Genomic DNA, 72089 nt, shown 5'->3' on the forward strand with positions numbered 1-72089 from the left:
TCCTTCGAGACCCGGCAATCCTCCTGAACCCATATTTCCAACTTCACCCTGTAAAATAGAGTTCAGTCTTTTTATAGCCTTTATTTAATCCATCCACTAAAAGATGTGGTTTCTTGTGTTTAACTTACAGTTTCTCCTTTTGGACCAGAGGGTCCATCACTGCCTGACCGACCCTGACGAAACATGGCAACAAATAATGCATCAAGTATTATGACCAATCCACCAGACCCAATGTGCATTACATTAGGTCAAAGAATGAGTCTTTCTGGGCTGTAAATCCATACAACAATCAGCCTAATGGCAAACTGGTGTCCACTCCTACCAAACTGAACCGATTAAACTATTTAGATGCCACCCTTTAATTAATACTATCCAAAGAATAAATACAATATTCATCATTTAACAGCAGACACATCCAGTATATGGAGAAGAGGTGTTCTGGATTTGGATAGGTAAACATTGCACAGGTAAACTATCCATAGGTAAACTGTCCAGCTCCTGATGGTTAAACCTTGGAATGATGTGTCCCATTAGAACCAGGATTTACCACTCAGTACTGAACTAGAGGGTGATAACATGTTTCTGATCTATTACAGCTGACTGAAAATAGATCAGTGGAAAAATGTCAACATCTCTGACTAAAATTCAACATGGACCTAACTGCATTCCCAGGATAAATTTACCTGATCCCCTGGGGGTCCAGGGGAGCCAGTTTCTCCAGTTATCCCCCATGATCCCTGTTGGAGATCCAATAATTATACTGCTGCTTTGATTCTCCATCCAGATCTTTGATCAGTGTTTTAAATGGAGTGTGCTATCCTGACTTACAGGAGGGCCTTTTTGACCTCGTGGACCAGTTGGGCCTTGGTCTCCCTAAACAGGACAAAGACAGACACATTATGGAGTAATGATGAGGAGTACAGAGCAGAACTTTGTGGACTGGTGTCAGCAAAACCACCTCCTGATCAAAGCAGGGAAAACCAAGGAGATGGTGGTGGATTTTCGCAGACGCCAGTCTGCTGTCCCCTCACTGGTGAGCATCCAGGGAACGGACATTGAGAGAGTGGACTCTCCCTGGTGTTCACCTAAACAATAATTGGACTGGACTCACAACACGGACGCACCGTACAGGAAGGGTCAGAGCAGGTCTATCTTATGAGGAGACTGTGGTCTTTTGGAGTGAAGGGGGCTCCTGAGGCCTTCTATGACTCTGTGGTGGATCAGCCTTCCTGTACGGTGTGGTCTGCTGGAGGTGGTGTGGAAGAAGCTGGACAAAGTCATCAGGAAACCCAGCTCTGTCCTGGGCTGTTCTCTGGACTCAGTGTAGGAGGTAGGTGACAAAAGGGTTCTGGAAAACCAACATCCATGCTGGACCATGAGTCCCACCCCCTGCATGCTGGACCATGAGTCCCCCCCACCCTGCAGGACCCCAGTCTGGTCTAGAGAGCAGCTTTAGGGACAGACTGATCCATCTTCGCTGTGGGAAGGAGAGATACCGCAGCTCTTTCCTCCTGCTGCTGTCAGACTTTACAATGAACACATGGAAACTGTCTTTACATGTTTGTGTACATATTTATATACTTTAAATACTCATCCTGTCAGATCAGATACTGGACATATTATTCAAAGTTCTTTATTTGCCATTTGTACATAAAAACCAGAAAAGTCAAGGTACATTGGAATTCTTGTGCAGGGCTCTTTCAGAGTCACAGTTTAAGTAGTAGGATGAATCAAGAATAAGTGAACACTGTACACATTAGAAAATAAACTATAGTAAAAAAATGTATAAATACAAAAAATATAAAATATAAAATAAAATATATTATGTAGCCATACTATTATACACTATATAGCTCTGTACAAGAACAGAAGGTATTGTGAGATAGAGGAGTGGGTAGGGGGAGGGGGAAAATATTGCACATGAGAGGGAGAATATTGCACATGAAATTCTCAAGCAACTGAACAACTGAACACTGATCAGAGGAACTACACATTATACAGAAGGGGATATAAAAGACATCCTGTTTCACAGGTGATGATAGTGCAGGTCAGATATTGCACATGCACATGTAGTTGGATAGTGTCTTCCACATTTTGCGTTCTGCATAAGTTCAGTAGTTTTGTTTTGACATCAGTCTGACTGTGGCTGGGAAGAAGCTGTTGAAAAAGTGAGTCCTGCGAGTTTTGATACTGTCCGCTCTGCTGTGTCTGAGGTTGTACGTGCAGTGTTTGTGTCTGAGCAGAGGGTGAGGGGGATGAAGTGAGTCTCTGATGATTCCCTCTGCTCTTTTTTGACAGCGCTGCTCGTACATACAGTCCATGGAAGGAAGTTTTGTGCCTATAATCCTCTCCGCAGTCTTTATGACTCTTTGCAGAGCCTTCCTCTCTGCCTGTGTGGTGTTTCCATACCAGACAGTGATGCCTGCGGTGAGGATGCTCTCTATCAGTCCTCTGTAGGCCTGGGTGAGAGGGCGATGGTTCAGACCAGCTTTCCTGAGCAGCCTAATGAAATAAAGTCTTTTCTGGGCTTTTTTCACTGTGGCTGTGGTGTTATGAGTCCAGCTCAGGTCAGATGTTACCTGCAGTCCTAGGAATCTGTAGCTGTCTGCCCTCTCCACCTCAGTCCCGCTGATGAAAAGAGGCTGTAGAGAGGGAGGGTTCTTCCTGAAGTCCAGGCTTATTTCTTTCGTCTTGTCTGTGTTGAGGATGAGGTCATTCTCCTCTCCATAGACAGCGATATTGTTGACCAGGGCCCTGTATCCTGACTCGTCTCCCGCCTTGATGAGGCCCAGGATAGTGATGTCATCAGCATATTTGATGATGATGGTACTGTCCTGGGTGGAGACACAGTCATGTGTATACAGGGTGAAGAGTTTGGGGCTGAGGCAGCAGCCCTGTGGAGATCCCGTGCTGACTGTGAGCTTAGCAGACACCCGCCCTCCCATCTTCACCACCTGTGGTCTTTCAGTCAGAAAGTCCAGAATCCAGTTGCAGGTGGGAGTAGGGACTCCAAGGTCTGCCAGCTTCTCGATCAGCCTGCCTGGGCGGATGGTGTTAAATGCAGAACTGTAGTCCAGGAAGAGCATCCTGGCATATGTCCTGCTGCTCTCCAGGTGCTGCAGGATGTAGTGAAGGGCTATTGCCACCGCGTCGTCCACTGATCGGTTGGGGCGATAAGCAAACTGGAAGGGGTCGATAGTGTCCAGGACTATATTGTTAATGTGGGTGAGGACGAGCTTTTCTAAGCACTTCATAGCAACTGGTGTTAGTGCCACTGGCCTGAAGTCGTTTAAGTTTAGTGTGTCAGGTCTTTTGGGGACTGGTATGATAGTGGACGTTTTGAAAATACGGGGGACAACAGCCTGGGATAATGACATGTTGAAGATGTCAGCATACACACCGGCTAGCTGTTCACCACAGGCCTTCCGTACTCTTGGAGGCACTCCATCTGGTCCCACCGCCTTGTGGGGATTTACATTCTTTAGGGCCTTCAGTACCTGGGTGTGTGTGACCTGGAAGACCGTGTCCGTGGGGTTACAGACGACTTTTGAGGGCGAGTCTGTGTTCAGCCTGTCGAACCTGGCGTAAAAGGTGTTCAGGCTGTCTGGGAGAGTAGTGTCCCTGGGGTCTGTTTTGGGTGTGGTCCTTCTGTAGTTTGTGACAGCCTGGATTCCCTGCCACATTCTTCGTGTGTTATGGTTGAGGTGGTAGCCTCCAAGTTTTTGGGAGTAAGCCCTTTTTGCTGCCCTGATGGACCTCTGCAGCTCGTACCGGGCTCTCTTGTACTCCCCGTGATCTCCTGACTTGAAGGCCTCCCGCCTCGCCCTTATTTTCTGTTTTATGTCCCCATTGAACAAGGGTTTTTGGTTGGGGAACATACACACAGTCCTGGGGGGTGCACAGATGGACGTGCACCATCTGATGTAGTCGCTAACAGCCTCTGTGTATTCATGGAGGTCGTTTGTGGCCTCTTTGAAGGTGCTCCAGCCTGTGGCCTCTAAGCAGCCCTGCAGGCTAGCTTGTGCACTGTCAGTCCAGGTGTTAATGGTCCTGACTGTGACTGGTGTTGACTTGAGCCTTTTGTTATAGGCACACGTTGACGAGTGACATCACGCCCACTTGCTCTTTGACCCAGTTTCCAGTTGGAGGGCAAAAAGCCGGTGCCCTCCACTGTCAGAAGACGTGAAGTTGACAGCAAGTTACGCTAAATCTAAATCTCGCCCTGAAATATTATTAAATCAGTATGGTTAACACATGTAGCGCTGTAGGCTGCACAAATAGACGAAAGAAGGATAGTCATGTCAAATTTAATAGGTTTCCAGTGGATGTAAAACGCCGAAAGCAGTGGATAACAGCCATGAGGAGAATGCGACTGGATATGAATTCTTACTCTGCTTTGCATGTGCAGTGGGCAGACACTACGCAGCCTTTTAATTTTTCCAAGCAGATCCACACCTGATGCTTCCGTTTCTTGTCGGTTATCTTCTGCGATGGCATTATGGCACACTTTAAGAAACACACTACGTTCAAGCGTTCATTGCTGTGGTACAATATCTGCCCCACATGTCCAGACACAAAGAAGTTATGGCCATGTAGTGACTTGTATGCCTTCATCGCCTCTGCTGTATAAATTCCTGGCGTGTTAATGAGGTAGTTGTAGATATCGCCATACTGAACTGGCGGTCATTTCTGAGGACTGCCAACCCATAGATCGTCAGCTATTTTAAATGGGTCTGTAAGCTTTTTGCTAAATACAGTTAGCTTTACACTGTACCTTTCGCGGTCATCTGCACAAAGATGATCTAAATTAGTAATACCTAAATCTTTAGTTTTCATTATGTGAACAGATTTGGTCAAAATGACGATATACTTGTACACAACAATGTTTTGGTTATCACGAAAGCAGAGCTTTTTGCCCTCCAGCGTACTGCGCATGCGCGGGATTACCGTACGTAAATAATAACATTCAACGTGCGTATAGACTGGTTTGAGCCGGATCGCCAGGTGGTCAGATCTTCCAAAATGGGGTCGTGGTTCGGCTGAATAGGCGTCCTTAATGTTGCTGTAACAGTGATCCAGTGTTTTATTTCCCTGGTGGGGAAGTTCACAAATTGGTGCAGTTTTGGCCTTGTTTTTCGAAGATTACAGTGGTTGAAATCTCCTAAAATAATGAGAGCAGTGCCAGGATATGTATTTTCATGCTCACTGATCATGTCATGTGGCTCCCTCAGTGCAGCCTCCTCCTTGGCAGAGGGGGGGGGATGTACACAACACTCACAATATATTATTACTTTTTATGTGTGTGTTCTTGTTTGATATCACCTGTGTGCTTCTGCTAATAAAGGTTTTAATTCTTACTCTTAGCACTTATATTCATATTGTACTGATTTGAATAAAATTATTTCAGAGATATGATAAAATGTTCATTTACCTCCGACCCTTCATGTCCAGGTGCTCCTATGTCACCAGTGGTTCCTGGTGGACCCTAAAAAAATCCAACACCAAATATTTTTTTCTGTGTGTGAGCATTATGAGGAAAAAAGGAACACCATTAATCCTCACCACTAGTCCTTTAAAACCTCTCACTCCATCATGTCCAGAGTCTCCCTGATTAAGAAGAAGTGAGGTACTTCAGTGAGGGAAACAAAGATATTATAAGAGCAAAATAACAACACACATGCCCTCACCTCAGGCCCCGGTGGTCCAGGAAGCCCCTGTGCCCCTCTTCTACCGGAATGACCCTAATAACAAAACAGTCAAATAGGACATCAAGTCAAGAAGAATCAGAGCCACATTTTATTCAGAAAGCTCTTGATATACGAAGGACAGCAAGGACGTTTGAGAAAGACAAATAATGATGATAAAGTGACTAAAAATGCCCCGATCCACAAATCAGGAAGAAATGAGAGTCAGAAATAAGGCCAGGTATGAATTATCAACAATATGGATGAAAAAAAGGACTGAATATACTAAAAGTTAAAAGCAAAATACAAAAGTTATCATCACTTCCTGTGGTTTCTGTTATGTTTTTGCTGTGTGTGATTTAGTAAATCAACGAGTGTGGTCACTCCGTGCCGCTCTGTGCATCCTGCTGCAGATTTGGTGGAAAATAACTAAACTCATTACCAAGTTTAATTATTTTTTTTTAGCAACTATAGAAGGAAAAAACACTCAAACATGATTCAAATCCAGATGTCCCAGCTTTCTGCCAGCACTTAAATGCACCATGAATGTGTAGGACTGAGAAGTTGTGAGTTGTGTGCATTTCTGGCCACACGTGGACACAAATTTAACAATCTGTATCACACAAAGCTTTCTGAACATGAACATGATCACATCTGTGGGGTTGAGGATAAACAAAAAAAACAAAACTGAAATGTTAGTGCAGTTTGTGTAAAGTTATTTTATGTGTTCAGATTTCTTTATGATTGTGTGTGGATTTGCAAGTAACCAGAGTTACTCAGTGTTCTACACATTTATAGGTCATGTAATACACATCAATAACAGATATTCAACTAATTTCACTCTAAGCGTCCAGTAGTTTTAATGTGCCTCAGAAACTGCTCCACAACATCCATCCTCATCTTCTTCTTCCCCTGTTAGTCGTTCATTTCCACCAGCCACTCTCTGCCCAGCATACAGATTCATTTCTTATTTCTAATTCAGACTCCAAAATATCTCTAGTCTGCTTGCTGCATGTAGCCCATCATGTAACTAAACTGGCCAGTTTGTGGTACATTAAGGAAATGACCATTACAACGTTAACAAATGGCACTGAAGGAACAACTGATCCACCTACCAAGTTACACAAGAGAAACAAAAGAAAGGAAAAGGTGGTGAAATCCTGATATTTATCACTGATTCCGTTGCTCAGGTTAAAATCCAGATCTTGAAGTAATATTCTGGCTGAAACTTACAGAAAATAAAGCAGAGCTCTCCCAGTGGACTGGAAGGTGAGTAACTCATTTCTAAAGCGAAGGTGTTCAGGTGACTAAATGCATGTAAATGTTCCTGCGTTCGATCACCAGACTTACCGGAGGGCCGAGAGGTCCGTCTTCTCCTGGTTCTCCTTTAGATCCCTGGAAAACACACAGACATCATGCAGGAGAAATCACTGGTCCATACAGCTCTGATGCCAACATACAAATCAACATAACATCGTTTTAATATTTATTTCATATCAGGGTGGTTTAAACATTCCTACAATGAATGAATGTTTTCAAGTACTAGTTCTGGTTGGATTAACTGAACTTTGGTTGAGGTTTAATTCCTGTATGTGACCACCTGGGGGTGATGTAGTCAAACCTTTTAGATTTGTGTGGCTGATAAAACCAGAAAAAAATAGAGAAAATAGAAGAAAAGTTAACATCAGTTTTCTCTCTGACCTTTCCTCCAGGTCCCCCTCTGTCTCCACTGGATCCAGGTCCACCAGGGAAACCCTGCAAGTCAGGAGAAACACTGAAGTCCATCTTCTTGTTGGTTAGATTTATCTTCTTTATTTCAGGACAAGGTTGCTTCTCACATCACACATGACTGACTTCAGTCATTTTCCATTTGGAGATGATCCGCTTCATTACTAAAAGATCACTTCCACGTTAAGGTGGAACGACAGTCAAAACTTTTCAACTTTGTCCAGAAGCAACCATCACCTGCTGATTTAACAAGTTCACCTCTAACATTTCCTCCCTCACCTGTGTGGTTCAGTACTAGGTCCATATTTTCGTTCTACATACTTCTTTTAGGTGGCATAACTTCTAAGCCAATGACATTCAGCTGTTTTTGTCTTTTAAGCCTCATCAGCTGGACATGCTGACAGGTTAGTGACTGGCTTCCTACCAAAGATTTGGTTTTACACACAAACTAAACAGACCAGAGGCCTGCACTACAAAGCCTTTCCCGTATCGAGGTAACTTCAGGGCTAACTCCGGGTTTTCTGTAAAGAACTCAGTGGAAACTAGAAGCACTCAGAGAGTACAAGCATCCACCAAGCCATTTTATTTTTTAAATTTATTTATATTCTTTTCCCAGTGATCAAGGCCATTATTTTTGAGTAAGAAGCTCTAATGGCAAAATTGTCCCTATTCCCATAGTAAAGAATCCTTTGAAAAATTCTTGGATCCAGGCGGTGATCCAGATTGTTCCCAAAATCTAATCACTTGTTCCGTGGAGCTCAACAGCTGCAGGCCAGTAGTTCTGTCGTCTCAGGTGATGAAGACACTGGAGAGACTGGTCTTCATCCACCTGAGTCTGCTGGTGAGCCCCTTCAGGGACCCGCTGCTGTTCACTTTCCAGCCTGACATCGGGGTGTATGATGCTGCCATCTACCTCCTTCACAACTCCCTTACTCATCTGGAGAAGGCTGGAAGCACTGTGAGAACCATGTTCTTTGATTTCTCCAGTGCATTCAGCACCATCCAGCCCAAGCTGCTGGGGGACAAGCTGCAGCTAGCTGGGGTGGAGCATCAGCTCACTACATCGATTTTGGACTAACTCACTAACAGACCACAGTTTGTGAGGGTGCAGGGACCTGAGTCGGGTCGGCTTCTCTGCAGCACTGGTGCTCCACAGGGAACGGTTCTGACTCCTTTCCTGTTCACCCTCTACACTGCAGACTTTTCATACAATACACCATCATGTCATCTCCAGAAGTTTTCTGGCCACTCTGCTGTAGGCCTATCATCAGATAGGGATGAGAGTATCAAGGACTTATAAGGGTCTTTGTGGACTGGTGCCTATGGAATAACCTCCAGATCAACGGCAGTAAAACCAAGGAGCTGGTGGTGGATTTCCGCAGGCGTAGCCACTCTCCGCCTGCACCGGTGAGCATCCAGGGAACGGACATTGACACTGAAGTCCTACAAGTACCGACTGTTCACCTAAATGTCGATCTGGACTGGTCAGACAACACCAATGCCCTAGACGGGCAACAGCAGATTGTTCCTGCTCAGGAGGCTGAGGTCTTTTGGAGTGCAGGGACCACTACTCAGGAACTTTTATGACTCTGTGGTGGCATCAGCCATCTTTTATGGAATTGTCTGCTGGGCCAGCAGCATCATGGACAGGGACAAGACGAGAATGGACGGTCTGGTGAGGAGGGCCGGCTCTGTCCTGGGATGCCCCCTGGACTCAGTGGAGGTGGTGGGAAACGGGAGGATGATGACTAAGCTGTCCTCCCTGTTAAACAACATGTCCCACCCTCAACAGGACACTGGCAGCACTGGGCAGCTCCTCCAGGGACCGGCTGCTCCATCCACGGTGTGAAGGAGAGGTACCGCAGGTCCTTCCTGCCTGCTGCTGTCAAAATGTACAATAAAGAAAATGCCAGCTTGTCTGCAGACAAATAAACAAATAACTAACATCTGGCCTCTTGAACAATACACTCCAGCTCACTATTCATTTCACTGTTCTGCTGTTTCCACCTTTTCTACTTGGGATATTAAATATTCTTATATGTATTCTCACACATATCCTCTCTCTGTACCGTGTACAGGTAACGTCATAATTAAAGTTATAATTATTTGATCTTTTTCAGATTTTATGCTAAGTATCTTACTTTCTTATTTTTTATCTTGCATGTCCTACTATTTATTTTTCGGTGTCTTGCTGCAGTTATACTGTGAATCCCTGCTGTGGGACTAATAAAGGAATCAGAATCTGAATTATTCCATTTCTGAGAGTTCTTTAAAAAATTAATCAAAATCCATTCATAACTTTTTGAGTTATGTTGCTGACAGACAGACAAACAAACACCACCGAATACATGATCTCCACCTTGGCGGAGGTAATAAATATAAAGGAAAGTGAGGAAGCTTTGTCGTGACTCTTAATGAAAACAAAGCAGGAACAGCTCCTTGTTTAGATGTACGGTGGATTTACTGGTGTTTAAAGCCACATGTCAAGAAGAAAGAAGACAAGCTCATCCTCTGTTTCCGGGTTACTTTCTTGTTCATTAGAATTCTAAGAGCACAGTTGGCTTTGGAAACACAACAAAGATCAGATTTACTGAACTAAACCGCACCAAACCGTGCCGTACTGAGCCGGATCTGCTGGTGGAAACTGGCTTTTGTGATACTGAAGATCCAGAGTTGAAGTTAGCCACTGATCCGTATCCATGTTAGACATAAACAGAAACACTTGTATGTTAGTCTTCTTCCTGACTTCACAGTTTTACCATAAACTACCTGATTTAAATAAAATTCCCACCTCATCACCATTTAGCCCTTGTGAGCCCTCTTCTCCTTGAAAACCTCTGGGACCCTGATGGAAAAGTCAAAAAGATGCAGATTATCAAATGATCCAGACATGAAACCATAAAGTGGATTGTTGTCCAATACTGTTGGGAATCTTGGTAGTTCTCACCTGGATCCCATAAAGTCCTGGTAGACCTTGATGCCCATTCAGTCCTGGACTGCCGTCCCTGCCCTGCTTGCCTGCCCTGCCAGGGATGCCCTTAGGTCCAGGAGATCCCTGTACAGTCCAGGTAGATGATATTTATATAGCTGCACTTTTTATCCTCAGTGTAGCACATCCAGTTTATAAAAACTCCTTAATGTGCTGCACTGCCTCAGCGAGTGTTTTAGTCTGGTTTGATGCTCTCACCTCCGATCTGGTCTGCTCTTTTACGGCTCGACACAGAAGATGGAAATGAGGATGGATGGACAGTTTCGTCTGTCTCCTGCATCATTTACATGCATAATTGTTGCGTTTTCTGGGGCCTTGTGGATCCATCGTTTAATGCAGCAAATGGAGCAATATCACCGGAAACTGCAGGGGCAGTGTGGAGCAGTATAGCATGCAACCAGCGAGCAACAAACCAGAGAAGAAGAGAAACAGGAGGCGGAGGAGGAGGAAGGAGGAGATGAGGACAACATTTCTAGAGATGGCAGGAGCTTTTAAAGAAAGGCTGTGTGAGTGTGTCGGGCGGTTGCAAACAACTTTATAGCGGTGCATTATAGCCACCAATCGGTGTCAGAGACTGACGTCAGAACGAGGGTGTGCACTCTGCCCACTAGTGGATGAACTGACTTCATAACCATGTTAACGTAAAAGACGCATGGAAGTCCTGTTATGTACGTCAGGGAGCATAAATGACCCTTTAGTGATTATTTCTTTGTGGTGTCTCATGCATTTTACTGTTGCTGGTTGTTTTGAAGTCATCATGTGATGGCTGCTGAAAGCTGCATGTCGTTGGGCCTCTGCTGGCTCGTATGTTTTAATCAGTGTGTGAAATATTGACCGGGTGCTGGTCAGACAGTAAACAGGAGAAAGTTAAGCTAGACGGTCAATAGTATGCTGATTTTTAAATGCAGTGTGACAAGCAGGGCATCGGCCATGTAGGCGACCACGTGGGGCACCACACACTGGAAGAGGTGCCGCTCTGACACGTTTCCTTGTGCTCCTTTTAAAATAAAAGGTGAATAGATAAAAAAAAAGTATTAATAGCGCCCCCCCAACAGTTTTCTTACACTGTGCACCGCGAGAGAGGGACGGGCCAAGTTACTGGGGCCGTATCTCGGTTAGCAGTTAAGACATCAACCACTCGCCAAGCGCTCAGCAGCAGCTTTCAGAAAATTTGGAAAAGAGGAAGGTTTAGTCTGCAGCTCCATGTTTGCTTGTAACGTACAGTAATGGATAAATCTGCTTTTCATCTGTCCAGCTGAAGCTTACTGAAGCTGCTGCTGAGGAACTTTTACTTATATCTCCACCACTCACTGAACATAGGGCTGGGCGATATGAACCAGATTTCATATCGCGATGTTTTACCTGAATCACTATACGATATATATACACAGAAGTAACCAAAGAGGCATTTCTAATTTACAGCTGTAAGTGCTAAATGCTCTTTTATTAAGAATCATCAGCACATGTGCATTAAAACAAGTGACTGAAATTAAAATAGCTGTGTATTAAATTAAATGTTCCTAAAACCAAATGAGTGAAAAAAACTTTTTCATGACCATAACAAAAGTGCAATTGTGCAAAATGCAAAAAGATGTTACAGAAACTCTCTTTTGTTTTCACATTTACCATTTCTCCTCTCGATCCTGGACTCTCCCTGTTCCCCGGATGTCCTGGAATACCCTTTAAAAAGAAAAAATTTAAAACTCTTCATACAGCAAGGTTAATGTTAAAAGTGAGTAAAAGAAAGCAGCACATGCAAAATCTGTAAGAAATCACATTATAGAGAATCAACTTCTAAAATAACTTGTTTGCAGATTTCAGTAAACTCACTGGAGGACCGGGTGGACCCATTTCCCCCGTGGGTCCAGGTGGGCCAGGCACCACCTGAGAGCAAAGATTAAAATAAGCCATTGTCTTGGAAGGAGCACATTGAAATGATCTGTACTAAAAAAAAAACAAACAACAAAAAAAAAGATCTATTTCCTTTGTTTAGGCCTTTTGGGGCAAATAAGCAAGTTCTTCTGCTGTGTTTTACATCTGCTGTCATGTGTGTCCTTCAGGACTGTAATTCTATCTTGTATAAAGGTTTATTCGTAGTGGAAAGATTAAAACTACAACAACAAATAAAGAGTATGCTCAGAGATCTTAGGACAACCTTTACACTCGCTCTATGACAAGACCGGGTTCCAAAGTTCAATAAAGTAAGACCGAAAAACTCTTTTACCCATCAGTCAATTTTAAAACTAAGCTTACAATTTTGAGGAACCCAGTGTGTGTGTGTGTGTGTTTGTAGTCCATGACATGTTGTGTTTAAGTGAGCAAATTTCATGTGTGTACTGTTTAAGGTTTGTTCTGTGTGAAACATTTTGCTGATGTGACGCTGAACAAATTTCAGACGTGTGTCTGACAACAAAGGTTTATCGTATTATATTAACTCAGTCTTAAAAACTCAGGTCCAGTCTAAACACTGAGGTACTTACTGGCCAGCCAGCTCTGACCATCTGGTAGAAAGTTGATCTCTGGAAAAATGAGTCATGACAGAACAGAAAATTAGGTTCACAGGTAAACATCGAACACAGAAATGGCTTGAGTGTAATAAATACAAGGTAATAACATTGGAAATGAAATAGTAATGTCATAACATGAAAAACATGTTTATTCACATAAAGAAATAATAAAAAATAAATTAAAAAAGAAGTGTTTCACTTCTCGAACATCAGCAGTGATCTTAAAGCCCATCAGGTCATTTCCAAACCACCTGGAGTTCATCGTTCCACAGAGAGAAAACGCTCAGGACAGCTGCTGTTTGCTGAGAGTTACATTAGCTATTAGGTGATTATAAATTTGAAGGACAGTTGTTAATATTCAATAAAATTATTGATGGCCATATTAATCACGAGGCCCCACCAGGAAGAGTCTCTTGGAAACTAATAACTACACACACTCTCAGAAAAGTCAGTAAAAAAGGAGCAACTACACGTAAACATGGAATTTCCTGTTGTAACTTGTCCCAGTAGTTTAACTGTAATTTTATTTGTGCTTTGCACCTTGCGAACAAGAACTCTTCTAAAAACCAGACATATCCAGAGTCCTGTGTTCTGGAGTCATGTGAGATCAGTTTTCTACTCTCAAAATTCAACAATGAAGTTTGAGGTAAATCTCCTGATTCACAGTAGAAACCTCAAAGGCTCATGGGAAACCCATATTCAGCAGGAACTGAACATCTTGTCATTGTTACCCTCTTAGTTAGTTATGTGCTTTACTGCCTGTGTTATGTTTACATCTAGACAATGTTGTTGGGATGTTCTGGTCTGTGTTATGGACGGTTCTGGTCTGTTTTATGGACTGTTCTGGTCTGTTTTATGGACTGTTCTGGTCTGTGTTATGGACGGTTCTGGTCTGTGTTATGGACGGTTCTGGTCTGTGTTATGGACTGTTCTGGTCTGTTTTATGGTAAAGATGGAACCATGAGTGTGATGGAGACTACAGGGAAAGGCAGCCACCACCACTAGCTCTGGATTATGTATTTTGCTGTGAATATAAATGATGCTTGATAAGTACTTAACAAATTATCTAGAATATAGAGATGGGATTTATGGCTCTTTGAAGGGAGCCGGATCTTGAGGAGCCGTTCCTTTCACAGAGCCATTCAAAAGACTGGCTCGTTCTTACAATATCTTACAAAATTTCACAATATATAAGAATGACAAACAATCAAAATATGTACCTATATAAAATATACTATACAAGATTAAAAAATTATAAGAAAAAATATAGATTAAAAAAAGGATAAACCTGAGGAGTCAGTGCAAATTCTAGTAAATGTTTTGGATAGAACTCACAGTATTTGTTTCTCTGCCCATTGATGCTTCTCATGAATGAAGAGTGTTGGACATCAGAATTCTATGATGTCACAAATGTGATGAAGGCAGTGTGGAAAATTTGTATATAAAAAGAATGGCTCACAAATGAATGACTCACAGCTGTGACTTGATTCCCATTGGTCATTTAAAAGAGATGTTCAAAAGAATCGATTCGTTGATGAACGTCACATCTCTATTTGAATACACTTAATCCAATCATTTGTAACTAACTGAAGCAAACATTGTTCCCCGAATGCAACAGTGCACCAACTGTGAAAGTAAAAATCTTCCATTTTTGGATTAACGGACATATCTGCACAGCTAACAGTGAAATGTCCCGGTAATTCTCTGTTAGGATTTTTTTTATATTGATTGGGTGTTGCATTGATATCAGTTTTTAGGGTCTATAGATCTGTGTGTCAGTCTGGGAAGGGTTATCAGGTCATTTCTATACTATCTGTAGTTCATCTGAAAAGGAATATTACTTACAAGTAGAAAACATTCAAGACAGCTGCTGATATTCCAGGAGTAACAATCCCAGCAAGTTCAGACCAAGATCAGACTGTGGAAAAACCTGAGAGCAACATTTCAGACCCTCCAGGCCTCAGTTGGCATGATAAATGTTGCATTTTTGGTATCAGACAGTCAGTCTGGTCTGAGGACAAATTAGAGAACCAACGATTCCTCATGGAAAGCTCCAACTGGTCTTCACTGTGGCTGTTTTCATTTGGACCTACCATACAATCAGTCCTATCCTCCTCAGGGTTCTTCCACACATAGACACCAGGAAGTCCTGGAGGTCCTGGGGGTCCTGGATCCCCTTGTCTCCCATCGAGCCCTGTAATTCCTTGATCCCCCTGCAGGAAAGAACAGAAGTATTGACTGGAAGTAAAACACATGAAGTTTCTTGGTTAGATGAGTAGTAGGTAGATCAGAAGAAAAATAAAAAGCCTCCATAACAGTCATGTGTGCCTGGTTTGGTTTGTTCAGGATTGTATGGTACAGTTTTCAGGCTGTTCTGGACCAAACAACTGGACCAAAGCAGCTTGAAGAGTAGGGTCTACATCATTTCGTGTGAACCTGCTTTCCTGTTCTAAACCTACCTCCTGAAACCTGAACAAGAATTTTAAACCTGAACCTGAATCTAAATCACTTTTATGCTGTTTGTGTTTCTCAGTCACGATTAATAACAAATGATAAAGTTTTGTTCTAGAAGTTTCAGAAATGAAAACCAGGTGAGTTCCTGCTGAAAAACCAATCTAAGTTTATCCTGCTACATGAAGCAGGATGAGCTCATCTTACCATATTCCCATTACACTGCTGCACACTCACCTTGTTGCCTTTAAATCCAATATGGCCGTCTCGGCCCGCACATCCCTGTAACAAAATGTCACAGAGCTATTTTAATACACGAAGAGCATCCAGCTTCATGGGAACAACTGGCATCATGAGCACAGTGACCATCTGTGGTCACTCAAACACTTTATCAAGACAATGTTTTTAGAAAACAAACAAATATCTGGTATCACATCTATAAGTTATAATATTATTAACACAAATGTGGAATTAAAACAGCATTTTGTTCACAAACCCAGATTAACCCTCATTTCAGCTCACATCCAACATACGGGTCTGTTAAAGATTGTGGAGGAATGGAATTATTCATCTTCTGGACTACAGGACAGCTTTTGTCTCTTAGATTTTCTAACACGAACTTGAATGTATTTTGATAAGCTGTAAATTTTAAAGCAGTGGCTTCCCTGTGTGTGTGTTCCCCATGTGCCATAATTTATATGATAAGTAGATTGGGATTATTTTCTACCTGAAGGAAAAATGAGCATTGTGTTATTTGGAGTCACATGGCAGAGCAGCTGAACTAAATCTCTCTGGTTTGGGAAATCAATTCTTAGATTTCTTCTTCTGGTTCATGTCAGTTGTTAGTTCTTCTCAATGTTTTAGACATCATTAGCCTTGAGGCTCGTACACCTTTTTCAACTGGCAGCGTCGTCGTAGAGACGCACATCATGCAGAACAAAGACTAACCTTGTTTTCTATTACGATCTAATGCATAAACTGTGAACGTAGAGGGTTCTTATTCTAACTGATGACTAATTCATGACATTCTTACCCTTCTTCCCCATGGTCCGGCTGCCCCAGCCGAGCCTCTACGAATCCGGTATGGTTTCTGGTCAGATCCTTGAATGATGTTTTTCCATCTGCCAGCAAGTAAAGATGGGTTTACCAAGGTTTGAAAATTTGGAGATGGCCAGACGTCATAAACTCTTCTGTCTGGTGACACAGTGTGAGGTTCATGAACCAGGACAAAGCCGAGGCTTTGGCTGGCAGCATCCTGAAGACTGGAGTCTGGAAGGTTTCCCTCGACCTGCTGATGCTGAAGGACACAGAAAGAAATAATACATGCGTCATTTTGGAAAGCTGATAGCAAAGTGGTTTTGTTTGGGTGGAAGATGCAACAGACGGGTTGGAACATTTTATGTAAGTGAAGTCATGCCAAGGAAAGTTGGAAAGTCTAACTATATGCTGCCTCTCTCACAATGTACTGAACGACCGTGTGGTTGAGGATTAGGGTGTAAATCTAGAGGGGGAAGGTGTAGAACGAAAGGAGAAGGGTGTAGATCTAGAGGAGGAGGTTGTAGATCTAGAGGAGGAGGTTGTAGATCTAGAGGAGGAAGGTGTAGATCTAGAGGAGGGAGGTGTAGATTGCATCAGGTGATGTTAACTAACTTGTTGCAGCTGAAAGGTAATAACCCATGCAGTAATTATAGGAGGCTTGTACATTTTTGCTTAGGTAAATCCTTTTTTTTGGCCAGGCAGTGTATGTTACAGTAACACACACTGTACAAGCATGTGATCTTCCTGTAAGGGGCAAACAGCACTGGTATTGATTTCAATGGCAAAGTACCACAAACTAATCTATCGTATCTACAGGAAAAATGTAGGTATTGTCCATGCCTAGTTTGTTTATTGAGATCCAGTTGCTTATTTCTACAAGATCTGGCAACACTGGCACAACAAGAAGGACACAGTTCTGGGGAGAGCAAGAAACCTAAGAATGCTGAAGCTTCGTTTACATAGCGTGGATGTAAGTTAAGATGTTAGATGCAGACAATTACAGCTGTGAAGAAGATATAATCAGTCATTACTCTGTGAACAGGAATATAAATGGAGTGTCCTAAAGGCTATGCAAGTCACATAAACATAATCTGGATATTATAAACTGCTATGGGGGTACACACATGGCCACTGGGTTGTCTTCAACAGAAAAGTTAACTTTGGTATTCACATTCTTTCCATATTCATGAACAGAAAATCATCAGAGAATACCTGAAAAGAGACAGTTAAAGAAACAATAAAGTAATCATTTTGGTCATTTTACATGTAATTACCCCAATAACCAACTGGCCAACTGGATAGTTCAGGTGGCAGGGCATCTGTCTCCCATGCAGGAGACCCGAGTTGGAATCCCACAGGGGACTTTAACACCTTCCAGTTGGGTCTTAGGCAAGACCCTTAACGCTGCTGTCTAACCACCTTCAGATGTAAATCACTTTGGAGAAAAGAGGCTGCTAAATGCCTGTAGACTAGAACAGAAAATGTAATAACTTCAGCCAATAATGTAATAATAAATAAATAGGTCTGCATTTCTCAGAAAAATAAGACTTTTTTTTTGCAAGTTTTGTGCCGTTTTCTAATCAAAAATAGGTCTAATTATGTTACTGACACGTTATGTTATTGGTTGCTGCAAACCACATTATGTGCTGGTACAAAGGAGCGTGCGTCATACGATCAATGAATGAAGCTTCACTGGTTGCAGTATTAAAGAATGTTAATCTAGCTCCAACATGTCAGCTACAAAGCTTAAATCACGACTCAGTCCAACCATCAGAGCGTTTATTCATACCACATGTAGCTGCATCCTTCTCTAGCTTGCTAACACCGACATTCTGCTCATCCTCTACAGCACATACCACCGCAGTCTGCTGTACACCCACAGTCACACCAACCTGGAGAGAATCCTGCAACCAAAGGCAGCTCAGCAGGCGGGTTAACGTCATCCACATGTCTGCTGCAGATGTGATGGACTGAAGCAGTCAGAGCAGAAGCTACAGCCTGTTCCCCTCCTCCACCTGTCCCTCAGAGTCCTCTAGGCTCCTGCTGCATGTTCCCTCAGCCTGGAGGATGTTGTGCTGGACCAGTGGTTCTCAAACTGGGGGTTGGGACCCCCAAGGGGTCGTGAGACAATTTCAGGGGGTTGCCAAAAATATATAGCCAAATGAAATTTGGGATTTTTACCAGGGCTGTCAAAATTAAACTATTAATGAAGAAACAAATCTTTAAAATTAGCATGTTCATTTTTTTAACACATTACTATACATCATATTAAAATCTGAATTTGACATTATCTCTGCTAGAGGAGCTGCACCAAAAAAAAAAAAAAAACAAAACCCTCTATCAAAGTTACTAGATCTTTTCCTCTTGCCATTGTGATAGAAAATGCACCCCATTGAAGACCTAATCTCCTGATACCCCTGCAGCAACTCCACTTTCCACATCTTCTTTCTCAAGCTGTTGCTTCACATTTGCAGGGTGGAGCTTTGCAACATGGTGTTGCCTCAGCTTGTGAAAACTGGTCACAATCAACGACATGAGGCTGAAGTGATGGTCATCAATCCTCATCCCGAGTTTCAACAAGATGGTGGCGAAGATCAAACACACGCTATGTTGGCTCTGACAGCAAGGCTGACCAAAGACACGGTGCACTGATGTGCTGCAGATGACATGTTAGCAGAGCTCTGCGGCGCAGGTCAAACTTTTCAATTTTCCTCATTACCTAAAGTGTGATCTACTTAGCTCTTTCAATCTGTCTACCACTTAATTTAAGTTAAATTTACTTTCTTTGTCCTTATACTGAAAATATATGAAGTAGTTGTCAGGTGCTGGAATGCATGTAGAGTGGAAATAGAAATGTCAGCGTCATGTTTTTGTCACATGCATTTGGCCCTAAAACAAAATTCCCCAACATCAAAATATGTGTAACAACAGCTGACCAGAACTGGTTTAAGGTAACTCTTTATTTTACTAATAGTTTAATCCTAAAGTATCATATTAGATATTAGATAATAATATCTAATCTACTGGCAGATAATATATTAAAGTTTACCTTTTGGAAATAAATTATAAAAAAAAAAGACATTTTTCATCATGTTCTAATAATATAAAATGCACTAACTAGTATGTACCATTTAAAAGATGAAAATAGAATTTTAAAAATTAAACAAAACTGATGAAATAACTTTTAAAAAGTGTCTCATACTGTCACATGTCAGGCAGGGAGGTCTCTGAGACCAAGCGGCTGAATAAACAGAATTTAATTTATGATGTTTTCTAAGCAATAGGAAATCCAGGATAGTGTTGTGATCACATGATCATATCATCCTTTACTTTTCTTTCTATCATTCTTTTTAACGCTCACTATGCAAACTTTTCTTTCTTTTGTTTTCTCAGAGAGTCGGCAGCTGTGGGCTGCCTGCTGCCGGTACCGTACACGTAGAACATCCGTTTTTCACAACAACAGCCCAATGCCCAACCAGTCCCGACATGAGCTTCCAAGTTCACAGACAGCAGCTACAATCACACAAAAAACCTGGCTAGCTTCAGATCAATCTCAGAGCAGGTAGCTGTGTTATCTTTGTCTTCACATTACAACAGACAGTTCTTCATGTTCTGCTAGCTTCAACCTACTCACGCCTGCAGTGACAAGACTTCGTCTTTATTAAAATGACACAAACTAGTTTACTTTTTCTTTCTGCAACATGAAAACTGGAGCACTTGTAGCATCAAACCAACGGCTTTGCTTTCTTAACTCCATTCTTACCTTCAAGTTGGTCTTCTCAGAAAGAAGAAGAAAGTAAAGTAGATTCAGTAGAAGCTCCTCACACGGCGTGAAATCAGAGGCGAGTAATGAAACGTTGTGTGGCTCATTTAAAAAGGTTAGCTGGGGTTACTTGAATGTAATTTCTTAAGGAAATATTTTCATTTTTCATTTGAATAAAGTACACTGACCAGAAGCTAAAATAATCTTGTACAACACAAAATTAAGTTTTTATCATTAAACATTATATATCACATCTGGTTAATTTTTTTCAGTGTGGATCATAACAGATTTCTTTTAATTGCATTTTAATTGGACTACAATAAATTAGATTTGACTGTGTCTGTAAAAGTGCCTTAGATGATGTTGTGACTTGCTATAAATAAAGCTGAACTGAACTGAATTTAGGTGTTTTACACAGCAGGTGTCATTTCTGTGGATTAACTGTGGATGGTCCACATTTATTTCCAGAATCATTTCCCACTGAATCCAGTCAAACTTGCTTTTAACATTGAACTGATGAGCTAACATTAGCTAACATGCTAGCATTTTCCACAAGTTCTATAAAAACTGAACTATTAGGTAGTTACTGTAATTATTAAGTCAAAATGCATCCACAAATGTGGAAAATGTGCATTTATTAACAAAGCTGATTACAGAGATATAAACAAAACGATGGTTTTAGCTTCCATTTTATTATTTTATTTTTATACAAAGCACATGACCATCTGAATTACTTCATTATCTCCGGCACCACAAAAAGTTAATCATCTGTGTAGACAGTCGGTGTTCTCATTTAGGGTGTGTAAGGACAGCAAAACAAGGCCAAATCCACCCGGGGTGAGAATTTATCACAGCCAATGCTCCTGTCAGCATCTCCATGTGCTGATGAAATGTAAAATGTTTCAACTGAGTTTCAGTTAACTTTACTGCAGACACTTAACCCCTTGAAGCCTGGTGTCACAGATTTGCGACAAACCACTACTCTTTATTTTATTTTAGTTCTTTGAATCTATTTTATATGCATTTGCTTTAATTCATTCATATTTATGTATGTTGATTGTTATTCATTTATTTAATATTTATGTAGCACCCGTACGGCCACTCTTTAGGGTGAGAAGGGTGGGTGCTTGGGTTCGTTATATGTAAAGGTGGATACCACGAAGGTGCACCTAGTAAGTGGATATTTCCAAATTTAAATGTCAAACCAGTATTATGCAGAGTAGTCCTATGTAAGAAAGATATGACCCAGAGATGACCTAACTTTAGGCAAACTGTAAGGCCTTAGTTTTAATAAACAATAATTTGGCAAAAATAAATATTAAACCCCCAGAAACAAAATACAAATCACCAAATAGATGTACAGAATAAAACAAAAAAACATATAATACTCCCCAAACAAATCAAAACCCCTACAGATTAGATGTAAACCTTGTTAGTTTCAATGTATTTTTCCTCATCCAAAACCACAATATTGTACTCTTAGCTCAATACGCCAACACACAGAACAATACTCAAACAACAGTAGTGAACAAGCGCGCGAACAGTCTCCTTATTTAGCGGTGGTGGTGGGCCCACACACACACACACACACACACACACACACACACACACACACACACACACACACACAGTCAAGGTTACTCACGGCTCCTCGTTAACTCACGGATCCACGGACTCAAAGGGAAAAACGTTGCAGGCCTGTTACTCTTTCAAAACATTGAGTGCGTTGAGATATCAAGATCCCGGACGTTGGAAGGCGACACAGTGCAGCTAACCTAGCTATAGCACCTCGTGGCTCGCTGGTAGCCTCCTCCGCTCACTTGTCCTCCTGTCCGGCTCTCCAGTCTTCGCTTGAGTCTCTCAACTCGTAAACGTACGAGCTTTCGGTCCTCTTCACCAACCTCTCTTGCGGGACACACACCGGGCCTCTTTCCGCTGAGGAGCAAGAGCCTCCGCGCTCCAACTCCGCTGTTTTTTTCCCGAGTCACCTCAACCCGAGTCTCTCCCGCCTTTGTCTGCTTTCCCGAACTTTCCCTTACCCCCTCGCATGTCATTAGTCCCGCCCACTTGCGCCCTGCCCGCAAATCACCAGACACAGCGCTGATTGACAACATACAAGGACCAATGGAAATTACAGGAAAGGAAAACAACACTTAAGTACATTTACAACCTTCTGTTGCTGAATAAAAACTGTAGTGAAATAATCTTATAACACTATCTTATACCTCTATAAATTTAAAGTAATCTCCTGTACTTTTATTGAATGTTTTGTAAATATGTCAACAATATAAACAATAAAAAGTAAATAAACGTTTACTTTAGAATATTTGAGTTACTAATTAAACTTGATAAAGGATTCACATTAACTCCTTAGATACCAAAGACCCACTGCATTGTGTTTTAACCCTATAACTGCCACAGGGCTACACCCTCCCCCTTCTAGAAGATTTTGATGTCCCCATCAAAATAACACAAGACTCTAATAGTCTTGTGACTAAGGGAAGAGTTTGAGTTAGAGCAAGTGACACATAATGACATGGGGTGGCACCAGAGAGTTTGGCAAGGACTGCTCCTGGAATCTCTGTAGGTTCCACTTCCCACCAGCGCTCCATGGCTGAGAACTGTCACAGGATGTTCAGAGGGTTTGCCGAGTTCATCGTAGCTCAGCCGAACTACCGGTCGGGTCACTCTCCTCGAACGTTCAACTAGGACTTCAATTTCAGGTACTTGGGGTTGAATTATGTGGGCTGCTCCCCCTTCTGGATTGTGGATTTCTGGATCAGAGTTAGGAGGCAGATCAGGATTGTCATTAGTATCTGGATTTTGCTCGGCCAGATTTGGAACTTGTCTTAGCTGGTCAGTTTCATTAGTGGTGGGCTGAGATGGCCTTATAGACAGCTTTGGGTGTGTCAGTAGTCGGTGTCCCAGTCCACTTCAAATTGTCTCGGTAGGTATACTTCCTCATAATCTGACTCAGAGGATATGTCATTTTCATTGTTGTTTGTCTGTCTTGGTTCTTTTGACTTGAGTTGTCGTGTTCTGGTTACAGGTCTTTGTTTTGTCTTGTCCTCACTGTCGTCCACTGGTAGTCTCACCAGGTAGCCAATGGGTAACAAGTGATTGCGGTGGACTGTTTTCTCAACACCCATTCCTCTTTCTGGCCTTATCTTGTAGACTGGGAGGTTGGGTAGTTTTTCCATGACAATGTACGGTAATGGTCTCCATTTGCATTTCACTTTGTGCTTGCCAGTTACTCCAAAGTTCCTCAGCAAGACTCGGTCACCTTTGTCAAGTACTTGTTCTTTGACATGCTTATCATGAGCTTTCTTGTTTCTTTGGTGGTTCTTGTCAGCAGACTCTGTTGCTAAAGTGTAGGCTCTCTGAAGATCTTTCTTTAGCTTTGCCACATATTGGTGGTAGGACATAGTCTTTTGGCCTTCGTCAGACATTCCGAAGTAGATGTCTACAGGTAGTCGGGCTTCTCTGCCGAACATTAAAAGGTAAGGCGAGTACCCAGTTGCCTCATTTTGCGAGCAATTGTAGGCATGCACTAACTGACTTATCTTTTGACTCCATTTTTGTTTCTGCTTTGGATCCAGGGTTCCAAGCATGGACAAAAATGTTCGGTTGAATCTTTCTGGTTGGGGATCTCCCTGGGGGTGGTAAGGAGAGGTTCTCGACTTACGAATGCCCAGCATCTTCAGCAGGTCTTGGATCAGTTTGCTTTCGAAATCTCGCCCCTGATCTGAATGTATGCGGGCAGGGAGTCCGTAGTGTACAAAGTAACGTTCACACAGTATTTTTGCCACTGTGGTCGCTTTTTGGTCTTTGGCTGGAAAGGCTTGGGCGTACCGAGTAAAATGATCTGTCACGACTAAGATGTTGTGAGTCGAGCTCAAGTGACACGAAATCGATACATACTAGGTCTAAGGGGCCTTAGCTTGTGATTTCATTAAGAGGAGCAGCTTTTTGAGGAAGGGCTTTGCGAGTGATGCACCTCCCCCAGTTCTTTACATATTGCTCCACTTCGGTTCCCATCTTAGGCCAGTAGAATCTGTCTTGGATGAGTTCAAGTGTCTTTTCCACTCCCAGATGTCCAGACTCATCATGGAGGGATTTTAGGACCATATGGGTGTGTTTTCTGGGGAGTATGGGCTGGCGAACCTTATCTCCAGTAGGTATCTTGACTTCTCTGTAGAGCAGATTATCCACAATCACCAATTTACTAGCCTCTCTGTTGAGCAATGAGGCTGTTGTATTGCCTCCTGAAGAAAATGGGAGGCTCTCACACAGCGACTGTTTGACTGGGGCAATTGTGGGGTCTGTGTCTTGAGCTTTAATGAGTGAGACTCTGCTATGGTGGTTGACTCTTTGGGTGTCTTTCTGCACTTGATCTGCTTGCATAGGGCTTTGACACCTTCTGGTGGCACACTTAGCCATTTTTCTTCTTCATTTGAAACAGGGTTACGTGACAGTGAGTCAGCATCAATGTTACTGACGCCAGGTCTGTACTGCAAAGTAAAGTTGTATGTAGAGAGCGCTGAGAGCCAGCGGTGACCAGTTGCATTGAGTTTGGCTGTCGTGAGAATATATGTGAGAGGGTTGTTATCAGTTCTCACGGTGAACTGAGCTCCATACAAGTAGTCGTGGAATTTATCCACCACAGCCCACTTTAGAGCCAGAAACTCAAGCTGATGTACTGGATAGTTCTTCTCTGAAGCGCTTAACTTCCGGCTGGAAAAAAGCTACTGGTCTTAAACCTTCTGGATACTCTTGATTAAGGATGGCGCCAAGCCCATGAAAGCTGGCGTTAATGTGGAGTGTATAGGGCTTTGTTGAGTCAGCAAATGCCAACACGGTGCGTTTGTGAGGCAGCCGATGATCTTTTGGAAAGTGTCAGAACAGGACTGATCCCACCGATCTCCGAAAGATAGCTGATTTTGTAGTAGGTTTTATCTGGTGAAGGAGCAGACTTTCTTTTCTTTTGAGTGGGAGGATAGCCTTTGCAGAGTTCTGTGAGTGGTCGAACAATGAAGGAGAAGTTTTTTTTAAATCGGCGGTAACAGCCACAGAACCCCAAGAACGACTGCAGAGAAGCGAGGTCAGTGGGCTGCTTCCATCGGGTCACTGCTTCCACTTTTGCTGGGTCTGTGGCAATGCCGTGCTCAGAGACAATATGGCCGACATAGGTGACTTGAGAGCGACAGAACTGGCACTTGTCGAGAGACAACTTAGATCATGTAGAAGAAGCAGGACTCATTACTTCGAGAAGTCTTTTTTCATGTTCTTCCAAGGTTTTTCCGAATACAATCAGGTCATCCAGATAGACTATTACTTCAAGCATGTGCATGTCACCGACTGCCTTCTCCATGAGTCTTTGGAACGTCGCAGGGGCCCCTGTAATTCCCTGCGGCATTCTTTCAAAGTTTCAAAATAAAAGTGTTTTAGGGACTCGTTTCTTAGGACCACCAGGAACTTGTTTTTATCAAGCATCTTTGAGAACAACACTGTTGGCTGGACAAGTACACTTGGAGGAAGAGCAGGTGAGTGAGCACGTTCAGTGATGAGTATGCTGTCTCTAATGACTTGTTGCTCTTTAACTTTGCAGATGGCAATGTGCTCTTTACCAGGGGGAATGATGAGAGGGTCAGGCCCAGTCCACTTTACTTCAGCCACAGTTAAGTCTTGGATATTGTCTTTTGTGAGCTTTGTGTCAGGACAGGCAAGCCATCTTTCTCTTGTACTTGGATTTTAACTGAATTGACATTCTCTGAGTCTCTTTTCTTTGATCTTGAGTTAAGGGGTCGGACTCCACTGACATTGGTGCCGATCAGGACAGGTATAGTTTCAGAACAGCGTGGGTCAGGACACACAAGAGCAAGAACAGATGGATGGATTTTGACTTTTTAGGCAACTCTAACTCGATCTGGATGTAGCCTTTGGAATGGGACCCCAAATACCGATTTTGAACTTAGTCACGGTTTGTGTACACCTCCTCCCCCTGGCCCCAAACCCCCAAAAGTGGACAACAGGGTCTCCTCTATGTGCCCAAGGCCCCCGGGGACATTTTTTTCTAAAAGTGCTCTGATTGGGCTGCCGTTCGCAGGGGACCCTCTGGGGTCTAGGGGGGGTGAAATTTAAACCACAGTGTCCTGGTGGCATGTACTACCTACGTGTGAAGTTTGGAGTGAATCAGGCAAGGTGAAAACATCGCCTAAAAATTACCTGAAAGTGTTACAAGTTTGAAAACTTAAACTTTGTCCAACCATCACCATCTTCACACCGCATGTTCCTGAGGCCCCCAGGAACCCCTCATTCAAATTTCAGCGCGATAGCTCAAAGTATGTGGGAGTTATGCCTCTGTACTCGAACTCCACCTGACATCCAATGTTAAGATATTAGCCGTGTACACTTATTTTCAATCTGGTCTGGCTTGGTCATTTTTGATGCTAGAGAGCTAAAATTTGCACCAGATGTTCTTTGTATGACCCCCCCAAGCTTGAAGGAAATCTGAGAAACTTGATTTTTCACTTGATCTTGGAGTCAAGCCTGGTATGCATGGTTCATTCGAAAGTATCAGGGGCCAGACCACACTTAGTGAATATTTTCAAAGTGTTTCACTGTGGAGTACCAGGGGCAGAGTGAATATACTTGTAACTATACTTTAAGTATTTAACTATACTTTATTTAAGTATTTATTTGATGTTTTTACTTAATTTTTTTTTCCTAGAGTACCAGGGGCACGAACACACTTGGTGAATGTTTTATGTGTTTTATGCTGGAATACCAGGGGCAGAAAGAATATACTTATAACATATCGCTGCTGTCGGGCAAAAACCTCCTATCTCCAAAACTGTCATTTTTCAAAAACTGAAAAAAACGGAATGGTTTTGTAATAACTGGACATAATGTCATCAAACTTTGTATTATGTTTTAATCATATATCTTTGGTTAAATATTTGTAAAACAACAGACATAGAGGGTGACCAATAGTACTGATTTATGAAGGAAAACAAAAATCACGAATTTTGGACATAGGAGGTTTTGGCGCAACAGCAGCAATATATACTTTTATTTAAGCTTAAAGATTAATTTAAAAATTAAGTACAAAATTAGTACAAAAAGAATCCATGAATATAGAAACATAAACCTCTTATACAAAACTAACTTCCCATAATATATAACAACAAACATGGAACATATAAGAACTCTAGAACAACAAAAAATGCCTCAACAGTGGTCTTGAATCAAAACGAGAGGGATTGGTCATACTTCAGTTGTTTTTCTTCTTGGGTATCTTTGACTTGTCACCAACTTGGCTGTACCAGGGGCGCTATAGAGCAACGGACCAAGATGGCGGCTTAATGTGGATGCTCCCCACAACTTCGCACTAAGCAACTGTTAAGTCAACAATACCAGCTGAACTGGGACTATGTCCAAAACTGCCACAATCAAAGACAGTGACTTTTTTACTCGAAAACGAGGTTCTCAGAGGCCGAAAATCAGCACACCACCGACTGAAGGAGACGAAGAAACTATAAGTAACATGGCGGACCTGTCCGCGGTGCTTGCAGAACTTAAATCACTTCGTTCTGAGTTTGGATCTAAACTAGATAGTATTGATGACTGCCTGGGTAAGTTGGCCAACTCTGTCACCGCCTTGGAAAATAGTATGTCAGAAGTGAAGCGGAACGTAGCTGCTAACACCACCCGAATGGAAGAAGCTGAAAATCGAATAATGTCGGCAGAGGAGCAGCTGGAGAAAACTACCACTAATTTGACCAATGCTATGAAATGAATCGCTTATCTGGAAACCAAGACTGAGGACCTTGAAAATCGAATCAGAAGGAACAACCTGCGGCTATTCAGACTGCAGGAGGGTGCTGAAGGCAACCAAATGCTACTTGACTTTAAACAGAAGATGCTACCCCGCTGGCTGGAACTGGACACAGACAGAACCTTCATAATAGAGAGAGCCCACCGAACCTTAGCGCCACCGAAAGCAAACCAGAACAGAGCAGTTTCTCATTCAGTTCCTGAAATTTCAAGACCGGGAGTTTGTTTTTCGTTCCACGAAACAACGTGACATTATGTATGAGGGAAACAAGCTCTTCTTCGTGCAGGATCTCTCAGCTGAGACCATGCGACAGCGCTTTGGATTCAACACAATAAAGAAAACATTCATTGAAAAGGGAACTTTTCGTGGGTTTCAGCTTAACCCGTGCAAAATGAGGGTCCTCCATAATGGAAAGATACACTCGTTTTCAACACCTAAAGAGGCGGAGGACTTCCATAGCAAACATTGTTGAGAGACTAGATGAAGCCAGCGGTGAGGTGTGAGACCCGTTTACTTCCGTCACTATGACAACCAGCTGATAATGCTAAGAGGTATGGCGTAGCCTTGCAATTAGTCCCAGGATTTTTTTTTTTTTATTAATAGTTTCTATTTATTTATTTTATTATAGTTTTCCCCCTTATTTACCTATTATCTTACAGACTTTGGAAATATATGGACCTGAACACTGATATACAGACTCGGTGTCTATCTTAGTTACTTATTGCAATTTGTTTTGTTATTTTTTGTTTTTTTTAAATGTGTGATCAATGTAAGTTAACTATATATTGCTGAAAAGTAATGTGCGTGGTTGGAGGACTCCTATGGTCGCCTGTGGAGCTAGTTCGAGTAGTTTAGCTGCTCCTCTATAGAGTGGATCAGCATAAGCCCCCCCCCCCCTCCAGGTTCTGTTTTGAGTAAGGGAGGGGGAACAAAGTGTTCAAATGTTTATATATGTAAGTGTATGTACGGTGGTTCATTTTATTTCCGTATGTTGTACACTCAACGCAGCAGAAATGTTTTTTACTCCTTTTCCCTGTATAACTGTCTTGTACCACATTGTGTATGGAACACTCAGTCACTCAGAATATTTCTGACAGCTTCTGACATTAAACCGATACAGAATAGATGGCCTGGCAGAGTGATACATGCATCATACAATAATTATGCTAGAGGTGTACTAATTTTAATTCATAAAAGCATACCATTCTAACCTATAAAAACAATCCAAGACCCAGCTGGGAGATTTGTCATTATGCATAGTACCATCCTCTCTCTTATATTAAATTTAATTAGTGTATATGGCCCAAATGAGGATAACCCTAATTTTTTTAAATTTTTTTCCTTACTTTGTCTACTCTATGGAGTTTCAGCATTATTGGAGGAGACTTTAACTGTACTTTAAACCCGGAAATAGATCGCTCCACAGGTTGTGATACTTATAAAGCACAGACAAGTAAATCATTAAAGCAATATATAGATGACATAAATTTGGTTGAAGTTTGGGGAGAGCAGAATCCTGGTAAAATAGAGTATTCTTGCCATTCAGGCATGCATAAATCCCGTTCCCGCATTGATTACTTTCTTGTTTCAAGGGAAATTCTGACAAAAATTAAAAGGTGTTGGTATGACAGTATAGTAATAAGTGATCACGCTGCTATTTCATTAAATATACATATAGACAAATTCATTCATAACCCCCTAGTTGGCGATTGCAAGTAAAATGGCTGCAAGACCAAGACTTCGTTAAATATGTGAGAACTAAAATCGTCAGTTATACAAGCTCCAAGGCCAAACAACAAAGGGTAATGATGGAAACATTAGAAAAACAAATCAAATCTTTAGAGATAAGTATAAATCTATGGGAGGATCCAAGGAAACATCGAGACTTGACGCTTCTGAGGGCTGAATACAATAAACTATCTGTTGATAAAGTCGTAAAAAGTTTAACCCTCTGAGGCCGAAGATCACGCCGGCGTGATCAGAACACGTGACATGTTTAAAGCCCCATGACAACGTGACAGAGTCACGTTGAGCGCTGCCGTCAACTTTGCTCGACAGATCCTTATAGGCTGTTGGATCCATTTAATTTGAGTCAGGTGTGCTGGAGCAGGGAAATCTGGAAAACCTGTCGGATTGGTGCCCTCGAGGACCGACGTTGGCTACCCCTGCTCTACGTGATAACGTCACCTCAGCGTCGTGACAACATCAGAGGGAGCCGCCCAAATCGCGGTCTCGAGAGCCAGTCGCGGGAATGAGAGGCGGGACTTAGAGGTGCGTAGACGGAGAGCATTGGACAGAGAGATCGAAAGTAAGAACTATTGGAAGACGGAGTGTTTGTGGAGATAATGAGGAGAACTTTGAATGTACAACAGGCCCTAGAGCTATTTTATGGTGAGGAAGATGAAGACGTTATTTCATCTTCATCATCCGAGGAGGAGGAGGAGAGTGACGAAGATGACAAGGTTACAGACCCGTCATTTGTGAGTGATGTCGCCATTGATGAGAAGTAAGTCAAACTAAAGATGAATATTTACAGCTTTTCTTTTGTTTATTCCTGTATTTTCACATTATAAATCCGCTTTATATGCATATTACATTATATATTTACGTAGGTTTATATATATATAGAAGATAAGGGCTGAAATGATATTTAGATTGATTGCTAAATGTTTAGGAAAGTCATTACAAGAGATGGACATGGATTTTCCTGTTTTTTTATTTTGTGTCATATATTCTTTATTACTTGTAAGGTTTTCTTTTGTAAACTATTCCCATTGTTGTGGGGAGCCAGAATTTTAGTGCCCACATTTGAATTCACTATCCATCATGTGCACATGAACAATAATCTAAAATATAAAATATTATTTTCATGTGTCTGTATACAGATGTGAGGATAGTGGACCCTCTAGGCAGAGGCCTAAATAGAGAGGGCGTGGGAGGAGCAGTCAAGCGAGGTCCAGATCTCCACAGCCACACCATCGCTTGGAGCCCTGGAGAACTGGACAGCACCCTGACGCTGCCCCAGAAATCAGCAGATTCATGCCGCGGAGACCACCAGGAGCCCAGGGGGACAGTCATGCAGTCTTTTCACCGCTGGACCTATTTCAGCTATATTTTTCCCCCACCACTATTCACACACTGTGCGCTAACACAAACAAAAAAGCAGCACACAGTAAAGAGATGGGGAAAAAATATAGATGGGCTGATGTCGACAATGAGGAGCTCTATAAGTTCCTGGGCCTCCTCATCTACACATCCCTGGTGTCACTGCCCAGCATCAGGGATTACTGGAAACAGGATGCGATCACATCTGTGCTGTTTCCAGCCAGCATAATGGCGAGGGACCGCTTCAGGGCTCTGCTGTCAAACATCCACCCCAGTGACCCGGAGGAGGATAAAAAAAATGATGACAGGAAGGGAACTCCTTCATACGACAAGCTCTGTAAGATGAAGCCCCTCATAAACGACATCCTCAGTGCCTGCCAGGCTCATTATCATCCGGGGAGGTAATTGGCTGTGGACGAAAGAATGGTGGCCACAAAGGCAAAAACTGGGATGACATAATACCTGAGGGACAAACCAACAAAATGGAGAATTAAATTGTTTGTTTTGGCCGACTCCAGCAATGGCTACACGGTCAACTTCAATGTTTATGTGGGAAAGAAGCACACACAGACGGTGCATGGGGTGGCATATGATGCTGTAATTGACCTTATCCAGCCATCATATCTTGGAACAGGTTACCATGTTTACATGGACAATTTCTATTCAAGCCCTGAGTTGTTCCTGAAGCTGGCGGGGATGAAGTTTGGAGCCTGTGGTACTTACAGGGACAACAGGAGAGGGTGCCCAGGAAAGAGAGACAACGCTCTCTCAAAAAAATCAGAGAGGTTAAGTACGGTGGATCAGGGAGGGCTCCCTGGTTTTTGTAAAGTGGATGGACACAAGGGAGGTGTCAGTGTGCTCCACAATTCATCCAGCATTTTCTGGGGAGACGGTCAAGAGGAGGGTGAAGGGCAAGGATGGACGCTGGACAGAAAAACAGATCTCCTGCCCTACCCCAGTCATCGCTTACAACAAGCACATGGGTGGTGTTGACCTCTCCGACCAGCTGGCAGTACTATTCCACCCACCGCAAATCTGCACGCTGGTACCGGACCCTCTTCTTACACCTCATGGACATTGCCACCACCAATGCCTACCTTCTCCACTGTGACTTTAAAACTGCAAACCAGGAGAAGCCCATGTCACACAGGGACTTCCAAACTGAGCTGGTGGCCCAGCTGTGTGGGGTGGACAGGAGCGGCAGACCAGCCAAGAGAAGCGCAGACCACATTCCCGTTCCCATTGCTGTGGTAACAGACACCAGCTAAAAAGCCACACAAGGACGTAGGAGATGCCAACGCTGCCACCAAGTAGACAAAAAGAGAAACCTAACCCCTTGGAAAGGCAAAGCTTGTGATGTGGCTCTCTGTGTTATTGTGGATAGAAATTGCTTTGCAGAGTGGCATGTGTAAATTAAAAAAAAAAAAAAAAAAACTACAGCCCATTGTATATAGTGTAAAATATTTGTATATAGTTTGATTACATCTCAATTGTCTCTCAGTGTTACATTTGCACTATTACTTTACAGTTGACTGCACTATTATTTTACAATTGGTTTGTTTTTTGAAGAATTGCAGCTGAAGTTTGTGTGTTGAAGAGTTTCAGCTAAAAACGCCTATGAATATACATGTTTTTCTTGTAAATATTTGTATATAGTATTACTTTATTTCAATTTTACATTTAGATATTCATATTAGAAACCTATATTTAGTTTTTCCAAGTTCCAAAACAGTTGAGTGAGCAAGTTTGTGGTTTTTATTGTAATAAATACCACTTTTTTTTTATTCGAATTTGATGATTTTTGTGTATTTTTTGGTCCAATATGTTGATGAAGTAGGTTGTAGTGAAATAATAACTATCTTTTCATATAGATGAAGTTGTGCTAAAAAAATATATATACCAAGCATGGGCATGTGAAACATTTTTTATGTGGTATATAGAGGCAAAATCAAAAGTATTAAAGGTCCCATATTATGCAAAATTCACTTTTTAATGGTTTTGGAACAGTCATACTGGTCCCCCCGCATGTGTAGGAGACCCGTAAGTGTGAAACTCTTTCAGGCGCTCTCTCTCCCCCCTGCTCCACCTCTAGGGAAGTAAGCGCTGAAATGAGCTTGTTTGAAAGCGTGTACGTTATGACGTCATAAGGGACAATAACCACTCCCCACAGAGCGATGGACCCGCCTACCGGCTCTCAAAGCCCGCCCTCTAAAAATCACCTAGCGCCCAGTGTTTTTCCCTCTTCGGCAACCCTCGTTAGCGGACATGGCTAAGCGACAGAAGCACTGTTCTGTTTGTGGCTGCATAAATGAACACAAAAACGTTTTTTTACTTCCATCCACTGAACCCACGAGGACTGAGTGGATTAATTTTATTTTGGAGGAAATGTACCCGGAAAACTTCCAAAGGTTTTGCATGTCTGTGGCCAGCATTTCAAAGAGGACTGTTTCCACAACATGGGGGCATGGAAAGCAGGCTTCGCCAACCGTTTGAAGCTGAAGCCAGGTTCAATACCAACTGTCCGTGACACAGCTGGAGAGGTAAGAGCTGGCAGTTATTTTATCGTTTCGGCCTTATTAGTCTGATAGCTTGAAAATATATTAGCACTGTTGTAAATGTAGCCAAGTCACTGTTTCTACTGTTTGTATCCGGTGCCATTGTGCATCAGATTGGTGAGCGTAGCTAGCTGTGTTCTCCGTGCGTCGCGGTTTGGGTCGGGATATTACTATTGATTTCAGTTACCATGTAAACAGGGGTAACTGTCTGCTCATTCATGTCAACAGGTTATTCCTAATCTTTCTGCAACCTAGAATATTGACCATAACCTGAATTTTCATGGCATGTAAACATAGTATTGTTTACATTGTGAACACCTAAATTACAGTTCATGGATGTTTTTCAGATTACAGTATCTAACATTCTGTGTGTTGTGTACATACAATATGTAAATTATTTTACTTTAGTGCATTTGCTGTCAAAATGTTAGTGGTCTGCAGATGTTATAGATAATAATTTGAAAAGACATTATTGTAAACTAAGTTTTCTGTAAGCAGGCCAGCACATCCATTTCATCCTCTCAGATACATGCATTAGTGGATGTTGGATGCCAGACTGACCCACTGGACAGGCGTACTGTAGGCACACAACTATCCTTTAGGACTCTAAAGGCCCACTACAGAAGTATCGGTATGTACTAGCCACCACTTGTACAATTAATTATGATAAATTGACTAGTCATTCACTTATATTTATGCTTATTACTTACATTTTCAGCTGTCCTTGTGTAATTTCTGAGCATTTTATTCATTACAAATGATATTTGGTTACAGGTGTACAGGCTACTGTGTCCTGCATAGATTTTGGTGTTGGGACCTCCACTGCAGACCCCATCTTTTTTCATCCACACCTGTGAGGAGACCTTCAAAAAGACCTCGTTTTGCCCTTGAGGAAGAGCTGGAGCGGGATGACGATCCATTTGAGGGGAGCTCTTCAATGGCAGCCTCAAAGGGGCTAGATTCCACTTACGAGCCTGGTGATTCTGCCACATTAACAGAGCCTCCAGATTTGTTGTAAGTCTCTATACATCAAAATCATACACTAACTGGAACGAGTGTTGTACTTTTAATTACAGTACTGATGGGACACAAACTCTTTCATTGCTCAGAACATGTCTTCTATTTTTTTCCACATAGGGAAGAAAGCCAGATGCCTGTCCAAAACATAAAAAAATACATAGTATATGAGAGCTGTATCATGGAGCTGTTTGCAGTGTGTCCTGTCTGCACGCGTGCATGTGAGGTCAGGACACGAAAACTGGGAACATTCCTGTCTGTGGAGCAGCGTTGCCCCATTGCGACTTCTATAGACAATGGAAAAAGCCAGCCTCTACTTGGAAGCACACCAGCTGGGAACCTCCACCTTTCTGCAGCAGTGTACCTGAGTGGTGCATCTTTTCCAAAAATCGCAAGGGTAAAAGATTTTTAACTGTCTATTCTTGGATTGTGAATATGTTGTTGACTATAAAACTAATTCAGATAACATTACATGCATTATGTCAAGACAGACTTTTTGTGTTCTTTTTTTTTAACAATAGGTCTTCACGGCAATGCAGCTGCAGTCATATCAATATGACACTTTTCGCCGACATGCCAGAGCCGTCATTGAACCTGCAGTCATTCACCACTGGAAAACATCACAGGATGCGATGCTGGAGCGGCTCAGTCAGGAGAGCAAAGTAATACTTGGTGGTGACATGAGGGCTGACTCTCCGGGTATTTATGATTTAAAATTAAGCAGGAGGTGATGGATTGCTACTGAGTGTAGAAAAATTTGCTTCTGGTGCTTAGCTGACATAAAGAACATACTGACATGAAGTAACATGAAGATTCGTACCCATGTTTAACAGGGCATTCTGCAAAGTTTGGGAGTTACACTGTGATGGACCTAAGTACAAACACAGTTGTGGACATCCAGTTGGTTCAGGTGAATGTTTCAAATTACAATTCTAATAAGATTTGTCAATGTTATTTCAAAATGAATGCTAATTATATATTTTCTAATATGTTTTTCTTTGCCTGTATGTGTGTCTGTCTGATTTTGTGGTTGGGCAACAGAGCAATGAAGTTGGTGGTAGTTACCACATGGAGAAAGAGGGCCTGGTGAGGAGTCTGGCATTGCTGGAAGCACGTGGTGTGACTCTTGATTGCATAGTCACAGACCGTCATCCACAAATTCAGAAGTTTCTCAGGGACAGAAACATCACCCAATACTACGATGTCTGGCACATGGCAAAAGGTAAATCTCCTTATCCTCTTTTTTTATCCATATCCTCATAGTAGCTGTCACTAAAAGTGCTTTATAAACAAAGTACTTATATGTATGATTTCAAAATGTATGCAAAAAAACCTAAGATTATTTGTGTACAAACCAAAACATTGTAGAGGTATAAGTCTTTAGTATTGGATACTTAGCAGTTGATTATCATATGGTGTACTTGACTTAGGACACAGGGATGTTTTTACTATAACTTTTCTATCTTACATGGATTTTAGGAATTTCAAAAAAACTGGAGAAAATCAGTAAGCAGAAAGGGTGTGAGAAACTTCAGAAGTGGTTGAAAAGCATAAACAACCACATTTACTGGACTGCGGCTACCTCAACCACTGGGCCTGAGAGAGTGGCAAAGTGGACCTCTATCGTGAACCATGTGCAAAACATACACACACATGAGGATCCTCTTTTCCCCAAATGCCTGCATGACGCCCGGCAGACACGGGACAAGAAGAAATGGCTCCAACCAGGTACTTAAGAAACTACAACTTATTAGGCCTCATTTATAAGTCATGGTCAGATAGTAACTTAGAAGCTTTCAAATTCATCATAGATAGTAATAGTGATTTTATTCTCTGTTGTATTTCAAAATATGCTTCTTTTTTTTTTGTTCATAGCAACTCCACCATTCTACAAGTTGGAAAAGTTGCTGACCAACAAAAGAACTCTGAAGGATGTTTCCAAACTAAGCCCTCACCACCAGACATCATCATTGGAGGCTTTCCACAGCGTCATTCTTCGCTTTGCCCCAGAGAATGTTGTTTTTCCATTTATTGGAATGCTTTGCAGGTAAATCAAAATTTGTTCACGGAGTCATGACAGTGGTATCATAAACTTTGCTTCATTATCGACTTACGTGCGTCTGTTTTTTTTTTTTTTTTTTCTTTTCTTGTACCTCCAGACTCTACCTGGCTGCGATGTACTACAATGAAAACGCAGACCGACCACAGGCCACAACCAAGGAAGGCGATCCTCTCTTCAAGGTTCACTTTCCAAAGGCTTTGAAAGGAGAATGCAGAGTAAAACCACATAAGACAGAGCCAACATTCAGTAAGTCTTACAATTCTTTTTATTATCTGTCAGAAAATATTTTGAACTTGATGTTATAATTATGGCTGTCATGTCTTTTTATAAATAATGAAAATCAAAGCACAATAAAAATAACTTTTGAAAAATAAATAAATAAAAAAAATTGAACAGGATATAACAGGATGTATTTAGCACAGTTTTAGTGTTTTCCAAAAAAGAAATTTTTCAATTACAATGAAAAATAATATCATCTTTTTGCTTTTGTTTGTGAAACAGGGTATGTTGCTGACATGATGGACCTCATATTTGAAAAAGTCCTTGTGGACACGACACCGTACACAGATGCACTCTTGTCCATCCATGTACCGGAGGACCTCACAGCCCAGTATGAGCGGCCTGAGAAGGAGGAGGTCATTGCCAGCTATGTGTCCCGATTTAATCGAGGGCCAGTTTAAATCCCACATAGTGGCCTTCTGCATCGGGGAATTCCCTGTGGATTCGCAGTACCACACAAGCTGGAATCACAACACGAATTCTTTGTCCCAGGAAGCCCCAGCACCAGCTCACAAAGCTGCGATATGCCAAATACCTGAAACGACTAAAAACAATGGACAAATTATTTATCATTTCAGAGATTTGTTTAAAATCACTTTCATTATGCTGATTGCTTTCTACATTTCCCCCGAGTTCCTGTGAGCTTTATGCACAGCTCCAGTACTTCCTGATATTCAGTAAACTCCTTTATGTCCTGTCTCTTTTTACTGGATGAACTGATAAATCCTGGTGAGTCTGACTATTTACTGAAGTCAGACTCACCAGGATTAATAAGTTCATCCAGTAATGAGAGACCAGATATGTAGGAGTCTGCTGAATATCAGGAAGGACTGGAGCTATGCATAAAGCCTTTTGTGACATTTATTTGTGTTTTTCTGTTTATTTATTTGTTTGGTTTTTGATGTGCTGGTGGGGGATATTAATAAATAATTTGAAGTGTGTCATGACTCAGATCATTAGCAATTTTTGAATGTTACTCTTTCATGTATTTGTTTCACATTTATGTCTGATGAAGCAAATAAATGAGGATTTCACAGCATTTAGAGTTTTTATTCAGGCTAATACATTTTGTGAAGTAAATCATACCGGTGTATGCCTCTGAGCTGCAAACGACCATAGTCAGCTCTGTATATTTGGCTGGCATTCTGCAGGGAGTATATGTTTAGGCAGACCGGCTCAAACCCTGGATGGTCTACCATACATGTAAGGTCTTCATCAACCTCCTGTAGCCGCCTGGTGACCTACAGAAAATAGTGATATTGTAATTTGTAAGTCGAACTATTAGCATAACTACACGAGTTAGCTCTCATATTAGTATTGGCGTTCTTACCTGTGGGATCTCCAAGCAACAAACACATTCAGCTTCTGTTGGCATGGTTTCACAGTTTCCACAGGTGCACCTATCCACAATATATTGAAAAACTTTCAGAAAGTGACACAGTATGTGTTTGTGACAGTAAAAAGCTGCCGTTAGCTACATTGTACCAAATATGAAAAAAACTTGACAACATATTTAGAGACAATATTTACAACTAACCATGCAGAAACTCCCTGCTGCAGCCGCAGAGTTTGACCCTCCTCAGATATCTCTCCTTCTGGGTCCGACTCTGGCTCAAACTGGTAAGGGAGAACGACAGCGTCTCTACCAGTTGCCATAACGCTGCTGTTCACGAGAGCGGCATGAACGGGCATCATCCATGAACATAGTTACAAAAGAGGGGGAAAAAATTCAAGACAGGGACTAATGGAATGGCTGAAATTTTACTGGCTGGACGAGTAAAAGTCACACTAACCTTTCACTAACGTCCTGTTAGTCTTCTTGCTCGAAATTCTTCAGGAATGGGTTCCGGTGTTCCGGCGTTTGTTTATCCTTCACTACGCTGTAATCAGCGTCTAGTAACCGCTAAGGCCTAACCTGTCAATCACCTCATGACGGGCGATGCGATGGGCGGAGCCAACAGCTGAGCTGCTCCACCAGGGTTCCGCCCACCATAAACGGCACATTTCTGAAGCTGCTAAAAGAGGGAGGTGAAGAGAAGCCGCTGCACTCAAACTGAGGGTCGATTTGTCCATACCATGGCGGAAATATTTCATTTAGATATTAATGAATGGTCTCAGATTGGGAATAAAGTGTATAATATGGGACCTTTAAAAACCGGCCAAAATAGGCTCAGGATTCAAAGGGTTAATGTGGTTAAAACAATCTTATTACGATCAAGGGGAAAAAGCTGGGAATCTCTTGGCATGGAGAGTTAAAAAAATACAGTCTGAGAGAGCAATTAATAGTATAATGACCCCTTCAGGTAATCTGTCAATAGATCCATTTGAAATTAACAATAGTTTTAGGGAATTTTATGAAAACTTATACAGGTCAGAATGCCCAAAAACTGCAGAAGAACGGGATACATTTCTTGATCGGTTTCAATTCCAGACACTGACAGAACATGCCCAAAAAGAACTAGATGCTGATTTAACAACTGAAGAAATCTCACAGGCTATCCAAAGTATTAACAGTGGCAAAGTTCCAGGGCCTGATGGCTTGCCAATTGAATTCTACAAAACATTTAAAGAAAAACTATTAATTCCACTCATTATTTTGTTTGAATAATCTTATCAAGCAGAAACTCTTCCACCCTCTTTAAGACTGGCAATGAAAACATTGATTTTGAAACCAGAAAAACCAGCTACAGAATGTTCCTCATTCAGACCAATAAGTCTTATCGGATGTGACATAAAAATACTTTGTAAAGCCTTAGCATAAAGGCTGGACCCTTATATCCCATATATAGTTCATAATGATCAGAATGGTTTTGTCCAAAAACGCCAAGGATTTCACAATATTAGACGAGTTCTTAATATAATTCATGAAAAATTTGATGCAAAGGATACAGCATTATTCTCACTGGATGCCCGACAGAATAGAATGGCCATACCTATTTAATGTTTTGCCAAGATATGGATTTGGACAGAAATTTCTCAAATGGATTCAAATTTTATATACAAGCCCAACAGCCAGTATCTTGACGAATAGTAGTCTCTAAACCAATTACCTTGGAACGATCTACTCGCCAGGGGTACCCCCTGTCTCCTATGTTATTTATATTAGCCATAGAGCCACTGGCCATGGCAATAAGGACACAGACAGACATATCGGGTATCTGTTTAGGAGAACAGGAACATAAAATATCTTTGTATGCAGACGACGTGATTGTGTTTTTAACTAAACTATCAATTAGTGTCCCACGACTTCTACAACAGATTGAACTGTTTGGGCAGTTCTCTGGATATAACATTAATAACGCAAAATCATCTATACTGTTTTTAAATAAACAAGAAAGATTGAACCCAGTTATAAAATCCCCCTTTCTTAATGCAAAGGAAGGCTGCCCCTATCTTGGTGTCAAAATTACCCTTGAAACTAAAATGATCATTCCAGCAAACTATGACCCACTGACAGATGAAGTGAGTGAGACATTGGATCGATGGATGACGTTGCCCATATCTATGATTGGTCGTAATTAAAATGAATATATTACCAAAATTTTTATACTTGTTTCAATCACTCCCACTGCCAGGCTCATTTTTTGATAAGCTCAACAGCACTTTTGGTAAATTAATTTGGAACAATAAAAAATCTAGACTGAGGCTCAGATTGCTGTATTTACCATATGAGAGGGGGGCCTACAGCTCCCAAATCTGAAATTATATTATTGGTCTGCCCAGCTACATTCTGCAATGTTTTACTTTTCATTGGAAGCTCCTCCAGCCTGGGTGAATATTGAGCAAGCATCGATATCAAATCTCTCCTTAAGATTGTACATGTATTCTGTAGACTCAAAGAAGCTAAAAAGATCAACAAAGAACCCCTTCCTCAGAAACACTGTTGATGTCTGGTACAAAGAGCATCAGCATATTGGAGACACTCCTTCCATCTCTCCTTTCTCCCCCATATGGGGCAATACACATTTTAAAGCAGGAAGGGAAGATGGTGGATTCAAAACTTGGGCAGATAATGGTGTACAAAAAATAGAAGATCTTTATATGGATGGTAACCTTCTTACATTTGATCAGATGTGTCAAGTATACTGTATTCCCAGAAAGCATTTTTTTTAAATATCTGCAACTGAAATATTTTATTCAGTCTAAACACAAGGAGGTAGTAACTGAACCACCACTATCATATCTTGAAAATCTTACACTTCAACATCTAGACGGGAGAAAACAGATCTCTCTGTTCTACACAGCTTTGATGTCATATGACAAAGAATCCACCATCGACAAACTAGAGGCATGGAGGCTGGACAATCAGGAAAATATAAAAGAGGCTGACTGGGAAAAGGCCTGTTTTAGAGCCCAAAGACAGACTATCAGTACTAGAATGAAACTAATACAATACAAATGGCTGATGAGAACATATATTACCCCTGTGAAGTTAAACCGATGGTCATCTGATATACCAGACACATGCATTAAGTGCTTAGAGGAAAAGGGTACTCTGTACCACTGCGTGTGGGATTGCCCAAAAATAAAAAAGTATTGGAAGGAAATTGTTCTGACTTTATCTGAGATTGTTGGAGTAAAACATGTATACTTGGTATATATCCAAATAACTTTGTTGTCAACTCTAAAAAGTCAACTTTAATCGACTTCGGTCTCCTACAAGCGAGAAGGATGATCGCACTATCTTGGAAAAAAATGTATGTGCCCTCAATACATATGTGGATAAAGGAAATGGCATCTTGTATAGTGTTGGAAAAACTGACTTATATAACCAGGGGAAAGGCTGCAGAGTTTGAAAATGTGTGGAAACCTTTAATAGAGTTTCTCAAACGTTAAAATACACAATCAACGTGTAACTGCTGCGTTGATACCTGTAGTTGAGTGTTTTATTTAGTTGGTTTAATTCGTTTTAAATGTGTTAAGTATGTGAAATGTCTTGTGAATACTGTGACTGTTTATTTTATTTTATGAATGTTATTGTCTTGAATGTTCTTATCTGTATGTGAAATGTATATATAAAAAAGTTCAATAAAAATATTGTTTAAAAAAAAAAAAAAAAAAAAAAAAAAAAAAACCTTGGCTGTACCAGACTTCTGAAAACTGAGTTCAAAGCCAAATTCCCCTGGATAATCGGAGGTCACTGGAACCGTGGAGGATGGGGGGTTGTCACCGCCTCACTTTCCAACTCAAAAATGTTCTCGTCAAATTTGAGCTCCGGCAAACCCATATGTTCTTTTGTCCAAGGGTCCTGGTTGGGAGTATGTGTAGCAGTTGGCCGCTAGAGAGCTGCAGTGGGCGGAAGGGATTCATGGAGCCGGGTAGTAATCAGGAGGAGCTAATTGATGGCAGGTGTGACTGAAGGGTGCAACTACTTAAACTCAGCGGGCAAGCTCTACTATGAGCATTGATTCTCTGGCCGGCTGGTGAGACGGACTTTTTGTTGTGTTTATTGTACTGTTTTATGATTTTTAATTGTGGGTCTGCCATAAGCTGTGACAAGAAGCTTAATGTTTTATCTGTTTTGTTTCTAGGGACAGCACTGGCTGCCGTTTGTTTTAGTTGATTTTACATGGTTTGGTTTATCCTTTTTATTTCATTTTAGCATTATTCATTTAAGTTGTTTTAGCTTTTTTAACACTGTCTCCTCCTGTCTTCTAGTGCTGCAGCTGGAGCGTCCTTCTCTCACTGGTGTCGTCTGAGGCTGGGAGTTCACTTAGACAGTGATTTGGTTTGTGGTGCACACAGTTTATAGCATGGTGATTTTGTTTGGAAGTAATTGGATTTATGTTTTGTTTGTAGTATAACCCCAGTCCCACCGCGGTGAGTGTCTGGGTTCTCGGCCGGAGCTCGACTGTCTATCATCTTGTCTTTCACCTCTGTGTTTTAAGGTTTTAGTTATGTTTAATAAAATGGCGTGTCTGACCTATTAATTGGAACCCCTACGTGCCACACGTATCGCTGTACACCCACCCCGAGCTTACATATGCAGAGTAGACAGCGTGGGTGTCATCACTGAAAGTGAGGAAGAGCAAAGTTTCACAAATGACAAATCTGCAGAACAGCTGAGTTGAAACCAGTTGAAAAGCCAAAATATTTTTAGCTAAGCCTGAGCACATTGTTTGGGGATTTCACCCAAACATCCGGTGAGCACACCCATCAAAGGGTACTCACCCTGGAGCGGGGGCCAGGGACGGAGGAACCGGATGCTCTCTCTCTCTCTTCCGGTCCCCACTTTCTTCTCTCTTCTTCTTTCATCCAACAGCTGGGTGCGGTCCTTGGTGAGGGGAGCCAAGATGAAAATCACAACGGCTGAATTCCATTTAAAAAATACTTCCAATTTTATGAAGTACATGAGGGAGACCCCTCCCCGAACCTGCAAGCTCACGAGGGTTCAGATATTCGCCATCCAACGGGAAATAAAAATGTGTATAAAGAATCTACAGCGAGAACTGGTGGTACACCAGATGGCCGTCAAGAGACAGAAAGTGGAGAAGCTGCCTCCTCGGGAGGACCTAAAAACCTGCCTCACCCGGGCAAGGCAAAGGATACCGGAGATGCTGGGTAAGTTCCTCTTCTCAGTCTGTCTTTCTTTTAGTTTAAAATCACTGACAGAGATGATTTATCAATACAGTTTCATGCTGAATGCTCTCTCTCTCTCTCTCTCTCTCCTCATCAGATGATCTGGAGGTGGAGTACACCACCCAAGACCGCTTCCTCCTGTACGGGTTTTTGACAGCGTACTGGAGCTGCCTCTACGGCCACCGGCCAGGCGTGTACGCAAACCTGACAGACGCCGAGGTAGTGGAGGCAGAGAAGTCGGGGGAAGAAGATGGCTACCTCCTTTATGTAAGCACTGACACTCCTGCCCAGTGGTGTGAGGTGGACATGTTAGTGGATTGAAGGCTCACACATTTTTCCCCTCTGTCTCTGTGTGGAAAAACAGGTGAAAGAGCACAAAACCGTAAAAACATTTGGCAAAGCCCAAATGTTTTTGACTGCTGAGGAGTTTGGGTGGCTACAGAGGTGGATGGCCGTAAAAGCTGCCCTCAAAGAGGAGAAAAATTCCTTTCTCCTCTTCACGAAGGGCAGGGGGCCATCGAAGAACCTCAATACTTATCTGCGGCTGGCCTGGCGGGAGATGGGGCGCCAGGGGGAAATAACTTTCACCCTGATAAGAACAGCAATCGCCACGTATGTAAATTCCCACTCAAGCTCAATAATCGCTCAGACAGACATGAAAACTCTTTTATTGTCATTAATTGTCTTTAATTGTTCATCTTGTCTTCCAGGCTAAGCAGGCCAGCAACCCAGTGGACAGAAAAAAGGTGCCATGACGTCCGAACTGCCGGCAGGTTTTACGCAAGGAACCCGGACGTCGCAGAGGCCTCTGCAATACGGGCATCTTCACCAGCAGCCTGGAGGAGATGCCCAGCACCTCGGGCGCAGCTGTGATATCCAGGAAGAGGAAGAGCTGGGCAGAGGAGAGTGAGGAGGAGCCGGGTCAGCATGAGGGGGTTCCCTACCTGTCGGCAGAGATGGAGGAGCAACAGTGGAGGATCGAGGAGATGGAGGAAGAAGAGCAGGAGGAGGAGGAAGAGGAGAAGAGAAGGAGCAGGGCAAGGGACAGTCTCTTAAAGAAAAGGGGAGAAAAGGTGATGGTTCTCCTTACACAAGGCTGACCCGGGCAGCTGCAAAATGCTCTGTGATGCTGAGCCCTTTCAAAATCAAGCAAATGAAAGAGGTCTCGTCAAGAGTAAAACACACAATAGCTAAGAGAAGGATGAACATGTCCAAGTAGGAAAATATCTGTGAATAAATTTGTAAATAGTTCATTTGTTTGTTTTTTTTCTTTATTTTTCAAACATATTAAACTTGTTGTAAATAGTTGGTTTATTTTTGCATTTGTTCATTTCTTAGTAGTTATTAGATATTATAGATTTGTTCAATTAGATTAGTTATTAGGTGTGTGTTTCATGAAAATGTTCTTTTTGTTGTTAGTTTTGAATACATTTGTTAAATGTTTACTGATTTCTGTCTGACTGTGGACAAGGGGTGAAAGAGTGGTCCAGTGACAATAACTAAACACAAGATAGTAAGAGCTAAATAATTTTATTTAATTAAATGATACAAAATTAGAATGAATAAACTTTGCAGGTATTTTAAAACAGGCAAAATACAAGCTTATGGATAAATAATATGTTTAAAAAGCTCTCACATCTAATATTTTAACATTGGAGATCAGGTGTGGTTTGTGGACAGAGGCTATAACTGGGTCATACTTTGTGCTAGAGGTTTGAAACTCAGTAAATGGACTCATATAAGTCCAGTGAGTGTGTGATATCAATTTCACACCGATCTGTCCAGAAATGTCCAAGTTATAGCCGATGTACTTGATCTCGACCTGACGGCGCAATAATAAAGTCTTACACGTGTACACATTAATTTCAAAAGGCCATAACTTCTCCAAATCTGAAGGTAAATGGCTGAAAATTAAAATTGGGGGTCCTTGCAGCATGCTCAACAAGTGTTCCGAGTTTGAAGAAAATCAGAGAAAGTACAGTCCAGTTATGGCACTCGGAAGATAAAACTGTACGTGCGTAAGGCTTCATCATTGCGCCTCTGGTCGAGTTGGAGTACTCGATCATAACTCGGTCATACCTGCACATAGAAAGCTGAAACTTCATATTCAGACTCCTGAAGGTCCTCTGAGTCTGTCACATCAATTTCAGGTCGATCTGTCCAGAAATCACCACGCTATAACCGCTGTCCCCGAACCTGAACTGACTGTGCAATAATAAAGTTGTACACGTGTACAGTAACTTGTTCAAAAGGCCTTCCCCAAATATGAACCAAAATGGATGAAAATTAAAACTGGGGGTCCTTGTACCATGCTCAACAAGTGTGTGAAGTTTGGGCTCAATCAAAAGTGTGTATTTTGGACATGTCTGCATATTAATATGGCGGCCGTCACGTTTGAGTTCATAACTCCATCACTCCTGGATCAAAACGGATGAGACTTCAGATTTATGTTCCTAAACCCCCCATGAGTCTGTCACATCATTTTCAGAGCGATCTGTCCAGAAATGACTACGCTACAACTGCTGTCCCCGAACCGGAACTGACCGCGTAATAATAAAGTCCTACAGGTGTACGCATATTTAATCAGTCATAACTCTGTCATACTTTAAGCTAGGGTCCCCAGATTTCAGCCACTTGTCCACTGTGAACCCCTCCACAAGTGTTCCAAGTTTAAAGAAAATCAGACAAAGTACAGTCCAGTTATGGCACTCGGAAGATAAAAGTGTACACGCGTAAGACCTTATCATTGCAACTTCAGGTCGAGTTGGTGTACTCGATCATAACTCGGTCATACGTGCACGTAGAAAGCTGAACCTCGAGACAGACTCCTGAAGGTCCACTGACACGGACACATCAATTTCAGATCAATCTGTCCAGAAATGACAGAGTTATAGCTTCAGTTCCCATAGCATGGCGAAAAACCCAGAATCCAAGTGTCCAACGCGGTCCAAACTCCCACAACTCGCAGAACTCCCCATTCCTGAAGGCAGAAGGCTGAAATTTGCAAGGGGGCTTCCTTGAATCCTTTTCTACTTTGAAGGGAAATTTCAGCTGTGTCACATAAGCAGAAAAAGAACACCAAATCAAAATCGGCGAGGTGTCGAAAACCTCCGAATTTTTAAAGATGGCTGCCGTGAGGTTTTTAGCTCATAACTCCAAAACGCCTGGTCCCAGAGAGGTGAAACTCACAGGACATGTCCGCCAATGTCCCCTGCGTGTGTCCTGTGAGTTTGAACCCGATCCGAAATGGGCGAGTTATGGCCCGTTGTCCGTGGCTCAGAACAGAATATTGCCGTATTCGTGGCTTGGCCGAGCATTGTCCCAGGGAAATGAAACCCAGTGGCCCAATTTATGGACGTCCAAAGAGAATGTCCTGTCAGTTTCAGCCCCATCCTTCCAGGGAAAACCCACTTTCCAGAACGCATTGGTTTCTCCAAAGCTTGCCATCTGGTGGATTGAGTGCGCAACTGGGATTGCATACCCCTCTTTGACGATTTATTTCGGGGTCACCGTTGGGGGTACGCGTGCGCCCAGGAGCCAAAATCTAGAGGAGCCCCGGATGAACACATGGACACCAGGCACGCTTCTCTACGCCCCCGGGGGAGCCCGTGAAGGGCACCCGAAAATAGCCCAAAATCTGCTTTTTCGTCCCATAGTGAAGTATAGGCTTGCGTACGCTGTGCCGAGCGCTTAGGTTCTAGGGGGGTAAGGGCTACTGTCATTGTTCGTGGGCTTGTTATTCTTTTGCAGTATGTCACCAACTACTCTTATGATAGCCTCAGGAGTAGATGCTTGAAGTGGGGAAACAAGGCTGGAGTCCAGGGGTGGCAAGAGTAGACCGTCTCCGGCTGCTTGAGCTGGGGCTTCGAAGATCCTCCACGGCATAACTGAGCCCTCGGGCAGGACATCCAGAGGAATAGTCTTTGTATTCACCTTCTCTCTGCACTCACATAGTACAGTTAAACTTTGAGACTGCGGGTCATACATCCTTCCTCTTACTTTGACTCTCCCAAGTGCTTTTATAGACTGCACCGTTTCTTCAATGAAACTTACTTCAGCTTCTTCTGGTACAGCTTTAACCAGCAAGGCGTTTGCAGGGTCAATGCCTTCTCCCTTACACCAGTGCCTCAACTGAGCCATCCCCATATTGTTTTGCTTTAATGCTTTAGTCACTTGTTAGATTTTGAGTTTGTTTTATGTTTTAGATTAGCTAAGCTTTGTTACTTTAGCTTAGTTTGTTGTTTGAGCTTAAATTACATAGTAGAGCTTTAATTTAGCATGAGGAAAAACTTTTTGTACAAACAGAGTGCCCCTTTAAAATGATTTTACATGAGTATTAATTTAACAGTTTTACTTTTACAGTACTTTCAAATCAACTTTTAAATCTCTGGGTCAAAAGCTAACTTTTAGAGCTAATTTTGAGCTACTTTGAGACTACTTTCAAACAATTTTATCCCAGCGGTGCCTCCATTTTATGTGTAGCACCTGTACAGCCACTCTTGGTGGGAATGGTGGGTGCTTGGGTTCGTTATATGTAAAGGTGGATACCACGAAGGTGCACCTAGTAAGTGGATATTTCCAAACTTAAATGTCAAACCAGTATTACGCAGAGCAGGGCTGCATAAAAATTGTCGACAACGAATTTAGCCGTCAACTATTGTCAGCAAAAAAAAAAAGAAAAGAAAAGAAAAAAAAAAACTAGAGTGAGACATCGTCTTCTAATCCTATCTCTGCTGAGAGTTGCACAATGCACATGTGCAAAGAGGGGAAAAAAATATAGAGTGCGACATCGTCTTCTTTTTTTTTTTTTTATCTCTGCTGAGAGTCGCACATGCGCAGTAAAGTCCACAGGGGAAAAACATGGTGGCGGACCAGGGAGGAAAACTGTGGCGGAGAACGTTAAAAGTCTGGGATAAATTCACGTTAAACTTACAAAATAAATTAAATACATGTGAGATTTGAAAAGCGGACCTTGTGTACCACGGAAGTACGTCTGCAATGCTCGAACATTTAAAGAGGAGGAACGTCGCACTTACTTAACAACCTCATGCAAGATTTCAAAGCTGAAAGTGAAATAAGATCCATATATAATAATCATGAGATACATAATCCGATTGGTCGACTAGTCGTTTTAATAGTCGGTGACTAATCGACCATCAGAATAGTCATTAGTTGCAGCCCTAATGCAGAGTAGTCCTATGTAAGAAAGATAGGACCCAGAGATGACCTAACTTTAGGCAAACTGTAAGGCCTTAGTTTTAATAAACAATAATTTGGCAAAAATAAATATTAAACCCCCAGAAACAAATATAAATCCCCAAATAGATGTACAAAATAAAACAAAAAAACATAATATTCCCCAAACAAATCAAAACCCCTACAGATCAGATGTAAACCTTGTTAGTTTCAATGTATTTTTCCTCCTCCAAAACCACAATATTGTACTCTTAGCTCAATACGCCAACACACAGAACAATACTCAAACAACAGTAGTGAACAAGCGCGCGAACAGTCTCCTTATTTAGCGGTGGTGGTGGGCCCACACACACACACACACACACACAGTCAAGGTTACTCACGGCTCCTCGTTAACTCACAGATCCACGGACTCAAAGGGAAAAACGTTGCAGGCCTGTTACTCTTTCAAAACATTGAGTGCGTTGAGATATCAAGATCCCGGACGTTGGAAGGCGACACAGTGCAGCTAACCTAGCTATAGCACCTCATGGCTCGCTGGTAGCCTCCACCGCTCACTTGTCCTCCTGTCCGGCTCTCCAGTCCTCGGCCTCGCTCGAGTCTCTCAACTCGTAAACGTACGAGCCTCCGGTCCTCTTCACCAACCTCTCTTGCGGGACACACACCGGGCCTCTTTCCGCCGAGGAGCGAGAGCCTCCGCGCTCCAACTCCGCTGTTTTTTTTTCCCGAGTCACCTCAACCCGAGTCTCTCCCGCCTCTGTCTGCTTTCCCGAACTTTCCCTTCCCCCCTCGCATGTCATTAGTCCCGCCCACTTGCGCCCTGTCCGCAAATCACCAGACACAGCGCTGATTGACAACATACAAGGACCAATGGAAATTACAGGAAAGGAAAACAACACTTAAGTACATTTACAATCTCCTGTTGCTGAATAAAAACTGTAGTGAAATAATCTTATAATACTTTCTTATACCTCTATAAATTTAAAGTAATCTCCTGTACTTTATATTGAATTTTTTGTAAATATGTCAACAATATAAACAATAAAAAGTAAATAAACGTTTACTTTAGAATATTTGAGTTACTAATTAAACTTGATAAAGGATTCACATTAACTCCTTAGATACCAAAGAACCACTGCATTGTGTTTTAACCCTATAACTGCCACAGGGCTACATTTAATTTTATTGTTATTCTAGTCTTATTTTTTATATATATATTTTTTTCTCAGCTTTTTGTTTTCCTATATTTGTTTTTAAATATGTTTAAATGTATCTGTGAATTATTAGTTGATGACTTCTTGAATTATGATTAAAAATCTGGTTTATGAGGTCAAAGTCACATTGACCTTTAACCTTTGACCACCAAATTCTTGTTGGTTCATCTTTCTGGACCTTTGGACCATTAAAGGCGTACCCTAAGAACATTTCAGAGGTGTTGGGAAACTCCAGACCAGTGGTCACGTTAACGGAATATTTTCCGTCGTTGACCAGTTTTTAGGTTGTTTTCTAATTAGGAGGCCACAACATTTCACAGTACATTTAACTTTCTAAATGTTTTTCTCCACACTCTTCATTAATAGACATTAATATCTGACAGTAAGCCAGCGTGGGATCATCCAGCAGCAGCTTTGTACATTTCATTTTCAGCCTGGTCATGAAACAGAGGTGAACATCTCCTGCTCTGAATGCAGCTGGGCGCTGCTTTTGAACAGGGGAGGGGCTGCGTAGGACCCATTCCTCATTATGAAGAATAAATTACGTTGGTTTACGTCAGTCTCCGAAAGTCTCCAATACTACCAGAAAAAGTGGCTAGATTTGTCGCAAAAAAAAAAAAAAAAAAAGGTTTCTTAGTTGGCAACACTCACACACTGTGTTGTGTGCGGTGCGCCCCCTTGAGGTGAGGCAGAGTACTGCCTGCCTCGCCTGCAGACTTTTCTCTGCACTTTATTGTACGATAAACAGGAATATTTCCCTCACAAATACATTAAAGACATTACGCAGACTGTGGAGAGTCATGCATATAACAAATATTTCTAGAAAGTTCATATCAGCGATATGATGAGGAACAGAAACGCGTCATGAACCCAGTTTGTACTGGATCACCAGTCAGAGGAGGCACCGCTCGCCACTGCCTCACCCGGGGTTTCTGCCCTGGATTTGGAAATACTGAAATTCCTCAATTTTTACTTAATAAACTGTCAAAAACTTGTTAGAGTCAATGCATTTGTAACACAGATCAGTGGAAAATATTAATATTTATTGGAAAAAAGAAAAGTGCCTGGAGTGCTGCTTGGGTGTAGAAAATGGTGGTATTCCTCTGGTGCTCTTCAGTTATGGGATCCAGTAGAATTAATGAAAAGATTACTGAGGCACTCAAGAAGATGGAAGATAAAAAGCCTTTATTAACTCATGGCTAATCTATTAAAAAACACATCCACGCCAACGCGTTTCAGCCTAAGGGGCCTTCATCAGGGCGAGTGGCAAAAAGTTTGTCTGGTAGCTTAATTCTTGAATATATAGAGACAATCACCAGCAGCTGCTCTGTGTGGGCAGGTAAATGGTCACATGGTACCCGTGGCCTGCCAATGACAATCACAGTCAGATTCTTTAAACAACAGGTTAACACAGCATAATATAACAAGATTCAACAGATATGTATAGAAACATCATATATCAACTAAAAAATAAATAAATATTGGTTATTTCTTCTTTAAGGAACCACAGATTAATCAATTACATTACAGGACCATTACAAAAAAGGAGAAAAATCCAGTTCCCCATTCAAACCTGGGTACTGTGTCTCTTTTAGTGTGTACATCCAAAATGCCTCTCTTTGTAAGAGTTTTTTAAGTCTGTCTCCACCTCTGATTGGGTTTTCTATATGCTCTATTCCAGATACCTTCAATGAATTACAATTACCATGGTGAGCATCAAGATAGTGAACAGCCATAGGATATTGTAGGTTACCAGTTCTAATTGCATGTTTATGTTCAGCCAACCTTGCTTTTAATTTGCGCTTTGTTCTTCGATGTAGAAGCAACCACATGGACATTCTAGTCTGTATACTACATATGAAGTATTGCAATTAATAAATGATTTAATGTCAAACTTACGACTGGATGATACGTCTGTAAAGTAGTTAGCATTAATCATGTTGCTACAATGGTTGCAACGTCCACACTTGTGGTTACCTTTAATGGTAGGCATCCAAGTTTTTTGTTTTAAAGGGGCAAGGTGACTTTTAACCAGCTTATCATTTAAGGTCGGGGCTTTTCTGAAACTTATCGTTGGAGAGTCTGGAAGAGCTTCTCTTAGGACACTGTCACTTTTCAATATATCCCAATTTCTTTTAACAATTTGTTTAATTTGATTAGCTTCGCTGCTGTATTGGGTCACAAAGTATACTTGATTAGAGTTCAATTGATCTTTTTGTTTAGGGACCAGCAGCTGTTCTCTAGGGAGACTTTTAGCTTTATTGAAAGCTTTGAGTATAGTTTGTTGTTTATAACCTCTATTTTTAAATCTTTGGCTCATGTCTTGTGCTTTGCTTTCAAACTCTTCTTCTGTATCGCATATACGTTTCAGCCTCTGAAACTGACCAAACAGAATATTATCAATTAGCCAAGGAGGATGGAAGCTGTCTGCTCTAAGAATGGTATTGCGATCTGTCGGTTTCCTAAAAATAGAAGTGTGTAAATCTCCGTTGATATCTTTAGAGATTTTAAGATCTAGGAAGTTAATTACAGATGAGGAGAAATCTAAGCTGAGCTTTAGATTCTTATTAGTATTGTTCAGATATGAATGGAATTGAAGTAATTCGGCTTCCGAACCAGACCAAAGTAGGATGATATCATCAATATATCTACCCCACCATATAATATTGTTTAGATAGGTATTGAGGTCAGAGTAAATAAATTTTTCTTCCCATGCTCCCATAATCAGGTTAGAATAATTAGTTGCGAAACAAGCACCTATTGCTGTACCTTTTTTTTGTCTGAAGAATTGATTCTGGAACAAAAACACTTTATTATGTAAGGTCCATTCAGCCAGTTGAAGGATGAAAGCTGAAGGGGGCATCTGCTCCGGATGTCTCTTTTCCAAGTAGTGTGATAATGCCTCTAGTCCTTCTTTGTGTTCGATATTGGTATAAAGTGCTTCAACATCCATAGTGGCTAGAAGAGAGGGTCCAATGTTCTTTATGTCCTTGATTTTATTTAATACATGAGTACTGTCCTGAATAAAAGATGGCAGTTCTAAGACAAAGGGCTTAATGAAAGGTACAGCAATGGGTGCTTGTTTCGCAACTAATTATTCTAACCTGTTTATGGGAGCATGGGAAGAAAAATTTATTTACTCTGACCTCAATACCTATCTAAACAATATTATATGGTGGGGTAGATATATTGATGATATCATCCTACTTTGGTCTGGTTCGGAAGCCGAATTACTTCAATTCCATTCATATCTGAACAATACTAATAAGAATCTAAAGCTCAGCTTAGATTTCTCCTCATCTGTAATTAACTTCCTAGATCTTAAAATCTCTAAAGATATCAACGGAGATTTACACACTTCTATTTTTAGGAAACCGACAGATCGCAATACCATTCTTAGAGCAGACAGCTTCCATCCTCCTTGGCTAATTGATAATATTCTGTTTGGTCAGTTTCAGAGGCTGAAACGTATATGCGATACAGAAGAAGAGTTTGAAAGCAAAGCACAAGACATGAGCCAAAGATTTAAAAATAGAGGTTATAAACAACAAACTATACTCAAAGCTTTCAATAAAGCTAAAAGTCTCCCTAGAGAACAGCTGCTGGTCCCTAAACAAAAAGATCAATTGAACTCTAATCAAGTATACTTTGTGACCCAATACAGCAGCGAAGCTAATCAAATTAAACAAATTGTTAAAAGAAATTGGGATATATTGAAAAGTGACAGTGTCCTAAGAGAAGCTCTTCCAGACTCTCCAACGATAAGTTTCAGAAAAGCCCCGACCTTAAATGATAAGCTGGTTAAAAGTCACCTTGCCCCTTTAAAACAAAAAACTTGGATGCCTACCATTAAAGGTAACCACAAGTGTGGACGTTGCAACCATTGTAGCAACATGATTAATGCTAACTACTTTACAGACGTATCATCCAGTCGTAAGTTTGACATTAAATCATTTATTAATTGCAATACTTCATATGTAGTATACAGACTAGAATGTCCATGTGGTTGCTTCTACATCGAAGAACAAAGCGCAAATTAAAAGCAAGGTTGGCTGAACATAAACATGCAATTAGAACTGGTAACCTACAATATCCTATGGCTGTTCACTATCTTGATGCTCACCATGGTAATTGTAATTCATTGAAGGTATCTGGAATAGAGCATATAGAAAACCCAATCAGAGGTGGAGACAGACTTAAAAAACTCTTACAAAGAGAGGCATTTTGGATGTACACACTAAAAGAGACACAGTACCCAGGTTTGAATGGGGAACTGGATTTTTCTCCTTTTTTGTAATGGTCCTGTAATGTAATTGATTAATCTGTGGTTCCTTAAAGAAGAAATAACCAATATTTATTTATTTTTTAGTTGATATATGATGTTTCTATACATATCTGTTGAATCTTGTTATATTATGCTGTGTTAACCTGTTGTTTAAAGAATCTGACTGTGATTGTCATTGGCAGGCCACGGGTACCATGTGACCATTTACCTGCCCACACAGAGCAGCTGCTGGTGATTGTCTCTATATATTCAAGAATTAAGCTACCAGACAAACTTTTTGCCACTCGCCCTGATGAAGGCCCCTTAGGCTGAAACGCGTTGGCGTGGATGTGTTTTTTAATAGATTAGCCATGAGTTAATAAAGGCTTTTTATCTTCCATCTTCTTGAGTGCCTCAGTAATCTTTTCATTTATTAATATTTATTTTTTTATGTTTTTCGCACTGCCGTATCTTCCTCTCCTGACCGCACGTCACTGGATTCAAGTCCATGCAGAGCAGGAGGAAGCTGTCAGGCGGTGCGTTCAGGCCACAGCAGGTGAACTGTTCTTATGTTAAGTGTAATTGTTTAAATGCAGTTACTAGAGCTGTGGACACATGGATTCGTCTGCTTGATGGCACGCTGTGAAGATTCTGTTCAGCTTGTTCGAACTGAATATTAATTAGAAATGAATGAAAATTAAATTGTTATTGAATGTGACATCATCACATAAAAAATTTAATTGACAGGTAAAAATAGATTAAGATGGGTTTTTTGACCCTGTCAGTCAAAATGACAGACAAGGAAAAAGTCTGGTGCAACCTCCTGGCACAACTCTTTCTAATGTGGGACATCATCTAGGTAACTGTACTGTGGACAGTCACCCATAAAAACTGTTTCTCTGAATCACACAAACCTGCTGACGTCAGGAGTGAGAGGATGGAGAATGTTAGGTCTGAGGCTGAGCTGGACGTTCGCTGACATGTGACTGATACTGACTGTAGCGAAACATTGATATCAGATTGCAGTTTTTTAACAATGACGAAGGAGACCTCAGCTTCCCCACCTGTACCTCCACCCTCAGCTTCACATCATGATGCATTCACTGTATGTTAGAAGAGGGCAGCTGGAACTGTTTGCTCTTCTTTAGCTCTTCATGTAGTTTATATAAGAAAGAAATGAGCTAACTAGAAGCTCTCAGAGAGCGCAGACCTCCACCAAGCCTTTGCAATTTTTCTTGTGTTGCCAACAATTGTAGGCAATATTTTATGAGGAGATAGGGCAAAATTATCCTTATCTCCCCAAAGTAAAGAATCCTTTAAAAAAAATCCCTGGATCCAGGTGGTGATCCAGATCACCCCCAAAATCTAATCACTTGTTCCTTCTTCCATTTGTGAGATTTGCTAAAAATTTAATCAAAATCCATCCACAACTTTTGAAGACAAACCAACACCGGTGAATGCATGACTGTTGTTTTTTTTAGACTGAAACTCTTTGGCTGACTGGTGGATAAACTTCATCCAAGGTCCTGATGAAAACCCAACTTCTTCTCAGCTGTTATTTATTTTAATTCAGGAAAATCTGAGTTAAGCCTTAATGGTCCCGCTCTATGCATCAACAAGACCAAACAAAATTGACTATAAACACTGGCAAACGTTGCACTCCTGATTAACATTTCTGTGTATGGGCCAAACTGAAGATGAGAGGATGTAAATGTGGGAATTAAACTGTGGGTGGATTACTTTCATTACCAGTTTAAGCTCTCAGACTAGCTCCTGTATACTTGTTCATCTGGTTATGATGTGTAAAGCTTATCAAGTATAAATAAAAATTACTCTGTATAAAGTCTCTTATCCTTACTCTCGTTCTGAGATCATTGTAAAGCTACGCCAGCTCAGGTCTACAGACTCACATCCTGACCTCATGTTTGAGGACAGGGTTGTCCACATCTGGTCCCTGAGAGCCACGCTCTCCTCATCAGGTCAGTGTAACAGGAAGTGGTGGTCAACCAGCTGGTTGTAGACCAGAGTGTGGTGATGTTTGTACTGGTTCTGGTTGTTCTAATGGATCAACTGATGGAGGTTCCTTCAGGGATCCTCATGAAGTCATAAAAAGGGAGATCCATCCAAAGATTTACTGAAAAGAAAAGTGTGAATCTTTGGTTGGGACCAGAAGGAGCTGAGTCAGAGTGTCAGAGATCACTTGGTTGAAGGTTTAGAAGTCACTTTCCTTCAGGTGGTTTGTGTCCTTCTCTGTTAGCTCATTTCAACCTGAGATAATGTTTGATCTTCTTCCACCAGGATGTTCTAGAAATCTTTCTGATGACGACCACATAGACTGGACTCCTACAGAGAATCTAGACCATGATAGGGTGAAACAGCTGGTCGCTGTAGCAACAACACTATTAAAACTCCAAGAGTTGTACTTCCAGGAGCAGAAACAAGGCAGGATTTGTCATGAAGGGTCTCAATCCAACTGCTTCCACCATCCACACTCGAGCAAGTTCTAGACTTCCAAGATTTTCCATGTTTCCATCTGCTTGGCTGTGTAGAAGCTGGTCTGAAGCAGCAGATAGTTCCAGATATCAGGAAATCTTTCCTAGATAAGGACCTATGACAGCACATAGATCTGCTTTTTAAGAATCTAGAGATGAACTCACATTCAGACGACGTCTCACATCTTCCTGAACATCAGCGCTTACTCTGCTCTGGTTGACCAACACACACAGTTAGCTGAAGGTATGAGAACCTGTAAAGGTCATGTGATTAAATAAAATCAATTGTACCATTATCAGGCTTGTGGAGTTGATTTTCATTTGAATCAGGTATAAAGGAGGGAAACATCTAAACCCTGCAGGACAGTGACCCTCGAAGAGCAGACCTCTGATTTAATGGATGGTGCAGCTAACTTCCAGGTAGCAGGTAGGGGTAAGAGGAGAGACTCAGAGTCTTTTAAAGGGAGAAACAGCACTGATGATGTCAGGCTAAAACATCCATCTGACACACAGATCTGACTCCCAGATTAATCATTGAGAAGATTGCTCTGACTGTCTTACCATGACTGTGCGTGGCCTCGATGGCCTGCAGGTAGAACGATGGAGAGCACAGTGTTCTCTGGCAGCATCTGGATCCCCCATTACAAACATCATTTGTCTCACAGCACCCTGAGGACACCAACAGAGGGCTGAGTCACAGGTTGTCCATATAATAATAATAATAATTAAAGCCGCAAGCGGCATCCATCGGGTCCGAGCGTCCTGGACCCCGCCACCCGATGTTGCCATGACAACAGGTGGTGTAATGCGTTAAGGACCCAACAAGTATGAATCCTGTCAAGTTTGATGCAGTTCCCGATCATTCCTTTGGAGATATGAGCAACCGTGTTTCATGGCGAGAATGGATTTTTCCGTGGGTTGCCACGGTAACACTGTTTTTCCTATTAGAAAGATTTGAGGAGCGTTTGGTCCCCAACTTGTCAGGACGCTTCCCACCAAGTTTGGAGTGAGTCGCACGAATCCCCTCAGACTAGTTTGTTCAAATGGCAGTGAAATACAAGATGGCGGCCACCCCGTTGCCATGGCAACAGGTGTTCGATTGACTTCTGTGCTGGACTTGGGGTGTGACAGGTATGAATACTGTGAACTTTGGTGCAGATCCCATGTATTTCTATGGAGATATGAGCAACCGTGTTTCATGGCGAGACGGTCATTTTCCGTCGGTTGCCACGGTAACACGCTTTCTCCTATTAGAAAGATTTGAGGAGCGTTTGGTCCCCAACTTGTCAGGAAGCTTCCCACCAAGTTTGGAGTCAATCGCACGAATCCCCTCAGACTAGTTCGTTCAAATACGATGTGTGTAAAGTGGAAAAAATGGCAAAAAAATGGCCGCACACGCCAAGATGGCGGGCACCCCGTTGCCATGGCGACAGGTGTTACATTGAGTTTTTTGGTCAACACGGGGTGGTACACGTGTGTGCCGAGTTTCGTCTTCCTACGTTGAAGTAGACTTCCTGGGCCCCATTCATGTGGTGATTTTTGGTGACTGTAGGTGGCGCTGTTGAGCCAATTTTGCATTGAATAGTATGCGGACCTTATAATATCCGATTTTCGCCGGGCTTGACGTCTGTGCCAAGTTTCACAACTTTTCATGGGTGTTTAGGGGGTCAAATTTGGCGTCGAAATGCTTAGGAGGAGGAGAAGGAGAATAATAAACATTTCAGGAACAATAGGGCCTTGCCATACTTTGTATGGCTCGGACCCTAATAATAATGGATTAGATTTATATAACGCTTTTCAAGGCACCCAAAGCGCTTTACATTGTGTGAATCCATTATTCATCCACTCCTCACTCATACCTGGTGATGGTAAGCTACATGTGTAGCCACAGCTGCCCTGGGGCAAGCTGACGGAAATGTGGCTGCCAGTCTGCGCCTACGGCCTCTCCGACCATCACCGAACATTCATCCACACATTCATACACCAGCGATGCCAACACTGGAGGCAAGGAGGGTTAAGTGTCTTGCCCAAGGACACAACGACAGATGACTGCGGGAGCGGGAATCGAACCGCCGACCTTCCGATCATTGGACGACCTGCTCTACCGCCTGAGCCACTGCCGCCCCAAACCACTAAACAGACAGGTCGGCCTGCCTTTGACCCTCACCCGTCTTATAAATTCTTCTTCAACTTGATGATTGAATCAGGAGGGCTACATGAGCTCATAGATCAGTACCTCGTGGCCCTGACCATATCCCCTATAGAAAATGTGTTGTACTACCTCTAGGAACTTCTAACTGTGATACACAGTGGAGGACAAAGAGTCTAATGCTTTTCTTCACAATACAAATGTACATATCCATCATAAAGTTCATGATTTAATGATGATGATGATCGGGTATCTCTGCAAATCATCTTATTACTCTGCATGTGCAACTAACCTGTCTATAACAATGACCTTATATTAATAGTCAAGCCTTGTCAGCAGCAGCCAGGGGACAGATCTGTGAGATCAGTTGAACCTACCAAGCAAACAGTAAAGTAACGTGTTAACCAGGTAGACTTTTTCTTACTTCAAAGGGTGTTTCAAACTCCTCCAGACTGCCTCCGATCATCAGCGGGCCGTCCATGGAGATGCTCTGCCGGGTATAGGCCCAGTTTACTTTTTCTACCAGAGAGCAGTCGACGTAAACCTCCAGCCAGAGCGGGGACATGCCCAGAGACACCTGGTGCCACCGATCATCACAGAGAGATGTCACTGGGAATCTGGATTTCATTTAGAAAGTACGGATGTAAGGAGAGAGGGGAGAAAATCAATAAACACTCTTCTGAGTCCATCTTTCATCGGTTTATTCAAAGTCCTTGGTATCATCCCTCTTTTTATCTCTGAGCTGATTTCAAAGATTTGTTCATGAAAGCTCCAGAAAAGATTCAACACGTGCAAAAATCCTGCAGTCCATGTCTAAGCTGAGAGAGAAGGTTCTGATGAGAATTATCACTTTTTCATTATAACGTAAAGTTTTTCACTTGATCGTACACCCTCTCATTCTGGCTTCAGGAAGCAGACCCCCTCTCTACTTTCAGATCATCTTCAAACTTTCCTTCCAGATAAATCTTATAGCAGGTCTGGCTTGGTGACCCTGATCCATCCTTTAGTCCTGCTGCTATTAGCCAAGGCTGCTGGAAACGTCCCATGATGCACTGGGCTCCTCTCTGCTCTCTTTACCCTCCATGTGGAAATATCTGACGTTGTTGCTGTTATCATTCAGGTATCCCTGCTTACAGTTCTGCTGCTGGTTGACCCATCTGTCCTGTCCTCTCCACCCCCAACTGGTGCAGGTAGAGCAGGGCTACTCAATTCGGTCCTACGAGGGCAGCAATCCAGCAGGTTTTCCATGTATCCCTGCACCAACACACCTGAGTCAAATTAGGTGGCTCTAACAGCCAATCAGGTTCTACACAATGACTTATTAATTTGACTCAGGTGTGTTGGTACAGGAATACATGGAAAACCTGCTGGATAGCGGCCCTCGTAGGACCGAATTGAGTAGCCCTGAGGTAGAGCGTTTTCCTTCCTGGTTCTGGTTCCGATGGAGGTTTTCCTTCCTGGTTCTGGTTCTAATGGAGGTTTTCCTTCTTGGTTCTGGTTCAGATGGAGGTTTTCCTTCCTGGTTCTGGTTCTGATGGAGGTTTTCCTTCCTGGTTCTGGAGGACTGAATCCTTAACGGGACATTATTTTTATAAACACAGTTATGAATTGAACTAATTGTGTCATAATTGGGTTGAACTGGATACAAAAGTCCTGTCTAGTTAATCTAAGTGTCAGAGAATAATAACAGTTATATTTTACACATTTAATATTAATGAATCAGTTATTCATGATGAAAACATAATATTGCCTCATTATGAAAACAAACCATCTTCTAACAATCTGTCCACATTAATGCTATAATCCATAGAGCAGTCGTTTCCTGGTCAGAGTTGGACAAACCCGACTTACTGGTATTCTCTGTGTTGGGTGGAGATGAGGGTGAGGGAATGTGGACCAAGGCGAAGCTGCAGATGGATGTGATGGTGGAGATTTAACAGAGTCAGCAAACTACTCTCGTCCTTCTGAGAGCAGTGAACCTCCACCAGCAGACTCAACTCCTCAGAAATCCTGCAGAAACACCCGAAACACAAACATCTGAAAACACAGCTGAGCTGAGAGGCAAAGCCTGTTTGCAAAGAGCAAACACTTAGCTTGTCTTTATCTTTTTATTTATTTATTGAACAAATAAATGGTTCTAGACATTGAAAAAGAAGGAAAATGTTACCAGTTTGAGTGAAATACAGAGCTGCTTTCTTCCTTATGCTTTAGTTTTAGTTTTAAATGATCACATTTACTAAAATCCTGATTGTGAGTCAATTTAATTATTATCTTCATGGGATTTTTTTTTATTTATATAATTATTTTACAGGTTTTATTCACTATAACATACATCAATCTGTGGGAATTGATAGATAAAAATGAATTACTTTCTTTAATAAAAAGAAGAACTAGTACCTTGGTCCAAAAGTGTCCTGTCCGTCCATAATGAGACTGGTATAAGAACTGAAGCGGAGGGTTGGACAGCTCTGACCGTCCATCCTCAGGGACACATTGCTGTTTTTGGTCTGGGACAAACGCTGCAGCAAATCCACTTTTTCTGTTGAAAAACCAAAACAAGATCTCTTTATTTGACTGATAAATGACCACAGCAGACCTCTGAGTCAGGAGAACTTTATCAGATAATAACTTTATATCTGATACTTCATGCTTTCCATGTTTTATTATAAATAAAATGAGTTGATGAGGTTTGCTAATCATTTTATTCTGTTTGCCTACATTTTTCAACTTGTTTGAAAGTTGAAAAGGAAAACTGTCGAGGCTGTAAATGTCTAGACTTCTTCTTATGTATGAGTCAATACATCTTCATCCTCAGCTCTGTGACTCCTGAATGTCTGACACATGCTGCTGCTGCCAGGCAACAATGAAGGGAAATGAAGCGCATTCATTCGCTTAGTATTACAGTTCTATAAGACCCACGGACAACGGAAACAAGTGTGGAGTCACTGCTAATGAAACAGTCAGCAGACTGAGGATGATGTTGCTCTACAAACTGTCAGGGTGTGACATCTTCATCATGACTGAGAGCATTTGGAGGTCCTCTGAATGCCGGCATGACTCACCACAGCTACGGGTTTTCCACAGTTAACATCAACCCTGGTCACGTTTAGCATGAATGAATTAACTTGCTCTTCGTCCCTCTCTGCTGTGCTTAAGCTCTGGATTGAAAACTCAGTTCGCCTCAGCTGTTATTGCAGTTGCAGAAGGCTTTTAATACGGCAGTGGCTTTATGATATAATACGGGATATAAATATGTCTTAAACTAAATGCACGCTGTTCTCAAATTCAGAGTGAAAACTATAGAACCTTCCTGGAATTATCAATTCTCAAGGTCAACTCATGGAAGCAGAATCAGAGCACAGATATCTCGGTATTTTATTAGGTGGAACTCTCCTTCACACCATAAATTCAGCAGCTGGTAAAACTAAAACTGGGTCTTTACTTTATTTACTTGATTAGGATTAAATTCTTTCTTTCTTTTCAGACTAAAATCCAGCTGGTTGCTTCCTTTCTGTCGAAGCTTGACCATAATGATGTTATTTATATGAACGCTCTTCTAAATGCAGGATACAGCTTACAATAGTGCTCTGAGCCTCATCACAAACTAGCTCCTACCCATCACTGTTTTTTTGGTTTTTCTTTTGCTTGTGTTTGTTGGTCTGACTTGTTCACCAGAAGATTGAAGCACTGATATGTTCTCATCTATTAATATTTCCTGGGTCTGTTCCTTCATGTCTATAGTTATATTTATCATGGAAACAAGACTTCTGTTAGCTGTTCCTGTGCTCAGAACAGAGCACGTAAACACTTTTAAATGCTGCTCCTGCTGCCGGGAATGACCGGGAACAGGACCTGGAACTGCTGGTCTCACTGCATACTTTTTAAAGATATCTTAAATTTATGGTCAAATGGTAAATCAGAGTCATCAAGGTTTACTGGCATCTTCGTCTGAGTGAGTGTTTCTGGAAGTTCATAGACAAAGTTGTTGTTTATTGCAGATACTTCCAATCCTGAGAGTGTGAATGTTGGCACCACGCTTTCCTGTCACATGGTATGCAAAAGAAATTGAGTCTTCCTTCCAACTAGGTTAAGCTTTCTCATGAGATACTCCTTGCAAAATGTAGCTGAGCTGCCAGATCTAAGAATGCATATGTCTGTATCACCTTGCTTTAGATGCCTGGACTCTGACTGGCAGGACTGGCAGTAGGCAGCGATCCTTTCCGGTGGCGGGAGCTGCAGTCAGCTGAGCTGCTCCAGACTTTTTAACATGCATTGTGTCCTGATTAGCAGACACCTTCTGATCTACATGAAGTGCAGCTGGGTGTCTTTGTCCACAGATCTAGCAGATGAGTCGTCTCTCACATTTTCGGCTAACATGTCCAGTACATAAACAGCCGAAGTACAAGTTCTTGCTCCCCAGAAACTCCATCTTGTCTCGATGTTTCTATTCCAGTAAGTGATTCTGTGAACAGAATGCACAAGCTGTTGATTGTGAATCAGACTTTGAGTTGCTAGGGCCGACTGTTTCACTGTTGTTAACATGTTCACCGCTAACTGTTAGCATGTTCACCGCTAACTGTTAGCATGTTCACCGCTAACTGTTAGCATGTTCACCGCTAACTGTTAGCATGTTCACCGCTAACTGTTAGCATGTTCGCCGCTAACTGGCTCGTAGGAATCAGACTAACTTGTTTTATTGGGTCTCTGTTCAAAATAGAACCTCAGTGATGTGAACGCAGTGCAGTTTACAACAGCTTCTACCATCATCATCATCTTCATCATCCATGGCAGCTGATGAAGGTCCTCCTGTGGTCAAACTGTCAATCATTTTGGCAGCAGTTCTGACAGTTAGCTGTATCCACTGGTACCGAACCAGAAGGGGCTTTAAGTATCTGTCATCCTGTTGTCTGGGACATTTTCCATTTTCCGTCCTGATGTTTTGACATCTTCCTCAGTCCACCTGGATGTTTCCCTTTTACAACGTTCCCATTTTATTTGTTCTTGTTCCACAAGTCAGACTAGAAACAACCAACTCTTTTCCACTCTGAGCTGATCTTTTTAATCCTTTCTGTTGCTTTGCTGACAGATGTTTCCTGTTAATCACATCACTGTGCTTTGCAAGCTTCTCTTTACATACAGACTCATTTACATTTTAAAACTTCCAAAGGTTTTAGAAAAACAAATTACCAGCTGACTCTGTCATTTCATTTCTCATAATTAAATGAGTCCATGGTTTTTCTTCCACCTTATATTATTTATCTAGAATGCTTAGCTGTAAATCCGATTAGTTAGATTATTTTTTTTATTTAAATAAATAGCTGAGTATGCATCCTCTATGAGTGGTGATGCCAGCATTTTTACCGGGATTGTACAAAGGTTGAACCGACCACCCGTCTTCTTATTTGCTGATTAAATGCAGTCCTCAGTAACCAGCTTTGTTTCGCTGCTGTGTCCTTCTCTGGCACATGACGACTTCATGGGTTTTTGTTTCTGCTTCACGTTTGTGACATGAATGTGAACCCGTCTGAAACGAGGTTAAGAGGACATTTGGGTGTTCGTCCACGTGCAGCTTTTATCCTGATCTTTTGTGAAGACATTAAATGGTCCATGTCTCCTGGGACACAGTTAAGTTTAACTTCTCCTCTCATCTCACACATGGACTCAAGATGGCAGGATGTCTTTTTCCACCTGCACATCAATTTGCGTGCTTTGAAAAATACACCCCACATGTGTGTGCATGTACTCCATGCTAAGTGTGCACAATGTACCATAACTGGACTCAAATGATTTCATGCTTGTGGCCCTGAACCAACTAAATCTTCCTTTAATTTAATATAAAACAATAATGTGAGTTATTACACAATAAGAAAAGAATGATTTAGGTTTCCCTTTAAGCCGGAACCAAGCTGCTCATTGTGAGTTTAGAGATCCAGTTAATGGTGACAGGGGCGGCATGGCTCAGTGGGCAGAGCGGATGTCCTACAGCCCAAGGGTTGCCGGTTCGATCCCGGCCCGGTTGAGCTCATGTCGAGGTGTACACCCACAACTATAAAAAGTTTATATAGCTCATCCGGTCCAGGATGAAGTGGTGGAATGCAGCTCCTGGTTCATGGAGGAGTTTCTTTCATTATAAGAATCCAGCCGTGTGTGTGTGAGACTGGAGTCGTAGTGGTGGAAAGATGATGAGGGATGAGCTCTCTGACTGGGCCGTCAGCATACATACTGCCTTTTTTCAGATGGGAAACACCTGAGTGAAGCCTCTGTTTACGGCTCCATGATTCTGATTCAGGCCTGAAAGTCTTCCTCTGGTTTTTGAAGATAACAGGTGTGTGTTTTGGCTTGTTGTCCAGCTGCAGAGTGAATCTGGAACCAAACACCTCCCTGGTGGTTATGGGACTCCCGGCATGATGATGCATCTCCATATTTGTCTAAACAGACAAATTGGCCAAAAGATTTGGGGTAATTTACAGAATTATTGTTATGTAGCCCAAATACAGGCATTACAAACATTACTAAAGAATGACATAAAAGTTAAATGGAGGTCCATAGAGCTGTCCTAAGACAGAGAATCTTTTTAGTAAAACGAACAAACAAAAAATAGATAATAAATGGTTTTAAAATAAACTTACAGAAGGAATAAAGTAAGAAGAGATGGAAAGATTCAAAATGAACTTTTAGTATTGATAGAAATAAGCAAAAATCCTGACTTTAGACCGAATAAGGAAGTAGGCTTATTTAAAATTTGGAGAAAAAAATAATCGGACAGTTAAGTGTGGAAGTGTGTGGTCTGTCATCCTCTCACTTCTTTGGTTATTTGAAGTTAGAAGTTACATGGAAAGCTGTGAAATACAGAAGAAAACATTTACAGACTTCCATCCTTTGATTCAATTCTTATTTGTGAATATTAAACATCAAATCTTCATAATATATAATATTTTGGGAAGTGATGAACCAGAAGAACTGAGGCAAAAAAAACGAGATGGCAAGAAGAACTAATTTAATGAACTAATTTAATATAAATCCAACAGGGAAGATATAAGTTTACCCTCAAATTTGACAGCTGCATCTCCATTTTGACGAGAATATGCATGAAAGATTCAGATAAAAGATGTTTAACACCTGCCCACCAGCTAAATGCCAACAATTACTAACTTCACAATGCTGGAGGGACTGTGGGTAAAACCATGCTGATTACAGCCACATCCCAGGGTCCTGTCCCGTTTTAAAACTGTATTGGATAAGTATTTGTAAAGAAGTGTTCATGTTTTGAATATGGACCTTAACAGTGCTCATGAGTTTATCTTGTTAGGGAAAATGCCAAAAGAGATAAAATTGAGGATAAATATCTTTTAACAAGAATAACAGCTCTTAAACTGGTTTCAGAAACTAAGTCTGGCTTAGAGAAATGTTGAGGTTTGATGGCACCAGTAAAAGAAAAGGAGCAGTAACGTATCAAATCAGAGGATCTTTAAATGAAAGACGTACTGCAGGCTGAACGGAGGAGCGATACCAAAAGGCCAAAATATGATCGATATGAAGAGATCATACTGCACCTCAGCAAAGAGGAGAAAAAGAAAACAAGAGAGAGGAAAGACAAGGAAAGAAGAGGGAGAAAAGGAAAACAAGAGAGAGGAAAGACAAGGAAAGAAGAGGGAGAAAAGGAAAACAAGAGAGAGGAAAGACAAGGAAAGAAGAGAGAGACAAGGAAAACAAGAGAGAGGAAAGACAAGGAAAGAAGAGGGAGAAAAGGAAGAGAGAGGAAGAAAAAGTAGAAAAAGGTGAGACTGATATTATTTGTTGTTATTATCCTTATTTTTAGATGTTTTATGTCACTATGGTGTAGCTGTTCTTATCTTTTGATCTTTATCTTATTCTCTTCATTTGAATCAGATATTAAGTCTATTTTTATGTAGATGCTCATTTATATGTGTGGATGTGAGACTGTTTGCATTCATCTCATCTGTGAAAGTCTGTAATTCAGTGTTTTTAATTATTATGACTTGTTATGTGGTAGATGGGTTACTGTGATGTCAAATTATACATTTGACATCACATAGCTCCTAGCAAATTATAATATTTTGCTTTAGAAATAACTGAACATGTGTTTTTATTTTTGTGTGTAAAACCATCGAGGGCCAGCTGTCAGACCACCATGACATCTTTTCCACCAGGAAACCCAGCCTGCGTGAGCTGTCAGAGCACCACTCAGCCCAGGAGGCTGGTTGCGGATCTGCAGCCTGGCGTCAGGATGAGTGACGGGGTCAGTCTGGTCAGAGACTCTGCTGACTGATGGGAGCAGCAGGAAAAAGAACATTCCTGTCTGGAAGATATACAATCAGCTCCACACATGAAAGGAATCTCTCTGCTTCTGATCTGACAGCGAAGAGGAGACTCTTTCCTTTATGATATTTAAAACCAATGACTGGATATAAATTTAATTTATAATGGAAAAAAACAGTCCATCCATCCATTATCTACCACATAGTCCATTACGGGTCGCAGGTATGCTGGAGCCTAATCCAGCATGTTATCAGGTGAGAGGCAGGTTCACCTGGACAGGTCGCCAGTCCATCACAGAGAACAAAATAGTATTTAGTTTATTATATTTGGCAGAGATTGGTGAGATTTTGGTGCCCATGGAGGTCTGAAGTCTAACACTACTTGCTGGTTTGGTCCAGTTTTCAATCAAGCCACGTGGCAAAGTCGGTCATTTGAGAGCCAAACTTTTCCACATTCTCTTACTTCCTGCTAACAAAGTGTTGGTCAACCAAAGCAGAGTCAGCGCTGATGTTCAGGAAGATGTGAGACGTCGTCTGAGAGTTTCCACAGCTTAGATGTGAGTTGATCTACATGATGTCATAGATCCTTCTGCGTTATCCAGGAAAGATATCTGGAACTATCTGCTGCTTCAGACCAGCTTCTACACGGCCAAGCAGATGGAAACATGGAAAATCTTGGAAGTCTAGAACTTCCTGGTGTGTGGAAGCAGCTGGACTGAGACTCTTCATGACAAATCCTGCATTGTTTCTGCTCCTGGAAGTATGACTTTAGGCCTGGTCACACATAGAGATTATCGGGCTGTTTTCTTCCCGATTTTGCCCCTTCCTGACCAAGGACGGCAAATTATTATTATAATAGTTTCCTATAAAATGATCCTGTGGTCTGAGGTGTGTTACGAACGAATCTGTCCAGACAATCGGCTCCGAAACAGGTCGTGGCCGACAAGCTGAAGTATTAAACATGTTCAATATTTAGGACTAAAAATCTTCACGTGTGGAAAGCCGACGACTCCTGAGTTGTGACTGTGTGGATGGTGATGTGGAACAGAACGCAGCCAATCAGAGAGCGAGCTGGCTGGGGAGCAAGGAAGGATATAAAGTTGTGTTCACGCTGTGTCCAGTCGGTTATTCTTTTCACTTCTGGATTTTTCTGTTAACAATAGTCCTAAGACCTCCATCATTACTTCATCATGTATGTCCTCTTCCATGCTGGGAGTTGTGTTTTCCGGTTGCTGCTATGTTTCCTCTTCTTCATTATTGTTAGATCACGACAGATTTCAGGCTCGAAGGACTAGATTCCAGACCGGTTGCAGGACAGCATCGTTATGTGTGTGTTGTTCTGTGATGAGATTATCGGAACCACCACACACAGAACCACTAAAACTGTTAAATGCCTGATATTTTATCCTCACGTGTGAGGTCTCGAACCGATAAAAACTCTCATCAGAATAAGTGAATCCTTACATGTGTACCAGGTCGTAGGAGGTTTTATAGCATTGTTGCTATGGCGATCGGCTGTTTCTCTATCAGGGTCTAAAATCAAATCAAGTCAAACTTTATTTATAAAGCGCTTTTCATACTGAAGGCAAGAAAGTGCTTTACATGCTAAAAACTAAAGCAATTCATGCATATTAAAAATAAAACAAGCCTTTACACACGTCAAAATAGATCACACAACAATTAATAAATTCACTAAATAAATTCATTAATAATTTCACACAGTCGCACACACACATAGATGACGGCTGGATGGATAAACATATCAGCTGATCTGATGACGTACTGAGTTTTAGGGAAGTCTTGCTACATGGTGGCAGCAAAACAGAACGGGACTGTGGCGTAAACAACGTTTCTGTTACAGAGTTAAGGATTACTGAGCATTTCGACAGTCAAAAGGTTCAAATAAAAAAAAGAAATTCTTCCTTTTTCTGAACTAGTAGGCAGTGAGCATGTCAAAAGGGTTACGATTGTATTTAATCTGTCCATGTATATACGTCTGATGGGATCACTTTATCGGATGTAAACATGTAAACATGTCAGCTGAAATCTCTGATCAGACTGATTTGATTCAGATAGATTAAATATTTTCCATGTAAATGTAGCTAGTGAGGTAGGCTAACACCACTTCATGCTAATCAGGCTAATATGATGTCATGTTTCCTCAGATTCATTTCCGCCCTGAAATTCAACACAACCAGGCCAAGTGTGTTTTACAGACTTTCCAGTCATCCTCCATGCTGAGTCAAATGCTGTGTTTTTTGTTGAGGATGCAGATGAAGCTGGTGTGTTAGGACATGGTGGCTCCACGTAGCTTTAAGCTAGGCATTCACAGCTGCTAACAGTGATGAATATCAGGGGAGGGCAGAGAGTCATGGGAGCAAGTAGACAAGTCCTCCTGCAGCTAAGTTTCAAAGTCAACATCACTACGGATCACACGTTAGACATTTTCCTCCAGCAGATACTGGCATCGTCATGGCTCTTCTCCAACCAGCTGAAGTATGAGGATAATAAAACATCATTTTGAGCCATCTGGTGACACTTCATGAGGGTCATGTTGTTGTTAATTAGTTAACTTTGGTCCAGACAGAATTATCTCAATGAGACTTAAAGTCAGTAATGAAGATCTTTTCTTTCAAGTCATTACATGGTATTTGGTCTTTTCATCGATCTACTATAAACAACCGTTTTCCTTCCCCATCAAACCCTTCTTTTCTGTCATCACAGCTCTGGCCCAGTTACAGGTTTTCTTACCTGCTGCTTTCAGGTTTTTACACAGTTTTCTGTCATTACTCTTCCAGGATGACGTCACCCCACATACCTCCTCTTCATGATACCAGCCAGCCCCACCAGAGCTATCTGTAACCTCTTATCTCTACTCATCCACTACCATCCCAGTCCAGACCAGGGGAGGGAGGGAGGGAGGGAGGGGAGTAGTAGGGGTGCAAGGGTAAAAAAATTTTTTGATGGTGACTTGAGTTAAATCAGTGGTTCTCAAACTGGGGGGGCAGGGAAAGTGTAGCAGACAAACTAATGTTTTGACAACTTGGGCTCTCGGAAACATTCTGGTCCACAATCCAGACCACTTGGTGGCGATAATGCACCCATTCACCAAACCGCCAAAAATATGAAGAAGAAGAAGAAGAGGAAGAAGAAGACATTTATTCCTCCAAGGGGGCATGGTGGAAAAAGTTGGAGAACCGCTGCACTGAATCATTGTTCTTGCATGATCCCCACGATCCCCCAGCCCCACCTGGCCGTTATCAGACTACTTTTTTTAGACCATCCAGCAGAGGTCGTTCTAGACGTTTTCGCTGTCTGTCATTTTGACTGGCAGTCATAAAGATCCCGTCATAATCTATTTTTACCAGTCGCTTTGATTTTTTCTTTTAATTATCACAAAGAAACATTCAATAACATTTATTTTTCATTCATTTTAACTAATTTTCAGTCCAAACACGCTGAACAGAAAATCCTCAGTTAAAATTCACTGTTCCCCCGCTGTGTCCTGAACGCACCGTCTCACCGCTTCCTGCTGCTCTGCAGAGACTTCAATCGCCGCTTGTGTGTGATCAAATGTCTCATGATTGCTGCAGAGGCTGTTGTCATGAGATTTTGCCTCGAACAGACGACTTCTCACGACTGTTTTAATGATGTTCTGGAGGCTGAATCTGCGCTGTGCTGGAGACTGGAATTACAAGCGCCACTTCAGCCAGAGTTTTGCAATCAGGGAACATTTCTCCAAGTGAAGTGATCAGAAGTCGGCAAGACTCTCAGAATGAGGGGTTTCCTGATCCCGCAAGCACTTCTGCACCAGTGGTTCAGCTGCACCAGTCTGGGACCCGTAGTGGTCTTTTCTCCGAGTGAAGCCAACGAGGTCGTGCATCAAGACAGATAACAACTAATTAATATGCTCACTCACTATGAAGCATCCACGGCGCCACACCGGGGCTAGGGGGTGCTACAGCCCCGTGATAAATCTGTGTAGCCCCATTAAGCCCCCCCAAGAAATTAGATTATAAAAAATATAATTATGAATTTATATATAATATTATAATAAAGGAATGTATTAGTTTAAAAACAGTTTGCGGAGATTCTCCGCTTGCATGTTTCTTCTGTGCACTGATTAAGAGGGGACAGAGGGCGGGCGGAAACTTTTTGTTGAAACTCACGCTAGGCTGAGGTGGTCCGAATCATTAGATACAAATTGTTTGCACTTCTCGTTGCGCCTGCACTGTGTAGTATGTTAAATTTATCTCGCAATCAGTTTAATTTCTTAAGTTATGTTGTGATCCGAGGCAATAAAAGCAATGCATAGTTGATTTCATTAATTATGCATGTAGAATAAATGCGTTTGTTGCATTCTGTATGTGTTGCTTGTTTATCACATGGTCGCTGTCTGGTGCTGAATCTTGCACCTTTCCACGTGAAAACATTTTTGCCGTTGCTTTGTGGCTCGTTGTAGGCCTGGTTATTTTGCTGAATGTTCTTTGGCTAATTCAGTTAAATTGCTGTGTATCTTAGCCACTTTTATTGAAAAAATCGATAACCTATGTATAAAGTTACCTAAGTCATGGAAATCTGTTATTTTCTTAGCACCCCCACGTATTGGTCAAGTCCCTCATTAGCACCAGGAGAAAAAAAATCCTGGCGCCGTGCCTGCTATGAAGTGATCAGGGGTGTAAACTGCAATCTGTCAAAATGACAGATGTCCTTCAGATTTTAAAAACCCCTGCTGTCCAGGTACCTCGTCACCAGGTCACATTTGAATTTAATCTGTTTCTTTTTTTTTCTTTTTTTTTTTTTTTGGTGAGCATGGTTTCAGGTGGGTAAAAGTTCAAACACAGGTCCACATATCTTGGATCATTGGCTCCCCATTTCCATGCCTACAGGAAATCTATTTG

General features: G+C 41.7%; 2 protein-coding genes and 3 long non-coding RNA genes across 7 annotated transcripts; 4 read left to right on the plus strand and 1 right to left on the minus strand.

Moving 5' to 3' along the window:
* The first annotated feature begins 4733 nt into the window (after positions 1-4733).
* On the plus strand, positions 4734-21449 carry LOC121648612. The gene is made up of 3 exons (XR_006012008.1): positions 4734-4975; positions 13227-13233; positions 21439-21449. It is a non-coding gene; the product is annotated as an uncharacterized LOC121648612 (long non-coding RNA).
* Positions 21450-34180: 12731 nt separating this feature from the next.
* Positions 34181-34941, plus strand: LOC121648611. The gene is made up of 3 exons (XR_006012007.1): positions 34181-34288; positions 34432-34671; positions 34795-34941. It is a non-coding gene; the product is annotated as an uncharacterized LOC121648611 (long non-coding RNA).
* Positions 34942-34985: 44 nt separating this feature from the next.
* On the plus strand, positions 34986-36621 carry LOC121649045. Its single transcript, XM_041999575.1, has 7 exons — positions 34986-35071; positions 35196-35373; positions 35508-35584; positions 35716-35896; positions 36154-36402; positions 36550-36568; positions 36606-36621. The coding sequence occupies exons 2-7, from the start codon at positions 35208-35210 to the stop codon at positions 36619-36621; spliced, it is 708 nt and encodes a 235-aa protein (XP_041855509.1). The 5' UTR covers positions 34986-35071; positions 35196-35207.
* Positions 36622-36685: 64 nt separating this feature from the next.
* On the plus strand, positions 36686-37284 carry LOC121648610. The gene is made up of 3 exons (XR_006012005.1): positions 36686-36721; positions 36834-36982; positions 37238-37284. It is a non-coding gene; the product is annotated as an uncharacterized LOC121648610 (long non-coding RNA).
* A 10-nt stretch (positions 37285-37294) lies between these two features.
* On the minus strand, positions 37295-38844 carry LOC121648607 (P2X purinoceptor 7-like). 3 transcript variants are annotated; one of them, XR_006012001.1, is made up of 4 exons: positions 38537-38844; positions 38346-38415; positions 38102-38256; positions 37295-37559 (listed from the first exon to the last, which is right to left on the minus strand). XR_006012001.1 is itself a non-coding variant. In XM_041998825.1 (4 exons), exons 1-4 carry the CDS (start codon positions 38708-38710, stop codon positions 37397-37399), a joined length of 546 nt encoding a protein of 181 aa, XP_041854759.1. In that variant the 5' UTR covers positions 38711-38844; the 3' UTR covers positions 37295-37396. The 3 variants fall into 3 exon arrangements, 2 of the variants coding, with proteins under 2 accessions (XP_041854759.1, XP_041854758.1); XM_041998825.1 differs by having other exon boundaries at positions 38553-38844; XM_041998824.1 differs by having other exon boundaries at positions 38081-38256; positions 38553-38844.
* Between the last annotated feature and the right edge of the window lie 33245 nt (positions 38845-72089).

Source organism: Melanotaenia boesemani, chromosome 11 (assembly GCF_017639745.1).
Source record: "Melanotaenia boesemani isolate fMelBoe1 chromosome 11, fMelBoe1.pri, whole genome shotgun sequence".
Classification (NCBI taxonomy): Eukaryota; Metazoa; Chordata; class Actinopteri; order Atheriniformes; family Melanotaeniidae; genus Melanotaenia; species Melanotaenia boesemani.

Bases quoted from the DNA above. Each gene is read 5' to 3' on its own strand.
- LOC121649045 (XM_041999575.1), top strand. From the start codon at position 35,208: ATGCAGCTGCAGTCATATCAATATGACACTTTTCGCCGACATGCCAGA. The intron at 35,374-35,507 runs GTATTTATGATT...CATGTTTAACAG, and splicing joins CATGAGGGCTGACTCTCCGG to GGCATTCTGCAAAGTTTGGG. The intron at 35,585-35,715 runs GTGAATGTTTCA...GTTGGGCAACAG, and splicing joins TGGACATCCAGTTGGTTCAG to AGCAATGAAGTTGGTGGTAG.
- LOC121648607 (XM_041998824.1), bottom strand. From the start codon at position 38,710: ATGATGCCCGTTCATGCCGCTCTCGTGAACAGCAGCGTTATGGCAACT. The intron at 38,416-38,552 runs GTTAGTTGTAAA...TATTGTGGATAG, and splicing joins CAGCAGGGAGTTTCTGCATG to GTGCACCTGTGGAAACTGTG. The intron at 37,560-38,080 runs GTATTAGCCTGA...CATTGTTTTTAG, and splicing joins TATGATTTACTTCACAAAAT to TCGTTTCAGGTATTTGGCAT.